This window comes from Erigeron canadensis, chromosome 4 (assembly GCF_010389155.1).
Source record: "Erigeron canadensis isolate Cc75 chromosome 4, C_canadensis_v1, whole genome shotgun sequence".
In the NCBI taxonomy this organism is placed as follows: domain Eukaryota; kingdom Viridiplantae; phylum Streptophyta; class Magnoliopsida; order Asterales; family Asteraceae; genus Erigeron; species Erigeron canadensis.
In genome coordinates this window covers 2,809,094-2,870,041 of record NC_057764.1, presented here as the reverse complement: position 1 = coordinate 2,870,041, position 60,948 = coordinate 2,809,094, and the positions used below count along the sequence as shown (strand labels likewise).

The 60,948-nt window shown below is 34.1% G+C and overlaps 6 protein-coding genes across 8 annotated transcripts in view; 1 reads left to right on the top strand and 5 right to left on the bottom strand.

Moving 5' to 3' along the window:
* Nucleotides 1–200: 200 nt before the first annotated feature.
* Nucleotides 201–6,616, bottom strand: LOC122598255 (probable magnesium transporter NIPA3). The gene is made up of 9 exons (XM_043770857.1): nucleotides 6,310–6,616; nucleotides 5,776–5,832; nucleotides 3,983–4,073; nucleotides 3,744–3,904; nucleotides 3,519–3,646; nucleotides 2,876–3,013; nucleotides 1,581–1,673; nucleotides 881–986; nucleotides 201–454 (listed from the first exon to the last, which is right to left on the bottom strand). Exons 1-9 carry the CDS (start codon nucleotides 6,455–6,457, stop codon nucleotides 354–356), a joined length of 1,023 nt encoding a protein of 340 aa, XP_043626792.1. The 5' UTR covers nucleotides 6,458–6,616; the 3' UTR covers nucleotides 201–353.
* Nucleotides 6,617–7,797: 1,181 nt separating this feature from the next.
* Nucleotides 7,798–12,053, bottom strand: LOC122595851 (nifU-like protein 2, chloroplastic). Its single transcript, XM_043768309.1, has 4 exons — nucleotides 11,774–12,053; nucleotides 11,599–11,683; nucleotides 9,531–9,841; nucleotides 7,798–8,145 (listed from the first exon to the last, which is right to left on the bottom strand). The coding sequence occupies exons 1-4, from the start codon at nucleotides 11,873–11,875 to the stop codon at nucleotides 7,954–7,956; spliced, it is 690 nt and encodes a 229-aa protein (XP_043624244.1). The 5' UTR covers nucleotides 11,876–12,053; the 3' UTR covers nucleotides 7,798–7,953.
* An 11,093-nt stretch (nucleotides 12,054–23,146) lies between these two features.
* On the bottom strand, nucleotides 23,147–30,272 carry LOC122595406. The gene is made up of 5 exons (XM_043767759.1): nucleotides 29,290–30,272; nucleotides 27,804–28,812; nucleotides 26,484–26,767; nucleotides 25,006–25,878; nucleotides 23,147–24,193 (listed from the first exon to the last, which is right to left on the bottom strand). Exons 1-5 carry the CDS (start codon nucleotides 30,199–30,201, stop codon nucleotides 23,147–23,149), a joined length of 4,125 nt encoding a protein of 1,374 aa, XP_043623694.1. The 5' UTR covers nucleotides 30,202–30,272.
* A 971-nt stretch (nucleotides 30,273–31,243) lies between these two features.
* On the bottom strand, nucleotides 31,244–37,609 carry LOC122598356. 2 transcript variants are annotated; one of them, XM_043770945.1, is made up of 6 exons: nucleotides 37,455–37,598; nucleotides 37,139–37,345; nucleotides 34,745–34,909; nucleotides 32,894–33,094; nucleotides 32,650–32,747; nucleotides 31,244–31,996 (listed from the first exon to the last, which is right to left on the bottom strand). In XM_043770945.1, exons 1-6 carry the CDS (start codon nucleotides 37,516–37,518, stop codon nucleotides 31,451–31,453), a joined length of 1,281 nt encoding a protein of 426 aa, XP_043626880.1. In that variant the 5' UTR covers nucleotides 37,519–37,598; the 3' UTR covers nucleotides 31,244–31,450. The 2 variants fall into 2 exon arrangements, with proteins under 2 accessions (XP_043626880.1, XP_043626881.1); XM_043770946.1 differs by having other exon boundaries at nucleotides 31,676–32,000; nucleotides 37,455–37,609.
* Nucleotides 37,610–56,187: 18,578 nt separating this feature from the next.
* LOC122595403 lies at nucleotides 56,188–57,157 on the bottom strand. Its single transcript, XM_043767755.1, has 3 exons — nucleotides 56,743–57,157; nucleotides 56,460–56,579; nucleotides 56,188–56,369 (listed from the first exon to the last, which is right to left on the bottom strand). Exons 1-3 carry the CDS (start codon nucleotides 57,155–57,157, stop codon nucleotides 56,188–56,190), a joined length of 717 nt encoding a protein of 238 aa, XP_043623690.1.
* Nucleotides 57,158–58,050: 893 nt separating this feature from the next.
* LOC122595869 (AP-1 complex subunit gamma-2-like) overlaps nucleotides 58,051–60,948 on the top strand; it is a 16,142-nt gene continuing 13,244 nt past the window's right edge. For both annotated transcript variants that reach the window (XM_043768333.1, XM_043768332.1), the window contains exons 1-2: nucleotides 58,051–58,155; nucleotides 60,489–60,791. In XM_043768333.1, the coding sequence (XP_043624268.1) occupies nucleotides 58,124–58,155; nucleotides 60,489–60,791 (335 nt within the window). In that variant the 5' untranslated portion in view covers nucleotides 58,051–58,123. The remainder of the gene's footprint in view (nucleotides 58,156–60,488; nucleotides 60,792–60,948) is intronic.

Genomic DNA, 60,948 nt, shown 5'->3' with positions numbered 1-60,948 from the left:
GACACCCAGCATCATGGGCTAGCTTAGGTGGGCATACACAATATTATGAAAATGCATTTTTTTTTGTTGTCATTGTATAATTGCATACCACATACAGAAGGTGAAATAGAGGATCAAACCATAAGAACATGACAGCAATTGATAAAACCTTTCAAACAAATGGCAGTCAATGGCGCCATTGGTACTTTGACAAGAATACATTCAAGAAAAAAGGATGTGCATTTTGTATAACTGATGTGATTAACTTACAAGAAAAAAGTTTGCAAATTCGATTGCCCTACCTAGTAAAAACAGGGGTAAAGATACAATGTTACATTAGTGTGGTCTACTAAAAAAATGAAAACAAGTATACATTATGGCAACCTCATATTGGCAGAATCATGCCGTCTCAGAGGGATGCCTTCATGACATACACCATCTTCCTCATCCATATATTTGGGAAGTCGCACCGAGCCTATTGTTGATACACATGATTAGAGGTGGCAATGTCGATCCATTTACTTATAAACAGGTCATTTTTGGTTTCTTATTCTGATATTGGTTAACAAAAAAAGCTAAAGGAAACATCAGTGGGAAAACATGTTGAATGTTGTCCAAGTATAGAGTTGATGTATACAACTGACTAAAACGCTTTATTCACATAATTATTAATTGCTATAATATTCGACACAATATACTTGGACAATATATATTTTGCAAAATGGACAAATAAGTATTTTTGGTCACCCCACCCCAACCAATTTTGACCATAACAAAAGTATCCGCTTTAGACCTGTTAAACCCACTTGGCAAACCCCTTATGTCATCTCTACACTGTATTCATTAAGATCCATCAAACTTTATCTCAATAAAATGGAAAGGTGAAGGTAAAGACGCATACCATCAACCATGTCTTTGGTTTTATGAAGTAGAAACGTTCCCGAAAGGATCGTCACAAACCCACAGAGTTCTGTTATAATCTGTGTAGGATCTTGCCCATCCCAATCCTATTTCAGAAAAATGAAAAACGATTTACTTGCGATTAAAACATTCCTAAGAATCAAAAACAGTGCAAAGATAAAATGGAAGTTGCATATTCGAACTGTAGGTATTTGCATGGAATGGAAAGAGAAGTCTTTTCTATTCTTGAAAACCGAATCTTTTTCATCTAATTGGCCAGTAATACCCAAATGTGTGTAGCAAACATTATAATTATTACATGGCAGTTTAGCGAATTGTGGTTCACACTGTAAAAAGACTTATGTCTTTTCTTCATTTACTTCATTCCTATTCAGAAACTCACTTCTGCATGACAAAATTGTATTTAAATTGCTTATCGCTGCTGGCAGACAAATCAAACATACTAATGAAATGGAAATATAATTCCCTTGCTCATTCCACCGGGCATGAGTTCTAGGTGTGTGATTTGGGTACCAAGATGGTACATGGGACCAAAGGATTCCCATCCATTTACCCTTTTTTCCAATATTCCCATTCCGACACACCAAACAGACGCATGGAAAAGGTAACAAAGCTACCTGCCATCCACCATCACTAAATCATTTTTGACCAAGCAAAAAGAGATATTTTTACCATATTACCTTAAACATGATCACACTTGCCAAGATAGTGAGGGATGTGAACATAACATAGTATATGGGAGAGACAACAGCTGTGTTGAAGGTGTCAAGAGCCTGCACTCATAAATCCATCCCAAAAAGGAATAAAAAATTATTAATAGAATGCTTTTATAATAAAAACCTGATTGGACTTGCAGACAAACAATGCATATAGATTGAGAAGAATGATATTAAAAGGACACATACACGCAAACTTATACCTTAAAAGGTAATACATGAAAATTATGAGTATGCCTTTCAAAGAAAAAGAAAACTAGAGTATATTTGGTGTCACATTTCCAATTGATAAAAATAAGGGATAAGTGCGTGGAAATGTAGATAACTAAGATCGAAAAGTTATAGTGTGTACGAACTTTTCAGAACCACTATTGTATGCACGAACTTTGTAAAAATGTTCAAGGTATGTAAATAACTATGATTGACCAATCAAAAATTTAAACGTGGCAGCTCATGTGAGGTGCATATGAGGTGCCACGTATACCATGTTACAAAATTTGAACATATTTACAAAGTTCGTGCATACAATAGAAGTTCTGAATAGTTTGTGCACACTATAACTTTTTGGTCTTAGTTACATACATTTTGGTGCACTTATCCTAAAAATAACACAATTTCATTTTCAACCAACTAATTGTTGAATTATGTGCCTCAATCAACTAAGAAAAATTACCAACTTTAATAAACTTGTATTGATCAAGCTCTCTATTCTTTTCAAAGTTTTTGTACTTGTATCAAAGGAAATGTAAAGCAGTCATTTGGAAAGGTAAACTGTACTGAAAGTCTGAAATAGCTTTTAGTAGATTAACAAATCCTGAATCTCATGTGACATAGATAACGAAAGTATTTCTAATACGAACCAATGGCTTGTATCAAATGATAAGAATAATATGAAGGATAGGCTGGTATTCGAGAATCAGTAAACTCCCAAATTAAACTAGACAAGAACAATAAACTGATGATAATATTCCACATCCTAAAGTAACAGCCCTAATCCTCCATTTATACTAATTCTATAGCTTGATTAACAAGCTATTATTAATTAAAGACTCTAAATAATAATAATAAAGATATTCTCAAACATATCTAAATCTAAAATATAATATATATCTCAATAATAGACTATTTATTTTTGCTGGAGAATATGAGTCGTATCAATTTCCATCAAACATTTAACCCCTATATGTGTCCACAAATATATATAAACGACTCAAAATCAGTACAAGTAGTGGTATTCATAGAGTAAGGAGAAGGCTTACCTTGTTCAGATAATTCATTTGTGTCATTATACAAAGCATAACAAAGAAGGTAAAAGCCCATGTTTGAGGATACACAAGCTGATTCATTCCTGAAAAAGTAAGCTTCAAAGCAATACCAAGACCTTTCACGCTCATGACCTGTAAAAGAGAAAAACCTTGAATCTAACAGATTTCTACAGGAGCTTGTGTAATTGTGGAATAGAAATCGTGGATTTGGTGAGCTAAAGGTTGGACAAGAGGTTGCCAGGATATAATACTTTGATGCATCATGGATGAAGAGTGGAAGTGAAAAAATCAACCCAGTTACTAATGATGGGACCAATTGGGTTATGATTATTTTTAATGGGCAAACGAGTAAAAAAATATATTAAAAAGAATAGCTAAGGAGGAAACAAGTCAAATGGGACGAATATATAACCTTAATAGTGAAACTACACGATTGTATGGTCATGTACAATATGATAACTATTACTACTAAAAATTGATATATTTGGACTGTCAGTGTTTCTGTCACATCCCTAATTGTTCAACAGGCACAAAAAAACTAATTGTTACTATCCTTTAGCCAGCCACCCATTCTGCCACCTCTACAAAGAAGAATAAACTGAGAAGAGGAAAAATGCTAAAGTTACATGTTACATACCGACAAAGACCCAACTAGCGAACAAACTCCAATATAACACATTACATGTGTCTGACCATATAATGGGATATAATGTATGACAAGTATAAAAACAGCTACTAACACCAGTACGCTGTACAGAACGAAGGCTGCATAATCAAATGATAGTCAAATTAAAGTATGTCAGCAATTTGCAACAAAGAAATCCAATACACATTTCAAAATAAATACAAAGAAGGTTGTTACCTGGCGCTGTAGCAAGATCCCATACTTCTGCCACCGATTCAATTGCGCGTTCTTGGGGAGCATGTAAAACGATTGTTGTGGAACCGACAACGCATAGAGCACAACCAAGGACTCCAAAAATATGTAATTTTTCACGTAAAATGATATGAGCTAGTACCGCGCTGCAATACAACATAATAATGTTTGACCATTATATAAAGTGGGTAATATTTAATCATAAATTCTGAACTCGTACATGCCTGATTATAATGCTGAGTGCCCCAAGTGGAGTGACGAGGATAGCTGGTGCAAATGCATAGGCTGCAAAATTTGCAACCTCTCCAATAACCACTGTAGAAACAGAGAATGGCATATAGAACGTCATGCTTACACTCAGCATATAATTTTAAGAACTTTAAGGGAGTATTTAGATTGATGGTCTAGAAATAGATTGATATAAACTTTATATTATAATGGTATCAGGTTTAAGGGCATCGGTTTACAATTAAAAACGGTGCCCACCAAAACCAGTCTTCCAACCCACCATAGGGGTGTCTCTTTAGAGATTCTTTCAAGGACTCTGTTCTAGCCTTCTTCCTCCCCTCAAAAATATTTCATATAATTGTTTCTCGTCACGTATTCCCATGTCTTTGATACTCAACGCAATGATTTGAGGTTTGTTCTTCCACGCACACTTCACATGTGCGTTATTTACTTCTTTGCAACTTACACTCTTGATTTCTGGCATATCATAGATATTGTAACCTATCAACACTATTGCACATTATTTGGTGACTTTTTAAGGTAATTGTTATGATGCACAATTCCTTCATAATGATCGATCTATGCGTTAGTCCAACTTTTTTGGTCTAAGTAAGCCACTACCACCTTGATAATATGTCTGCTAGTTTGTTGTTGAATCACATGGAACAATTTTCTAGTGAAATCCTAGTTTATTTGATCCCATATAGTTCCTTTGTATTTGCAATCCCAATAGATGACAAGGCCTTAATCACGATTCGACATGCATTGTTTATTGGTTAACAAATCAAAACCATGACATGCGTAAGATCATATGCCAATTAGGGGAAAGGTACGCTGACCTAACAAGGCTTAGAAAAAGTGATTTAAAACACAGGATTTTAGTTTACATGATATACTACGAAGACCCTGTAATCGATTTGTGTAAGAAAAATGGACCATTGATAGCATCGCCTTCCAAGGCACCATCAAAATAACCTTTAAACATATCAAGTAACTAAAACTCCATAAATTTGTTATCTATCTTTCTTCTTAATTGCGTTAAATCTTACAAACTCACTGGCTTTATTGATTACCATTGAAGCATGTATATTTAACCAAGATGAGGCTTTTGTCGTCTATGAGTAACACGAAAATAGAAAGTATACAAAAAAAAAGAGTTGAAGTGGTACCAAGAGCTCAGTATATATAAAAAAAATCCTTATGATTCAACAAAAAATAAGATGGAGACAAACTAGAAAGGAGAGAAATGCTTACCCACACCAAATAAGATGAAGTAACAAAGTTCAAACTATGTCAAGAAATTTTTGTGCGTATATGGGAAAAATTTTCAGCATATATATTATACCAATGAACTGTATAATAGCAAAGAAGAAAATGAGTCACCTTTATGAAACTTTGTTGAATACAAGATCGACTTTTGAAGTATATAGAAAGACAATTGCATATGGAGCATTTCGTAGAAGGGAAAACTGGAAATATAGAGGAGGGGTTACTTTAAAACCTACTCCTTATTGACGAACTGTGAAAGGGTGTATGGGCGAGCAGATTCAACCTATGTAAGATGGACAATGCCTCAACTGGAGTCAGTCCTATGAATGTTTTGTGCACCATTCTATTTTCCAAAAATTCCTCAACTCCAATTCCCACATATCATATGATACAACTTACAAAGTCTATTAATTTGCCAAAGATGTATTCATGGTAAACGGATAACATTTTTATTAATCAGTAATCACATTACCTTTTAATACATATCATTATAAAACAAGAAAGAAATAAACAAACTCACTTGTTATCATGCCTACCCACCATAGAGGCTCGTACAAGTATGAATATCCTCCACTTCCTAACAAAGAAACAAAAAAAAGATCAAATTTTGTCAGCATGGAAAAGCACTAAAGAAACAGGAGGGATAAATTGGTAGCAGAAAATGTAGTTTTTGTTTTTCGATAAAGAGGAAAATTTATATCATACGATAAGCATTACAATTACAAGATTGTGGAAAAATTCACATAAACACTTAAGAGGGTGTTTGGGAATGCGTTTTGAAGTGATTATCTAATTATTACGTTCGTAAAACGCAAATAATCTAAAAAAGTGTTTGTGTGAAAAAGTGATTATCTGCTATGAAAACGCAGTTTGAAGAAGCATGTACCTATCTGCTTTTTCAAAACGCAGTTTTGAAAACGCATAATCTATTTTGAAAACGCAAAATCTTTTTTGTAATCACAATAACAAACACCCCCTTAGCTAACGAAAACTAATACTAATTGAGAATTGACATAAAAAAAAAATAATAAAAAAAGAAAGAAAGTGGGGTTACCAGCCCTAAGACCAGAAACAGCAGCTTTCTTGAGACCTTTTTTCTTGACAATGAAACTGGAACCAATGAATAAACTTGAAGATAATGCTAATACTAAACCCTTAATATTATCACTGGACATCCCACTGTATGCATCCCTCCACGTCATCACTTTTTCTTTTCTTTTTTTTTTTGTCACTACTCGATCGTCATTTTTTCTTCAATTTCAAAATTGGAATTGTTAGTTGGTTGGTTATGAATTCAGGGTTTTGTGGAAGGTGTGTTTTTCTTGTGATCCACACAGAGAAAGATAGAAAGGGGGGGTTTTGTTTTCATGACTTATTAAGTTTACTTAAGTTACAAGACAAAATATATCTATCATTTTTCCAAGATATTTCGAGTTACATTAATACAAAAAAATCGTAGTTCGTAAATCATAGCTTGCCAATGAAGGTTAGTCCAAAAAGGCACTCTTGGTTTTATTTAAAGTCTTGAGTTTGCTTAGTTTCATCTCGTTGTCTAGGGTACATGTAAAGTTTCACCATTGTACGGTGAAGTTTCTCTGATGTCGTATACCGACTGAATGTATTTCGTTGCCTAGGGTAAATGCAAAGTTTCACCATTATACGGTAAAGTTTTCTTAATGTTGCATACCGACTGAATGTTCAGAAAAAAAAATCATAGCTTGTGATTTTACTAGTAAATTATAAAATATGTCTTGCAATTCTATTAAATTGAGACTGAGATGTTATAAAGTTACTTTTAATTTTATTTGTAAACTTGAATAATTTTAAAGGTTGAATTGAAATCAAAAGTTAAAATGGAAAAATATTTTTTTAAATTTTAATCATTGATTTTAATTCAATAGTCAAAGGGTTAATATAGTTGGAAATAATATCTCTATCCATTAAATTGTACTAATATTATATGTCTTGGGATTTTGCTATACCATTTCCTATCGTGTTCGCAACTTTTTTGGTTAGACACATCGACGATTCGGTATTTTGGCGTTGGAGGGCCTGACATGGCTGATGTTTAGGGAAACGTTTTGAGAAGCAGAATGTCTTTTGAGAAGTGTTGCAGTTTTGATGTTTTTTATTATCTCTATTATGTTACCCGTTGATATTTAAAATGAAAAATAAAGTTCGATCGTTAATTTTTAACGGAGGAATACTGGATGAAACTTAAGAGATTCTCATTTTTGATTGATCTTTGATGATGTAATTGTTTAAATAAACGAAATCTAAAACGTTCCATACTCGAGAAATTTAAGTAAACATGTTACATGTTTTATATAGTTTGCTCTATATAATATAAGTGACATAATGAATCTCAAGATGATTTTATGGAACATATTCATAAAGTTTGTCCCAGTTTTGAACATTCGCAGCAACAACCAAATAACTACACTATTAGAATCTCTAATCGCATAATTGTACTTCTTGCCTTAATCCCCATAGAATCCTTCGATACAAACTACCAAATGACACAAAAGCAAGATACAGAAAATGCATTTAAATGACCGCCATTATAATACTGCTTTCGACAAACATCTTAATTACAGCAACAGACCCGAAGCAAAATTACTGTACAGTGTTACCCTCGTATCACTTTCACTCAAGGCTATATGTTACACTGTTTAAAGATTTGAATGCCGATGGGCATCTACTGTAAAAGTTGAACTGCTGCAATAGCAGGGATTTTTTCACGTAATTTCTGGGTGACAGCGACTCTAACAGTCATCACGCTTGCTGCAGGACCAGTCAAGCGTACTTTTACAATCGGCTCTTCTATTGTCACGAATTCAAGTGTTCCGCCTGCTGCCCCAACAAGATATGGTCGTATTTCCTCAAGAACCTAGCATATTACAGAAACCGGGATCAGTAAAGATGATATATACAACAATATACCAAATCCCGTCAAAGACGGGGTATGGGGTGAAGAGGCTAGGCTATATGTATGAACATTGAACAAGCTAATAGAAGCACATAGATGTGGCAGATTCATCCCATTTACTTATAAATGGACCCAATTGGTTGTGTTTATCTTAAACCAGATATAACAGGTCAAATGAAAAAAGGAAGGAAAAAACTGAGCTTTATGAGTCAAACAAATTGACAGTTGCCAAAAGTTTAACTGCATTCAACCTCCTATACCGTTTTATGCAAAGAATTAGATTATTATTGTACAATAATGTTCATGTAATCATGGTCAACAACATGAGTTATTTGTATAAATGATAAAAAAGAAACGTGTCTGTCAGTAAACACAACCAGACCATTTTGACCCATATTCCCATAACCTAACAAACTGACCTCGCTTTGGGCCATCACCTGTCCCCTGCTCCCCAACACACTTGAAGAGCAGACTACATGGAGAGAGAGGGGGGGAATCAGAAATGGATTAAGCAAAATTAGTTCCTCTCTACCTTCTAAGCTTAAACGACAGCAAACGCAAAAAATTTTATATGTAATTACTGATTCTTGTTACACATATATGAATGCTAGCTTATCTCAATGGAAAAAAAACTTCGTTAATGCTTTACAAGGCTGAAAATGTGGTGGTCTCTAGTATTTATGTTCTTGAGGGAGAGGACAGACTTAAATTAACAATTCAGGAGTGTTACATCACAATATATATTTTCCTGGAGTAGCTTTTGGTTTGGATGTGAGCAACTGCAACGAAAATGTTGCGACTTTCCAATTGCATGCATGGTGGTGACAATACTTAAGCTGGGCTCTGAGCCTCTGAGCCATTGTTACGTGGTGTTTCAAATGATTATTACGAAAAGTGACTATATGATGTGGAATAAATAGTCAACTTCAATAAAATGGGTTGTGGAAGATATTTTGGACATTACATTACTAACATAATCCAATAACTAAAAGTTTTGTAATTCTGATTGTTTACAGAGTTATAGATAAAATAAGACCAAAAACCTTTTTTGTAGACAAGGGACGTGCCATGAGAAAAGAAACTAAGAAAGTTTTAGCATTTAGACTTTGTAAATAAGGTTAAAAGAGCGGGTGTAACTTCATTTTAACCTTTAACAATCAGTTTTGTTGCAGTCGGTATGAAACCAATACTAGAGCTCAAAGTCTCAAACTAAGTATATCCAAACATTAAAACCTCAACCATTGCACCTTTAAGTTGCAATTATCAGTTACAAAGTCCAAACTACACAATCAAACACTTCCCACATTGTGGGTTAAATATTGAATGTCAAGAGAATAAATATGTACCTTCTCTATGTTCTCTTCATTCAGCTCAAGGCCAGTTTCTTCATCTGGTATTGGTTCAACAGCAACGATTTCTGGAATCTTTTCCATCAGACGCCGTTCAATGCCCAGTTTCATGGTTGTTACAGAGCTGGGACATGAACCACAAGCTCCTTGTAGCTTTAACCGCACAACATTTCCATCAATTTCATGTAATGCCACATTGCCACCATCCGCGATTAGATAAGGTCTAATTTCGTCCAGTACAGTCTCAATGTTTTCTGCAGTTAGAGGCAACTCGACAACTGATTCTGGAGTGGCAACAGCCTTTACAACTGCAACACAAGATCATTGAACAATTGAAGAAGAAGGTTTAGCCAATTGCATAATGTTATGTCTCCTGGTGCGATAACTGTATATCAACATGGAAAATACTTGTATACATATGCAAACATATAATGACATATGCAAACCTACTTAAGTATGTGTGTTTTGTACATATAATTATATACATACAAAATTACAAATTATTGAGATGGGGATAAGAACATGAGATGCAGTAGAAGTAGAGAATTTCTGATGTATCCATCGATATAAATGAAAGAAAACATGTGAAGGCTTTACACCAGTCCTCCATCCAAACAAACAAATAGTGTCTAACAACTCATACAGTCCCCATCTCAATAATTTAAAAGGTATACAGTCCTCCATCCAAACAACTCATACACCAGGAAGGCTTTACCTAGTAAAGTTTAACTCTAAACTTCTATATAAAGACAGCTGACATTGCCGTTTGAGCTATTTCATACAATCAAAACACTGTTGGCTATGTTGTTTATCTTTACAAAGAGACAATATGAAAAATCAGTGAATAAATAAAAATAGTGTCTAAGGAGTTGAAATATAACCTCATTAAAGTCAATTATCAATGCATGTTTATTTATCTATTTTTCTATAAACCCATTTGCCGTTTCTAAACAATGAAAATTATCAAAAGCATGACTGCAGAATTTTGTACACTGCCTTTGGTTTTCATCAAGCATAAATGGTTGTCAAACATCATTTTTGTGTTTCCATTTCTTTTATAAACAGAAGGGGGTAAAAAAGCAAAATAAGAAAACCAAAGTAGTTTTTAACAAGCCCTTACTCCCTGAGATTGTTGATATGTATTAAAATTAAGTTTGAACAAATTTTGACATTGCTATGTAACAAAAACGTTGGCATCTCCAATTTTCAGTTTGAATATCACAATTGTCAGATTCTAGACACCAACACATAGGCTTATTTGCACTAGACCTAAGGAAAGGCACTACTTATTTGTCCACCCTGATGTCACAGCAACAAATTGTTCTCCATGGTAGTATGGTACTTGAAAAAATCATTAAAATGTATCATATTCTTTCTCAACACTCGAGTAACTTGTATACCATGTTTCATAATTTCATTTATTCAATACAATTAAGTACACTCTGCCCTTTTACTAGTTATTAAACATAATAACATTCATATTCTTGGTCATAGATCAAATGTCCACCGCCACTTTTGATCCCATGGCCCACATGTGAAGGGGGTTGTATACCTAGTTCGATCCCTGGGTCGAGCATAAACATGTGTGATTATGTGGGTAAGTGATTAACAGGCATGACTTCTCCTTGGGGGTGGGGATCATGGGTACCGATGCTGTACTGGGGATTAAAAAGTTCCCTCCAAACTACCCGTTTGGCAAAAATTCATTTTCTTAACAAGATATGCCATTAACTACGTTATAAAATAACGGACTTAATAAGATGTAATTAACTTGTCACATTTTACTATTGCGGCGTATCCACCTTGCAAACCATCTACTGTAAATCAATTCGCTTCTAATGCATTTACCGCGTTAATCGGTATTTATACCTGGCAACCGACCACATTGGTTGTCGAGTCAAATACAAATCAAAACAGGTGCCCACATTACCAGTTTACAGGTTATGAGAGGTAAACACACACACACACACACACACACACACAAAAACTGATGGATTGAAAATTGGATAATATATATATACATAAAAGTGACAAGTTGGATCAAGATAAAGCTAAAATCAGTTACCTTTCCGCTGCGAAAATCGGGCTTTGGATGAAAAAGAAGCTCCCTTAGAAACCGAAATTCGATTACCCAACAACCCATAACCAATCTGCAGATGATTATGTCATGATAACGATTAATAATACTTTATTAGAAAAAAAAAAAAAAACAAAATTGATTGATTGGATAAGAAAAGAACCTTTGGAGGATGGCATGGACTGATGGAAGGAAAAGAATCAAGATTATTCATGTATGAATATGGAGAAGAAATCATAGCAGCTGCTGATGCTGCACTTTGCATCTTCTCTCTCTGAATATATGTATATATAGTTTTCGTATATATATGTATATATTCTGTAAGCACAGACAGAAAGACAAATTATTAAGAATTGAATGAATTTAAGGATAATTTCGTTTTGTTTTTACTTTTTAGGGCAGTTTTTTTGTTTTTCTGGAATTCCAAGAAAAGGGAAACACCTAGACAGTCAGCCTACTGCTGCTGATTTATGCCACACGCATCACAATTTTATTATTTTATTATTATTATTATTACAATAAACAATATACTCTTTAGAGTTAATTACACTTTTGGTCCTTAGTTAAAAATTACTGTTTTCATCCCTACCTTTCATATATTTCCGTTTTGGTACAAAAAAACTTTGCTCCGTTAACGCTTTTAGTCCAATTCTCGAAACAGACGTTAAACGTCCATCACATGATCTGCACGTGATAGGTATTTTAGTCTTTTCTTAACACAGGGACCAAAAGCGTAATTACACTTTTGGTCTTGTATCAATCGTCATCGTCTCCTTCAATCCTCATCAACAACAAATATATATCTGCATAATTTAAACAAATTAACTAATCAATACATACATTCATTTATATATATATATATATATCTTTATCCACATCAAAAATCAAAATATACATACACCGATTGAAATTAATTATATTAGTGTCTCTTTATCTTATTAATTCCTAATTCCAAATTCGAAAAGAGAAATGTTGTATTTAATGTGTATAAAAAAAAACTTGTATCTTCCATATTAAAAGTTCGTCCCTAATTTTCATTATAAATATACAAATAATTTATGTACCTTACACTTTAACAAACCACATTCCAAAGTAGGGTTAAACCCCCAAATCCAAATTGTATCCATACAATAATTACTCCCAATAAGATCTGATCACTTTTCATAATATACATACAAACATACACAAAAACACATACGTAAAATGGAGATATGAAGTTTGAAAATGGTTTTGGAAGGGATACTCTAAAGATCTTGTGATCCAAAGAAGGCAACGGTCACGGGTCTCATATGGTGGCGGTGGTTGTCCGAAAAGGAGATAGTCACGGACTCATGGTTGTCGGATCTGGCAACCACCACCTTAAAACTGTGGTCGCTGCCACCGTCACACTACCACCGATGCACTCCACCGCCACCGATGTACTCCACCACAGTTCGATTTCCATAACCGATGCACTCCACCACGACTGATATCAATCTATGCCATTTAACTAATGATGTTTCATGTATCGACATGGGTTTGTATATGGTTGGTATGAGTTTATTCGTATATCATCTTTTTTTTTTCTGGCTAGACCGCCGCCGCCGACCCAACTACCACCACCATCATCATCATTATCCCCTTCCCTCCAATTCATCTTTCTTCTTCCTCTCCCTTACCCATTTCTTCTTGTTTAATCTTAATATTGGGGAGTAAAAAAAAAGGTTTTATTTTTCCATGAAAACTAATCAAAAACATCAACTCATCTATATAACTTTTTTTGGAGGATTTGGTTTTGGTGTGAATCTAATTTCATGTATGAATGAAAGATTGAATAGGATGGATATGTATTTTGTATGTGTGTATATGTTTGGAGGGATCTGGTTTATATAGATTTTCTTATGTATGTATACATACATGATAGATCGATGTGCAGATCTAATCTATGTGTGCGTATTTGGTTGTTGATGATAAGTCAATTACGCTTTTGGTCCCTGTGTTAAGAAAAGACCAAAATACCCATCACGTGATGGACAATTAACGTCCGTTTTGAGAATTTGACCAAAAGCGTTGACGGAACAAAGTTTTTTGGGCCAAAATGGTAATATATGAAAGGTAGGGATGAAAACGGTAATTTTAACCCTTGACAGGGACCAAAAGTGTAATTAAATCTACTCTTTACTAAATTATTGATTGAATTAAAGAAAAAAAAAGGTATTATTGAACGCATATACAGTATTGTGAGATTATAGATACAGATGGGCTTATACGAAAGCCTGAAAAGCCAACCATTAATCAAACTCTGGTTGGGCTAAGAATTAAGAAAAGCTCAAATTTCGACCCATAATAAGTTACTGTCACTTGTTTATGAAATTAAATTGTGGAAACTAACATGATATAATAGGGGCAAAAGTTACGAAATTTGATAAAGAACTATGGATATAGATTTACAATACATTGTACAAGTGATTTGTACAAGTGACTAAGTGAATAAAACATGTTAAAGTGTATTAATATCTACATCTCTACGACATGCCTCCAAAAGTTACTATGGAGGAAAATAGAGAAGGCCAAAGTAGAAGCATATAACAACATTATAACAACAACAATAGTATTCAATTCCTACTAATGAAAGAGGTGAAATGTAGACAGACTTGCCTCTAACCAAAGATAAAAAAAAAATCATAAGGACCTCATGCCAAGACGGGAAAAGAACAAGTGAGTATAAGAGGAAAGAAACCAGACATGTGGGCCAAGTATCACACGACTATAATAAAAACATAGTAGAATAATATAACATACAACAATTAATTAACATAGAGAAACCCATTTGAACATATTAAACAATATAAAAGCATAATATACCTGATCGCATGATAAAATCAAGCATATTAGTTGAACGATAACTCAATATGAACAGTAAAAAAGGAAAGGAAAAAAAAAAACAATATGAAGATTTAATATGAGGTATATGGTATGTGACTATGTGGTAGTGTCTTTGATTATTGTTAAAGTGTTTGTATGTTTGTTGTAAATTAGTAATCGAAACCTTTGTTAGTCAAGAACATGTACAATATGAGTTTTATAATACATATCTTTTGAAATTTGAATGTGTTGTGATTAAATAAATAATGCATTGAGTTCAAACTATTAGCATTTAACACTTGTCATTTAAAAAAGAGTAAATTACACTTTTCGTCCCTGAAGTTGGCACGTTTTTCACTTTTCATCCCTAAAGTTTAAAAATTACAATTTTGACCCTAAAGTTGGCCAATTTTTTCAATAACCGTCCCTCACCAAACGTCGTTAAGTTTCAGTCGTTAAGTAGGTCACGTGCAAAACACGTAAGGGACTGAAAGTGCAAAAAATTACAAGTTTAGGGACGAAAAATGAAAATTACTTTTATGTTGTCGGAAAACTTCATCTTCTCCGGCTGATTGGTAGGAAAATTCGCCGGAAAAATTGGAATGTCGATATCTCACTCGTTTTCTTCGAATTAGACCACGAAACCACCACCAAACTTCTCAAAATTCATTTCCGCACGAATCCTAACAATTAAAAGATAAATGACCATGATACTTACCACATGTATATATGTATATATATATATAGTTACGATATATATATGACTTCCATGTTGATAAATTAGCATCAATCATACAGTACTATCTATGACTTCCATGTTGATATCTCTACTGATGTACATAACATTCCACAAGGTCCCAAGCATTCGTATATCATGTTACTCATTTTTTTGTACACATATGTGGCACAGGGGCCTGACTTTTTTAAAAGATATTAGTTACTTTGTAACCATGTAGGATTAGAATAATAGAGTTTGAATAACAATAGAATAGCTATATCTTAAAGACGGTTATACTTGGAATACCAGTCAAGGAAACGGGTTATACTTTGAATAACAATAGAGTGTGTCTCCTGGTTTTCATCTCTTCTGGCCGAAGACAACAAACAGAAAGCTAGATTGGGCTGTGGTCGAATGAAATCAAGGTAGGAAAGGGTTGTTCATGTGGTAAGTATATATATATGTATGTATTTGTATATTCATGTGGTAAGTATGTATATATATAATATGTATTTGTATATATCGTAACTATATATATATACATGTGGTAAGTATCACGGTCATTTATCTTTTAATTGTTAGGATTCGTGCGGAAATGAATTTTGAGAAGTTTGGTGGTGGTTTCGTGGTCTAATTCGAAGAAACGAGTGAGATATCGACATTCCAAGTTTTTCGGCGAATTTTCGGCCAATCAGCCGGGAGAAGATGAAGTTTTCCGACAACAGAAAAGTAATTTTCATTTTTCGTCCCTGAACTTGTAATTTTTTGCACTTTTAGTCCCTCACGTGTTTTGCACGTCACCTACTTAACGGCTGAAACTTAACGACGTTTGGTGAGGGACGGTTATTGAAAAAATTGGCCAACTTTAGGGTCAAAATTGTAATTTTTAAACTTTAGGGATGAAAAGTGAAAAACGTGTCAACTTCAGGGACGAAAACTGTAATTTACTCTTTAAAAAAATATAGATAATGCATAGCATTCTCTTTTCACACTAGCAACCTATGAATTTAGCGAGCAAAAATTACCATTTTCTTCTCACAAGACCATTAATATTTTTTTCCCCAGCAAAAGTTACCAATCAAATGACTAATTGCCTTTGGTACCGGTAGTTAGTTTTTTGGGTATATATACCATAAAATATTGTAAAGGTGTCCAGTCTTAAAACATTAAAAATGATACTACAAAGTAGGCATCTATATGAAGTTTGTGACCAGAAAGAAGTAGGCTTGGAAACCATATTTCTTTCTTGGAGTGAAGTGATATATAGATAAGATGGAATAAAAGTTTAGTTATAATCAAATAAATCTTAAGTATTATGGTTGAATGTATATAAACTCATTACCTATTGATCATAGATCAACTGGTATCGCTACCATGTGAGCACATGGGTCGCTACCATGTGAGCACATGGGTACTGCTACCATGTGAGCACATGGGCACACAAATGGAAGGCGGCAAATTACATGTTCAAATCTTGCCAAAGGCAAAATGATTATCCTTTTATATACATTCATTGATGCAATGCATACTGTGGAGTGTTATTAGTAGAATAGCTAATAAGAATGTTACGAAGATCAACTTAATTAGATCTCAATGCTAATTATGATACAATATCATTTGATGATACAAATGATGATGAATTGAAAGTGTAAAAAGATTACCGGTGTGAATGAAAGATGAGTTCATGTTTAGTGAATGAGGGTGTACTCAAAAGATTGTTGGTATGAAAATTATGGTTATTGTATAGATAAATACGAGTAATAAACACAGTCAGATCTGTTAGACAAATGGGGATCTGTTAGACAAATGGGATCAAAATGGAATATCGTCACTTCCCTAAAATAGATCAAGACTTGAAAAATATACAAATTAGGGTCGGTCATGCTTTAGGGTTAGGGTCGATTACTTAGCCTAGACTTATTACCTTATTTAGATAATTGTTTTCTATATAAATAGATGATTAACCTATCAATTGTAATAGATCGATTAATAAATAAAAACCCTTTCAATTATCTTTGTTACTCGTTAATACGGTATTAGAGCTACGAAGATCATCATCTACTCAATAAACCTCATAATCTTTCATTCAATTCACAAACCATCGGGCTACCACCATGGGTGAACAACCCGGCAGTGGCTCGGATTCCGAATTAGCCATTCAAATTGCCAATTTGCTACAAAACAATAATCAATATCAACAACCAAAGCTTTCCGATAGCCTTTAGATTAACCTTAAATTAAACAGTCAGAATTATGCCATGTGGACTCGAATGATTCGAGTTGCCATAGGCGGAAAATCAAAAACCTTGCTAAATCATCTAACCGAAAAACCACCTGAAAAATCAACATCGGAAAAATTCGAGATATGGGAACAAGAAGACCTGGGCTAATTCAGAATATTGAACCTGTTTTGGCCGGAAACTTGACCGGGTTTTCCACAGCAAAAGAGCTTTGGGATGCTCTTGTAACGACTTATAGCAGCGGCAAAGACAAGTTGCAAGTGTTCAACCTCCATGTGAAAGCAAACGAGCTCAAGCAATCTGATGAGTCGCTTGAAGATTTCTGGGTCTCACTTCAAGGAGTATGGGGAGAATTAGATCGAATCGATCCAAATTCGATGAAGTGTGATGATGATATAATAGCATATGCCAAAATCCGATCTGAACAAAAACTTTTCCAGTTTCTAAATGGTTTAGATCGAAAGTTTGATTCCATCAAAAGAGAAATCCTCTGCACCGATCCCCTTCCCACTACCGAAGCAGCATATTCAACCGTAAGGAAAGAGGCCGCTCACCAAGATATTTTGGGAGCAACCTCTACTAATCAGGGAATAGCCACCGGATTTATTGTCGGAGAAACAAGTGGAAGCAGTTTAGCCACCAAGAGTTTCAACTGAAGTGATAATCGGAAGAAATCAACCATTCATGATGATAAATCACACCTTTTTTGTGATGAATGTGGGATGAATAAGCACACGAAGGAACAGTGTTTTCGATTGTTTGGATACCCGTCGTGGTGGACTGAAAACAAAAAGGGGCGGCGGTTTACTCCCGTTGAAAAGGAAAAATCTCCTACCACCAAAACAAACCCCACTAAAGATAATAATGGAAGATCAGAGAGTGGTTTTGGTGGGGTTGCGGAGGCCGAAGATCGTGATGAAGGAGGAGGATTTTCGGTGGTTGAATGTAAAGGGGAAAAAGGGTGGAATAATCAAAACCCTAATTTCTCCATACGGTTTCCATATAATACTACATATATATAGTAGTAATAATAAAAAGGGGAAAAAGGGGAATGGGCTGGTTAAAAAAAATGGGCCACAAAAAATTGATATAAGCCCATCACAATTAAAAGGAGAAGTTTATATGGCCCAGTCTTGTAATAAACTAAATTGTTCATGTATTTTTGACTGTGGTGCTACCGATACAATGACATATGAGTTGTCAGATTTTTCAGTTTTTTTTAAATCGAGGAGAACTCATATAGAGGCTGCCAATAAGGGAAAGATGGATGTTATGAATGGGGGAACCGTTAAAATTTCTCCAAACATGAATTTAACTAATTGTCTCTATGTTCCCTTTTTATCACATAAACTTTTGTCAATAAGTCATGTGACAAAAGAACTTAATTGCTCAGTTCTCATGCACCCAACTTTTTGTCTTTTACAGGATATCAAGACAGGACGGATTATTGGGCGTGGCACTGAGAGAAATGGACTGTATTATGTTGATGAAGTTACTGAAAGCAGAACTGTTATGCTTGCTTATGGGATAAGTGAAAGCGAAGGATGGTTATGCCATAGAAGATTGGGGCACCCTTCAGTTACTTATTTACATGTTTTGTTTCCAAAACTTTTTCCTTTGAATAAAAAGATTGTTTGTGAGACTTGCATTCTAGCTAAAAGTCATAGGCAAACTTTTAAACCAAGTAATACTAGAGTTCATTTTCCTTTTTCCTTAGTTAATTCGGATGTGTGGGATCCCGCACCAGTTGTTGCAGACCATAATTTTAAGTATATCGTGATTTTTGTTGACGATTGGACTAGAATGACTTGGATTTATTTTTTAAAAAATAAAGATGAAGTTTATGATAGATTTATTGTATTCTATACTATGGTTCAAACTCAATTTCAGAAATATATCAAAATTATAAGAACCGATAATGGAGGGGAATATGTGAATTCACAGATGAATTTTTTTTCAGTCCAAGGGAATAATTCATCAAACCACTTGTCCTCACACTCCAGAACAAAATGGTGTTGCAGAAAGGAAAAACAGGCTTCTCTTAGAAATGACAAGGGCTCTTCTTGTTGAGTCTATAGTTCCAAAAAGTTTTTGGCCGGAAGCATTGGCTACTTCTACTTATTTGATTAATCGTCTTCTTACAAAGATTTTAGATATGAAATCCCCTTTAAAGGTTCTCTCTGAGTATCATATACTTCCTTCTGTTCTTACTTTACAACCTAGGGTGTTTGGGATAACAGTTTTTGTACATATTCCAAAGTCATATTGTAATAAGTTCGAACCGTGTGCTAAAAAGTGTATATTCGTTGTATATGGAGTAACTCAAAAGGGATATAGGTGTTATAATCCTAAAACTCGTCGTATGTTTACTACGATGAATTGTGATTTTTTGGAAACCAAGTATTTTTACTCTCAGAAACTCAGTGATCAAGGGGGAGAATCAAAGTGACACACTGAGCTGGCTTCAATATTTATCCGAAATCCAGACTACTTCAAGTACTCCTTCCGAAGATTTACAGTCTTTCTCTCAAAGTGACAACCCAAGTCCAGACTTTCTGAGCCAATCCATCATAATTTGAATAATACGGATGTTCCAGATAATGAAGTGCAGGAAAATATAGCACTTGTTGATGAAGAAGAGCCAGAGCCCGTCGAAGATTTACCTCAAGAAAGTGCTCCTGGAAAAGTATGTTCTCCCTCCAAGGTCTACAAGAGGAATACCTGCAAAGCGATATTCTCCAGAAAGAAATTACCGGTCTACCAAGTATCCAGTAGTTAATCTTGCAGAAGGATACTTATCTCCAGAAGAAAAAGCATTTGCATCTAAGTTATATTCGGAAGAACTTCCGTCAGGAGTAGATCATGCTTTGAAAGTAAAAAGGTGGGAGGATGCTATGGTTGATGAAATGGAGGCCCTTATTAAAAATGACACATGAGAGAAGTGTATTCTACCAACAGGAAAGAAGCCAATAGGTTGCATATGGATATATATACCATCAAATATAAGCCAGATGGGGATGTAGAAAGATACAAAGCAAGGCTTGTGGCAAAAGGATACACTCAGACATATGACATCGACTATTCAGAACTTTTTCTCCAGTTGCAAAGTTAGATACAATAAGGGTTCTTTTCTCAATAGCAGCAAATCAGGGTTGTTCTCTTTATCAATTTGATGTGAAGAATGCTTTTTTGCATGGAGAATTAAAAGAAGAAGTGTATATGGATGCTCCTCATGGGTTTTCTCATGATTTCAAACACGAGGAAGTCTGTAAATTGTAAAAGACCTTGTATGGATTAAAGTAGTCACCTAGAGCTTGGTTTGGAAGATTCACTCTTGCTATGAAGAAGTATGGATATCATCAAAGTAATTGAGACCACACATTATTCCTTCGTAATAGAGGGAATCTAGTGACATGTCTTATAATTTATGTTGATGACACGATTATTACAGGAAATGATGTAAAGGAAATTAAGCAGCTAAAATTAGCTTTGTTTGCAGAATTTGAGATGAAAGATTTGGGAGAACGGAAGTATTTTCTTGGAATAGAAGTTTCAAGATCAAATCGTGGGATTTTTATTTGTCAGAAAAAGTATGTACGGGATCTTCTAGCTGAAACATGAATGATTGATTGCAAACGAGCAGATACACCTATTGTCATCAATCAAAAGTTGTTTGTAAAGACAACAACTAAAGCTACTGACAAAGATAGATATCAATGATTAGTAGGTAAACTTATTTATTTGGCTCATACCCGTCCAGATATAGCATATGATGTTGGTGTTGTGAGTCAATTTATGCACCAACCTCAAGAAGATCATATGAATGCAATTCTGCGAATTATCAGGTATCTTAAAGGAACTTCAGGACATGGGGTATTGTTTAAAGCTAGTAGTCATCTCAAAATTCAGATATATACAGATGCTGACTACGCAGGAGACAAGGGTAATCGAAGGTCAACTTCCGGATATTTTTCTATGGTTCATAATAATTTGGTTACGTGGAAAAGTAAAAAAACAAAAGGTTGTTTCCTTATCAAGTGCTAAAGTTGAGTTCATAGGAATAACTAGAGGATTAGCAGAAACATTATGGTTGAGAAAGCTAATGACTGAAATAGGTTTTGCTCCAAAATAAAGTATTAAAATTATAAGTGATAATGAAACTGTTATTCAGATTTCAGAGAATCCAGTTCAACATGATAGAACCAAACATGTGGAAGTTGATCGTCATTTTATAAAAGAAAAGCTCGAGAGTGGAATAATCAAACTGCCATTGTTAAGTCTGAAGACCAACTTGCTGGTATTCTAACTAAAGTAGTGGGAACATCTATGTTTCATAAATGTCTAAGCAAGTTGAATTTCGGTAATCCTGGTGTTTAACTTAAGGGAGAGTGTTAGACAAATGGGATCAGAATGGAATCTCGTCACTTCCCTAAAATAGATCCAGACTTGAAAAATATACAAATTTGGGTCGGTCATGCTTTAGGGTTAGGGTCGATTACTTAGCCTAGACGTATTACCTTATTTAGGTAAATGTTTTCTATATAGATAGATAGAGGATTAACCTCTCAATTGTAATAGATCGATCAATCAATAAAAACCCTTTCAATTATCTTTGTTACTAGTTAATAAGATCATGTAGATAGTTTTGAAATACATGTATAAAAGAAATCTTTGGTAATTTTCTGCGCTGAATGTGCCACATTAATCTCAATGACTGAAACTAAAACCAAATCCCTTCAATATGGGACTTTGGAAGATGCCTACTTGACAATGTAACTTTACATTCTACCGGCCTTTTTATTAACCCGTGATCTCACATACACATGTATCAGCTAGACGCCTAGACCCAACAAATTGGATGAGCTACCAAGATAGCTCATCAATTGGTGCTAGGCGTGACACATGAGCAAAACACTTGTATATGTTCATCCCTGTTGTGGTCACAGACCTATAAACCACGTTCGTTTGAGTGGCTTCCAATGAGCCGAAATCCAATCATTCAAAGCTTTGCACAATAACTAATAACATTATATATTTAGTCCTTAAAGGCGCATATGATAGCTAACACACAAAGCTTAATACAAACCAAAGTCATTAATTAAATCCTGATCAAGATATCACTCTGCCAACAGAGGGACTCTGCCAACAGAGGGGATAGGAAGCCATAGAAATAGCTAACGTGCAAAGTTTATCGAAGAATAAGCCACTGTGACGAATTCTTGAACACACTGTCGAATTGACATAATAACATCACTGGAGGTATAAAGATCGAAAGTTTAAATGGATCAAATCAACTTATAAAGGTAAGTTGAGACATGTTTTTTTTCTCAATTGCTGTAAAAAGATGTAAAATCTACTTTGTAAACGCAAGCCGAAACACCTTTTGTGTATGATGTACCTATATTTTTGATGTCCTATTTTGTTCCAGGCATTCTTTAACTAGTTTATTCTACTGATAGAGCTGCGAGTAAAATTATTTACAATAACGCACCTTAGGTTTCACTAGTAAAAACGGAACATTATTTTACAACTATCGAATAAAGCCTTCCGCATACACACCAATGTTATGTATTAATTGATTCACTATCTCCATTTTAAATTCCAATGTAGTTGTTAGCATAACTTTTTTACAAGACGTGGTTTGAACCAGAGTTTATTAGCTAGTTCGGTAAGAAAGCAGTAACAATTTAACTTAGATACTCAGGAGTGAAACCATGGAAAGTGAGAAACAAAGTTATATTTCTGTAGATGAATTAAAAATTCTACCAAATATTGTTCTACCTGCAGATTGCAAGGAATCATCATATTTCTCCTGTATGGTCAGTAGAGACTCAAGACTGAACAAAACCTCCGCCATGGTAGGGCGTTTCTTTGGATTTTCATACAAACATCTCTCAGCAATTCGTCCAAACTCCTTCAAACATTTCGGGGCTATTTGATGGCTTATATAAAAATCAGGTATATCCTTCCATTTTCCCTTTTTGATGCAATCCTGAAACCATGCTGCTAAATTCTGTAGCTCTAGTCTTCTATCAATTGCACGCATCCGACAGAGCACTTCTAACAACACTACCCCAAAAGCATACACGTCAGACTTCATTGTGAGCTTTCCAGATAAGAAATAATCAGGATCTAAATATCCGTAATTGCTTGTAACAAGTGTGTCGACATAAGTCAAGGGCTGATCATTAGTTGGGCCTATCATAGCCAACTTGAAGTCTGTAATTTTAGGAGCCCAGTTTTGATGTAACATAATATTTGAGCTTTTGATATCCTGATGTATGACCCCAACCTCAACCCCTGTACCACTGTGAAGATAGTGTAACCCACGAGCGGCACCAATGCAAATCTTGAGACGTTGAATCCAAGAAAGAGGGGTACCAAGTTTATGGAGATGTTCGTTTAGTGTTCCATTGTGCATATATTCGTATACAAGGATCATCTCATCCCCGTAATTGCAATAGCCAATCAAAGGCACAATATTACAGTGACGCAACATAGGAAGCAACTCATGTTCGGTACGAAACTCTTCTGCTCCTTGCATGGAACTTGAATCCCAACGTTTAATTGCAACACCCATAAGAGTCGATCCGATTATAACATCACCTTTGTAAACTTTTCCAAAACTGCTCTTCCCAATTACTAAAGATTCATCAAAGTTTTGTGTAGCGAATTGAATCTCTGGAAATTCAAACTGACGGTATAATGGAGACCCTTGGATGGACGATGACGGGAGTGAGGGGGAGGCCGGGGAGAAGGAAAAGGTAGAAGGTTTGGTCTCCTAGCCATCATAATTAGCAGTGAACAAACATTATTATTTTTGACCAAGTAGAAGTTGAAATTGAAATGCATAACTGAGACTAAGAGCATTCATTCATTATTAACTTATGACTAATCTGAGTGCCACATCAGAAAAATTTCTCCATAAATCACTAATCTCTTGCAACATCTCCAATAACTACTATATACTAAATGGGGGAAGGAAAGAAACAAAGCCAACATAGATACTCGTTATGCCTATAACTAGTTTTTTCATGACAAGCCAATAACGAGTTAGCCCTAATGGTGGGCAGGTTATGGATAACAGGGCATTAGGACCCTTTAAGTGAACAATTTGAGATAAGAGCCCTCACAATGACTGGTTAAGGACTACTTATGGACTCGTTAACCATCCGATACATAGCACACACCTTTGTATGTGTCTCGATATCTACTGGTTATGGAATCGTTACGAGGGGTACGTGGTTTTGATCTCGAGTGTTTGGGGTGTTTTTATTTCCTTCCCTCACGTAGAGCTATATATAATATTTAAAATCTAATAATTTAGAGTGTAGGTATAAATAATTGGTGAGTCCCAGACTAGGGACAAATTAGGATTAGTGGTTCCCGATGTGGTGCTCATGAGTACCAGTTATGTTAGTTACTGCCTTGCTGGTCTGATAGTTGCGAGCACTCTAATAACATTTAAAAAAAAAAAAGTAACAGGAACAAATAGGTTGCATTAACAACTAGCTAGTAATTTTTAGAATGTTTGCTTCTATTTTGATTGATATCTTTAAAAACCAATCAGTTGTGGGCAAAGCTTGAGCTTACTTGGCATTTAAGTGCAGTTTCAAGTGCTGTCACGACAAGAGATATTTTTGGTCGTTCTTCGCGCTCTCTCCTCAAACATTGGTAAGTAATTGTAGTAAACACCTGCAAAGAATAACGATTTATTTTGTCCTTTATATTGTTGCAGATTATTTCTTTGATTGTGTTTTGTTCATAGGATTGCCGAGCCAGCTTTATTAAAGGTTGATTTTTATTGTCTGTGTAGCCAAAACACAACCTCCCACACAATACTTCAAATAACACAACACCAAAAGAGTAAACATCCGACTCTTTGGTTAGAAAGCCTGTCTCAGCATAAAGGGGATCAACATACCCTTGTGTGCCTACAGCTTCAGAGAAAAGAAATGTGAATCTCTGATTGGCAGGACCAAACTTGGAGAGCCCAAAGTCTGTGATCTTTGCATTCCAATTGTCATCTAATATGATATTAGAACTTTTAATATCTCGATGCAGTATTCTTTGTTGGGTGGTTCCGGCTGCATTATGAAGATATGCCAATCCCTGAGCCGCCCCAATGCATATCTTAAGACGTCGAACCCAAGTTAGCTCACTACTGTTTAGATATTGATCAAGGCTTGTCCTAGGGGCATATTCATAAACTAGGATCTTTTCACCACAATCATCACAATATCCTAAGAGAGAGACAATATTTGTATGCTTGTATTGAGAAAGCATCATTATCTCTTTCCAAAACTGAGGATCTCCTTGACCAAATCTGCGATCCAAACGCTTTAAAGCGGCCACAGTTTTCCCTTCAAAATAAACTATTTCTCCCTTGTACACTTTTCCAAATCCTCCTTCCCCAATCAAACATTCATCTGAGAAGTTGTCGGTTGCTGCTTTTATAGCTTCTAACTGTATTTTAAGGTGTTCAAAATGTTTTGTGTGAGACATATTTTTGATACAATTATTGGAAAAAAAAAACTGTAAGCTAGAAAGAGTTTGAAGAATTTTTGAAAGGGAAGTAGATTTTAATCATACATTCATACTATAAAAGAACTTTTGACGGTTTATTCAAAAATATCTCTAGTATAATCGTATTTTTGAATCGTAAAAGACTAAAAGTCAACTGGCCATTTCATTTGCATAGATATTGTATGTCGTTGGCGAAATATCTTTCACATAAAGTCAGTCAACTCTGTACCACATCTTTTTGGCTTCTAGAAATGATTTCTCAATTTTATATATGACAACTATACTGGGTAAAAATGATTACTTGACCTTATATGTCAAGTCTGTCAAATCACACCTTCATCGCTCAAAACCTATTAAAATTGGGGGAATTGTCACACGTTCTATGGCTCCACCTTGTTCGGCCCATGACACGTCTAGCGGAAAGAGCAGTGCAGCTCACTCAGGCCTCACAAATGTGCCACTTCAATGATAATATACTTTTCTCAATAGAAAGACAATACTGTCCACATTCTATTTCATTGATCACAACAAAGATATCTACGTACCATTACTATTGCAAGTATATTTTTCACTGAGAATTGACAGAAAAGTTCTTTTTCACTGAGAAAGTTAGCACCTGTTTCAAGAAAAACTTCAATTTTCTCGTCAAGTCTGTATGCATTTTCTTGCTTTAAAGTTACTTTATTGCTGATGGTACCATCATAAGTAATCAAATCTTTCAATTCATCAACTAAATCATTGGTTTTGGTTGTCTCGATACGACCAAAGTCATTGTAATCTAAGAAAGACAATGGTTTCACAGGTGTAGATGGTTGTAAGTCGTCACAATCTAATAAACATACAGGTTTTATAGGTGTAGCCGTGTAGGTGGGTCTACTAAGCATGTTAACACCAAAATCTAAAGAGAGTTGAGAAAAGGATCATCTTCATAGTTTGGTTAAATACAAAGATTATAAGGATGTTAAGTCTCAAAGAAGTCAGCTTTAAAGCTCAAAGATATAATGTATATCTTAGATGTGGCAAAATGGGAGGGCTGAGTAAGGTGGTACTTGTTACCTGTTGAAACGGGTCTGGCCAACTGACCAGACAAATTTTGGCAACACTGCAGGCTACTTCAATGATAATATACTTTTCTCAATACAATAGCTTAGGAAGTTTTATGGATATGTGGGTGACTTTCGACCCCTTAGAGAAAAAACATAACCCGAGTGAAACCATAGATGAATAAGTGCATAGAAATTGATGTCTTTTGATTGTCATTTATAGGGTTCGAATTCCTTAATTATTGACAGAAAACTGTAATGTGGCCTGTTGTGCTTGGATATGCTACCAGCAATTTGTATAAGGCTGCAGTATGGGATCAACCAACCCAAGCCGCTTTGATGTTCATTTATTAGTTACCCATTTGACCCGGTATTCGGCACTCAACCCAAAAGTTTCCAACCAGACCTGTCTCAATGTGGACTTGTTAATTACCCGGTTGACCCTATTACCCGACCAAAGAGTTTTACCACCTCTAATACAAACTTGTACTGACTTCAGGATAGCCAAAAACTATTGCAGCACTGAAACTTATAGAGAATCTTACATGAGGGTCGTGAGGTTTGGGACATACACAGTTTCATATGCAACTGTTGTCCCTAGTTTCTGGAGATCCTTCTTCTCCCTCCATGCTAACAGCAATGGGTCATTTGCTCGGGCCCAAAATAAATGCTAAGACATAATACTAAAAAATATACCAGACCCAACTTGATTTAATGGATTGATTAATAAACAGGCTACACAAAAGGGTGAAACCAAAGAAAGTTGAAAACAAAGTTATAGTTCTGCAGATCTATTAAATATTCTACCAAATATTGTTCTACCTGCAGGTTGCAAGGAATCATCGTATTTCTCTTGTATGATCAGTAGAGACTCAAGACTGAACAAAACCTCCGCCATGGTAGGACGTTTCCTTGGATTCACATCCAAACATCTTTCAGCAATTCGTCCAAACTCCTTCAAACATTTTGGGGCTATTTGATGGCTTATATCAATATCAGGTATATCCTTCCATTTGCCTTCTCTGACACAATCCTGAAAACATATTATTAAACCTTTCCCTAGATTTCTAACCGTTGCACTCATCCGACAGAGCACTTCTATCAATACCACCCCAAAAGCATACACGTCAGTCTTCATTGTGAGCTTTCCAGTCATGTAGTAATCAGGATCTAAATATCCAAAAGTGCCTCTAACAAGATCCTCGGCATAATTCAAGGGCTGATCATCCGTTGGGCCTCTCAAAGCCAACCCGAAGTCTGTAATTTTGGCTGCCCAGCTTTCATTTAACATAATATTACTGCTCTTGACATCCCGATGTATGACCCCAGCCTCAATCCCTACACCACTGTGAAGATAGTGTAACCCACGAGCAATACCAATGCAGATCTTGAGTCGTTGAATCCAGGAAAGAGGGGTACCAAGTTCAAGGAGATGTTGGTACAGTGTCCCATTTGTAATATAGTCATATACAAGGATCATCTCTTCCCCATCATTGCAATAGCCAATCAAAGGCACAATATTACAGTGCCGCAACGTAGGAAGCAACTCAAGTTCGGCACCGAACTCTTCTGCTCCTTGGAAGGCCATTGAATGCCGTCGTTTAATTGCAACAACCATAAGAGTTGACTCGCTGTTAATAAAACCTTTGTAAACCGTTCCAAAACCTCCCTTTCCGATTACTAATGATTCGTCAAAGTTATCTGTTGCTAACTGAATCTCAGAAAATTCAAATTGACGGCATAATGTTGACACTTGGATGGACGATGAGGGGTGCGAGGGGGAGGCTGAGGTGGACGAGAAGGAGAAGGTAGAAGGTGTAGCTCTCATCTCCTAGTCAACATAATCAGCAAAGAACAAACAACATTACTTATTATTACTCTTCATAACATTATTGACAAAGTATAAGTAACAGCAAAAAATATGTTGCATTATCAACCATGGTAATCGTTTTTGGGTAAAGGGAATTTTACCCGGCTAAGGATTCTCTCAAGTTCTTCCAACATGACTAGTCAAGTCGGGAGATCTTTGACTATTGGATTGTCAAGTTTGAATCTTGACCATTGATTTTTAAGCTGGTGGTTGAAAATCTCTCAACTTGACTAGTCATGTTTGAAGAACTTAAGAGGATCGCCATCCATATTTCCCTGATTCACTTTATATATACCAACAATCTAAGTTCTGGCGGAATGACCGAATGCCAAAAAATGCCTACAACGATAGTGATATTTGACATTTAAAATTTTGTTTATGCATATGATGGAATTTTCTATTATAATCCAATCAGTTATCAGAAATGGTTGAGCTTACTTGACATATAAGTGCAGTTTCAAGTCTTGTCACGATGAGAGACATTTTTGGACGTTCTTTGCGCTCTCTCTTCAGACATTGATAAGCAATTTTCGTAAACACATCTAACGAATAACCATCTATTTCATCCCTTATACTATTGCATATTATTTCTCTGATGGTGTTTTGTTCGTAGGCTTGCCGCACCAATCCTATCAAAGGTTGATTTCGATCGCCTTGGTAGCCAAAACACAGCCTCCCACACAATACTTCAAATAACACAACACCAAAAGAGAAAACATCCGACTCTTTAGTTAGTAAACCCGTCTCAACATAAAGGGGATCAACATACCCGTGTGTGCCTACGGCTTGAGAGATCATAAATGTGAATTCCTGATTGGCGGGCCCAAATTTAGAGAGCCCAAAGTCTGCAATCTTTGCATTCCAATTATCATCTAATATGATATTAGAACTTTTAATATCGCGGTGTAGTACTCTTTGTTGGGTGGTTCCGTCTGCTTCATGAAGATATGCCAATCCATGAGCCACCCCACTGCATATCTTGAGACGTTGAACCCAATTTAGCTCACTACTGTTTAGATATCGATCAAGGCTTTTCTTAGGGGCATATTCGTACACTAAGATCTTTTCATCACAATCGTCGCAATATCCTAAAAGAGAGACAATATTTGTATGCTTGTATTGAGAAAGCAACATTATCTCCTTCCAAAACTGAGGATCACCTTGACCATATCTACCATCCAAACGCTTTATGGCAGCGACCGTCTCCCCTTCAGAACGGACTACATCTCCCTTATACACCTTTCCAAATCCTCCTCTACCAATCAAAGATTCATCTGAGAAGTTGTTGGTTGCTGTTATTATAGCTTCTAACGGTATTTTAAGGTGTTCAAACTGTCTCAAGTCAGACATTTTTTGATTGGTTTATTTAACAAATAACAGTTATTGGAAAGAATTGAAAGAATTTTTTAAAGAGAAAAAGTAGAAACGGTGGAAGATACGGATTGGCATGGTATGTTTTGAGTGGTTATAGTCAACGGACAACATTATCTTTATCTTGATTCATGTCTTTATCTTTCTTTGACTTTTGTTTCTTGGGTGTTACCAGGTAGTTTAAGAATACTATCAAGTCATCAATTTATCCTTTAAAGATATGGCTACAGTATGAGACTATGACTTCATTTACAATGTACGGTCGATATATCAGTATATCACATAGACATACATAACTACATATGTCGTAATAGAGTTCAAGAAAACATGTACCAAGTATGCAACTATACTTATACACAAGTTAATAATAATATTCTCGAACTACCCAGTGTGGTAACCTAGTCTATCTATTTTTTAATGTTTTTGAACAGAAGCTAGTCTTCCACATAAAGTACAAGATTATATGCCAGACGGTTAATAATTACTTTGAGCACTTGCTATCAACAAACTTTAATAATTATTTAGGCAGTGCTATCAACATACGCAATTATTACTTAGGCGACTTGGGATCAACAAGCTCTGGCCTATTAAAATGGGGGCAATAGTCACCAAGTTCCAGCGGTGTAATCATCTCCGTCCAGCCCATGAAGCGTCCAGCTGAAAGAGCAGGGAGGCTCACTCAGGCCTCGCAGAGTCGCAGGTGTGCTACTAGGGCTTTACACAATAATATTGCATTAGACTAACAATAGTCGTATCAAAGTTACACGATCAAATATTTGACAAAGATGAAATACATAATTTGAGTACACAAGACATTTGCATGGATGTGATGAAGATTAAAGACTTCTGTCAATTCCTAGTTTGACACACTGCCAAGACCGACCCCAGCATCATGTGGGTGGGATAGGATCCACAATCCTCGTACCAAAATGATGTTTTCAAGCCAAAACAAGCAAAGCATTTCAAAAATCATAATTTACATATTAACTTTAGGTAATACGAATAACAAAAACATCGCAAATGAACCAAAACATAGTTCATATAATAGACGGATTATATTTGATAGCAAGCAATGATTCGTGCATGCGTTAATAGGACAATTATTCACATACAATTTCATTCACCAAAACAAACACATCTACATACTATTACTGTTTATATTTCACTCTCAGAATAGATAAAGAAGCCAACTTGCAGCAACCACCTAATCCTTCAGATCTCACACAAACTAAGAGCCAATTACCCATGACTCAACAGATGAAGTTCTTTTACTACCTTCCACAAAACCTGCAAAGTTAGCATATATGTGCCTGTCTAACTTCCCAGCCATTTCAGGAAGAACTTCATTTTTATCTTCAACTCTAAATGCATTTTCTTGATCTAAACTTAATTCAGTGCTACTGGTACCATCATAAGTAATCAAATCCTTCAATTCATCAACTAATTCATGGTGGGTTTTGATTGTCTCGGTGTGACCCAAGTCATTGTAATCTAAGAAAGACAATGGTTTCACAGGTGTAGATGGTTGTATGTCATCACAATCTAATAAAGACACAGGTTTTACAGGTGTAGGTGGGGGTCTACTAAGCATGTTAATGCCAAAAACTAAAGAGAGTTGAGAAAAGGATAATCTTAATAGTTTTTCGAAAAAGTGGTAGATATTATGGCTAGCAATTGCGCTTCTGATGACGAAGTAGAAGGTCACCGCTTGTTTCCCCAGACTGATTAGGCAATGCTTCCATGTCATGTTGACTCGATGATGGCCTGGAGCTTCCTGTCTACAGAGTTTGGTTAGATACAAAGATTATATGGAGGCTAAGTCCCAATAAAGCCAGCTTTCAAGTTCATTAGCAAAATGGGAGGATTGAGCAATGTGGTACTTCATACCTATTGAAACGGGTCAGGTCAACTGACAAGATACACTTTTAGCCTGATATTTTTCATTCGTGTTATAAAAACAAAATTTGTCAATTATAATTTCGATAAATTAGGCTACTTTAATGATAATGTACTTTCTCAATAAGATAACTTGGGAGGTTTTATGGATATGTTGCTGACTTTTGACCCCCTAGATATAGAACATAACCCGAGTCAAACCATATAAATAAGTGTATCGAAACTGTTGTCTTTTACTAGTCATTTATCGGTTGTAGTTTATAAAGAATTGTGATTTGTGTTGAAAGAATAGCCTATGTATTGAACTTTTATCTTTGGGAAACATGGACTATATAATTGAAGGCAGGAAACTTTAATGCGGCCTATCGTGATTGGAGATGCTGCTAGCATATTGTATAAATTACCAGCCAGATCTGCCTACGTATTTGACCTGTTACCCAACCAAAGAATTTTACCACCTCTAATACAACCTGCACCAACTTCAGCATAACCAAAATCTATTGCAGCGCTGAAACTTAAAGAGAAGCTTACATGAGGGAGAACGTAAGGACGGATGACAAAACCCACAATCAAGCCAATAATACAAGCAACTCCCACGCCGATACCCCAAACTATGGTTGATCCGAGTACTGAAAATGTAAATTTCAAACAGTATGATATACTAATAAGTTCACACCTTATTACATTAGTTGACAATTAAGCAGCACAAAGAGCCTAATAGCCTAGAAGGCTTGGTTTTAAAGCTTGTGTGTGACTTGAAATTTATGAAGCCTACCAGATCCAGAAGAACTGTAAGCACAATCCTCGGCCTTCAGATCAAGTTGACGGACCAATCTATTACCATGATCAGAGATCAATAAAGCACATCTTTGAGGGTCAAAAGCCAGCTCAAAATCATCAGAAAATGAAGCATTCTGTGCAGGACCATCTGCTTTGCCAGTCTTTTGAACATTTCCTCCAGCAATTGTGGTTACTCCTATTGTGTCATTAATCCAAGATAAACCAATGGTCATCAAAAAAGTTGAAACTTTATAACCTCATGCATCAACACAAGTAAACCAAGTGTCAACAAGTTGGGCTGATTGTGGGAAGTTGATCAAATGGAACGTTCAACAAACACCTATAATTTGTCATACTCGTCTTTGAGTCTAAAGATGTACAATTGGATCACACAGTACAATTAGATCTCTCAACCCTTAAAATAACTACACTACCCACTTTTACATCAATCACTTTTACATTAATAACCGCACCGTCGCTGCCACCACCGACACCACTACTAGCCGTTGGTACCACCATCGCCGCCACATGATGTGAACATGTGTCTAGTTCTTTTATAAAAACCATCAAACATTCGAAACAACAATTAAAAAGTCAAAGAAGAGTAAAAAGCAATCTTTAAAACAATTGAAAAATAAAAATAATTCAGAAAATGTTTTTACCTAACCCATTTATTGACTTTCATTTAACAAAAACAGAGGACGAAGGCACAAAAGAATATAATGGCTTATGACTTTCATTCAGAAAACGTTGGTTCTTCCACCCCGGTGGGACGCCAATGTTGTAATGGCTTATGGCACCACCTCAGGTCGTCCGGGTTGTTTCTTCCACCTTGACGACACCATAGCCCATTACGAATACTCCCTCCCCCTTAACGCCACGTCTATAGCTTGGAAAGATATAGCCGAGGGTTGCTCAGTTTTAGGTTTGGTTTATGGGTTTAAAGAGGATCTTGTGATTTTGGAAGTGGGTTGTGGAATAAGTATCACAAAAAAGTAGAAGATACATGCACGGTAACATTTTGTCATAGCAATTCACCCCAGTGTAACCCCGACATACTCTATGTTATCAATAGCGGAGCTATAGTGGTTAGCGGTCCTCATGCAAAATTCTTAGGGCATACTATGGGAGAAAAGTTGAGAACTCGTGATCAAATGAAGGCATGACAACTACCTCCAAGTTGCCAAATCACTCTTTCTTTGCATTGTGAAACTGATCAAGAAATCCATGACCATTTGTTCTTTGAATGCAACTTACAGCAAAAGTATGGGAAACAATTCGAGGAGATGCAACCATGGGGAAACATTGATCTATTTGAAACAACATAGTTGAATATTGAATGTTTTGTTGAAAGACAAATGCAGCTTGGAGCATTTTTGGTAGGTTAGATTGGGACCATCCATTTACTATATATGGCAGAAAAGAAATAACCGGATATTTGATAAATGTAGAGTACATATGATCAACGTGTTGGCATCATCAAGAAATTGGTACAACTCGAATTGTGCACATTGAAATTCAAGATGACGGCCTATATTCATTTCATAAAATTTAAGGTCCTTTTAGTGTTGCTCAGACAATTAGTTTGTTTTACTTGTTTTCTTGGGTGTTAAAAGAGTCATTGAGGAATGCCTCAACCATCTCTTACTATTATACATTATTTAGGTGGCAGGGTATTTTCACCTATTAAAGATATGAATGTAAAATTATTTATGGTGATACAAGGTACTTTTGCATGATTATATACATCTATAATAAGCATCAACTACATACAAGAACATGACATGTTAAGAATAGTGAGTAGTGAAACTGATTCATTTTGTGCATGAATAGATGTCCAACATACCTGATTTGCTTATTTTCCTTATGACATGGTTGGTTTTGTCAGCTATGTAGATGTTGTTTTTCCTATCAATAGCAAAACTTTTGGGCTTATTAAACATGGCTGATGCCAACTCGCCATCCTTGTATCCAGCATCACCATTACCAGAAAGCTTTTTAACATCACTCACTACAATTACAAACAACGATAACCATATATATTAAGCATCTAGTAGAGGCATGTAGCAATCCACAAAAGGAACCATTCTGTTAAACTATATGACTAATTAACTCCACGTGTAAAAGTACACTCTGTAAATATATTATGACTTAATAACTCAATGAAAACTCCACATAGGTCAACTTTAAAGATAAATGGACTGTCTTTCAACAGTTCAAACAAAAATAAACTTAACAAAATTAATTAATTATAATGTATTTCAAAAAGTTCAACATTCAAAGCATTCATTTCGCCAGCCACTCAACCACCCACCACACATGTTAAAAGTATTCTTCTTCTATTTGCTATTCTTCTGTTTGTTATATAAATCCTATTAAATCTTAAATAAGTTTTCAGGTTTTTTATTTTCATAAAATCCTAACTTACCTATCTAAACTATTATATAAACACCCCTCCCCCCTTCTCTTTTTTTGTGGGTCTGTAACGTTAAGTAGCAAACACATTCATCGTCACCACCTCACCCAGCAGCTCTAGAACTTTTTATATATTTAATACAGCGTAATTCATTTCAACTTTTTTGTTTAAAAATAATCAGGTGGACTCGATTATTATACTATTATTACTCCGTATAGTATATAAAGCAAAGCAATGATCTTAAAATCAAGAAAACAAAATGTGAGAACACATAGATCAACCTTTTGATCTTAAAATCTCGAACTTCCATTTCATATACTCGTAACCAAACACCTACCTCTTTCTTCCCCGTCCTATCTAAACCAATACCACACACACGCACACACACTGCACTCTTTACAAACCATAATTTCTGCTACCGTATTCACTTAGCTACAAATCCATTACTTAGACAATCGTTACCTTGTATATTATCTTCACGCATCACGCATAAAACAAACGACGATATACATACACAATACCATAAAGAATACAAATAACACGAAAAACTATCATTATTATCATTATAAACAAAACAATAGAAACCTAAACTGAACACAGATTCTCTATCAAGTAATTAAATCATATTACCTTCAGAACCGGAGAACGACACCGTATAAAACGTACTTTTAACGTAATCAAGGATAACGATATCGGAAGATGATGATGATCCATAGAGTGGAAAAACGGAATAAGGGTTAATGTTGAGTTTATCACCGTCTATAATTGTAGTCACTGTATAACCTTCTTCAGAAACTATATGTCTATATTACTATTATTTATAAGTAGCAAACATATTCCTTGCCACCACCTCACCCAGCAGCTCTAGAACTTTTTATATATTTAATATAGCGTAACAAATTTAAACTTTTTTGTTTAGAAATAATCAGGTGGACTCAATTATAATACTATTATTACTCTGTATCTATATTATCTTATAAAGGAGAACCCCCCCCCCTTTTTTTTTTAGAAAAAATGATTTAAACTACCTAAATTACCCTTCTTCTCTATTCACTAATTTAAACATCTCTACCTAATATACCCTTAAATCTAAACCACTCATTTTCCTCTCTTTCCTCAAATCTCAACCACTCATTTTTTCTCTCCTCCATAAATCCTTTTATTCCTCTAATTCATTCAAAATCTTTTATCTCAAAAACCGTATAGCGATAAATTATAAAAATTATATGGGTGTTCTTAAAATTTCATGCTCTTTCATTCGAGAGGTCATTCGAATGCATTTAGTTATCACACTCTATGACTTACGCATGGAGCCCGTACGGCTAATGCATTTAGTTATCACACTCTATGACTTATCATCTCCTATGACCTATCACCTCACCATCTCACCGCCGCAACGCACGGGTGCTTTCTCTCAAATAATATAAAACAAAGCAATGATCTTAAAATCAAGAAAACGAAATGTTAGAAGAGATAGATCAACCTTTTGATCTTATAATCTCAAACTTCCGTTTCATATACTAGTAACCAAACACCTTCTTCTTTCATCCCCGTCCTATCTAAACCAACATAACACATACACACTCTTCAACAAACCATAATATCCGCTACTAGCTTTCACTAATCTACAAGTCCATTACTTACACAATCGTTACCTTACACAATTATTTTCACGCATAATACAAACCATGAAATACATACACAATTACCATAAAGAATACAAATAACACGAAAAACTATCATTATTATCATTATAAACAAAACAAAACAACACAAAAACTAAATTGAAAACAGATTCTCCGTTAAGTAACTGAATCATATTACCTTGAGAACCGGAAAACGACACCGTATAAATCGTACTTTTAACGTAATCAAGGATAACGATATCGGAAGATGATGATGATCCATAGAGTGGAAAAACGGAATAAGGGTTAATGTTGAGTTTATCACCGTCTATGATTGTAGTCACTGTATAACCTTCTTCAGAAATTATATTATTATTATTATTGTTAATTTTCTTAACGTCGATTCCTGTTTAATAAATTAATTAATAAACAAAATGGATGATAGTTAGAGATCAATATTTTACCGCGAGTAAAAAATATGAAATTATATTAAAAAGGTAGAAGAAATGATTTACCGTGGGTTAGGGTTACCAGAAGGAGGATGATGCAAAGAAATGAAGAAGTAAAAGAAGCAGCCATCGGAGTGTGAGAATTTGGTGAGTGGGACTGAGTGTGACTGAGACCAAAGTGTAGTGTGTATTGTGTAACACAAAACCAAAAAATGTGAACTATTATTAGTTTGAAACCTTACACATTAAGGAAAAAAAAAGTTAAAGAATTTAATAAACAAATGATCCAATCATCATTTTATATGCTAAGAGCCGATGGAGATTTTTTTTTCAGAATCTTTTTACTTTTATATATATATATATATTAGGATTTTTGCCCTATAAGATGCACGGTTTTTGAATTATATTTTCAAAACTTTTTGTATTTAATCAATAAAATTTCTAATAAGCAACATTTAAATAAAAATTATATAAAATTAATTGAAAGTATTTAAAAATTTAATATTCAAAATTTTCTTAATATCAGGTCCACTACATTAATTAGTGGAAAAACAAAATATTAGAATACATACATACATTTAGCAATAACAATTTTGTGAAATAAACTTGATATACTGATTTAGACATTTCATACAAAACACATATTGATATAGACGTATTTATAGGTTAGTAATTAGCAAATTTATATATTGAAAAAATGTGTTAGCAATTATTTATTTGGAAACAAATAGAAAGTTGACTACTTTATTTAATATATGGTTATTTTATTTTATTGATATTGTAACGAAAAAGGAATATAGTATATATTAAATGGAAAAATTCATGGAGATGACACATAGAAAAAATCTTATGTGGCAAAGTATAAAGATAGTTTAAGTTGAGTTGGATGGCTTTAGAATGCTAGGATAACTGCTGTTTTATTAGATATATAGATATAGATATATATACTAGGATTTTTTTACCCGCACGATGTGCGGCTGCTTTAAAAAGGTGCTCAATAAAGTGAAATTTGAGTTAAACTTGCTTAAAAAAATATTTAATGAAACGCTTAATATATGAACAAATGAGTTAATGGAATGGATTAATAATGATCGTAAAAAAAACATATGAACGAACAATCTATTTAGTTTCACTTAAATAAGAACGAAAGAATTAACATAACTCTTTCAGAAAGTTATGATATTATACAAAGCTCTAAACTCATAGAAGATGAATATAATTTAGTGGTGATAAAAAAACTTATAAACTTTAAATATTGCTACTAATGATTAATGCGATGAGAGTTTCAACTAACTAATGGCCTGAGCAAACTTTCATATAATCACCATAAAAAAATGAAAGAAACCTTATATAAATGTTGATCAAAAAAGATAATGAAATATCATTAGGTATAGACGTGATTTTTTAAACTAAAGAGAAGATATCATTTTATGTAATGAGAAGATCTTAGATTCTTACCATATATATATATTTATTTATTTATTTTAACATATATACGTTCATTTGTTTTCTAAATATATAGTAAATTTAAAGAAAAATATGGAGTTGACACGTAGGATAAAATCTTATGTGACAATTTTTCAAATTAGTTTTAGATTGCAAGAGGGCTTTAAAATGCTTGGTTAACTATTGTTTTATAAGAGTTATAGATATGTATATATATTATCACTGGTGAGTCTTAATTTTATTTAATCTCAATCATTCAATTGGATTATCATTTGATCCAAACCGTTTAAATTAGCCCACTAAAAACAGAGTGATGGTTAAATAGATAATACAAACGTGGGTTAACATTGAAATAGAGATAAGTAGATAATCAACTCTCCTTTTATCTAAGGCAAAGTTTTACTTTTAAATTAAATCGATCCATGACTTCCGGTCCATATTTCCTTTCCTTCTTTTTTTTCTTTCTCCCATTTCCTTGAGTTCCTTCAGTGAGATATATATCCTTTGAATATCCGAATAGGAACCATAGGACAAAACATACCTATTAAAGCCTCTGCCAACGGCTTCGTTTCCATCTCATATAGTCATATTCACCTCGTCACGAGAGAAAACCATTGGCACTGTTTCGTCTTCATGGCTCGTCATGCAAGTTCTTCTCAAGGAAGAAGAAGTTGAGACGAGGAAGTGGTCGGGGACTATATTTGTAGCCAGGTGTGTTTTACATACTCGTAATATCTTTTACATAGTTTTGGCTTTTTTCTTCATATACACTATATGTCTATAATATTGATATATATTGTATGTGTATATATCTCCAGTTATAAACAACGAAGAAGAAGAGGAGGCGATAAACGTGGCCCCAGACAAATGCTCTATTTTTCTTAAATCCTTGGCTGCATAAAACGAAGTTTTTAGAAAGCAATATTTTTTTGTTTATTCTCCATTTTTCTTTCTTTCACTACCAAAAAGTTACATCATGGATACATGGTCCTTGTATTAATAAAAATGTCTTACTCATTGAATGTCTGTTTTTATTTTGTGTTTAATTAACTGAATATAATAAATAATGAATAAAAATAAGGAAGAAATGAATCTGTACGTATTACCCTTGATCATGCACCAACTTGTTTTCTTTGGGTTCATCATTATCATACTATGCTTTATCGTCATTCATATATAAAACATTGATGTGATCCTATAGTGGCCGGGAAAGGAAGAAAAAGAATTTCACTAATGAATTGTTCTTTAGAGTTTAGACGTGGGGAAACTTTATAAAGATAAGATGATGCACATTGTATATGGAGCTCTTATAGTTATGAACAGAGCTCGTAGAGTCTTTGTGAATCTATGATCAATAATAAGCCCTGAACACGTGTATTTCAACATTTTTATGATATATCCATATGCCTAAATAACACATCTCATTTATCCATATGTTGATTAAAGCATGAGAGTTGTGACTTGTGTATGTTATAATTGTTTTTGATTAATTATAACAAGGACAACGTACGGGTATTGTGATAGTTGTTTCCGGTGCATGATAAATCTATTCAATCTTGATCATTCAATTGTATTGTCTCTTGATCTTAACCGTATAAAATCATCATTTAAAATGGAATGTTTGGTTTGATCACCTCAATGTAAATAACCAACTCTTCTCTTTTCCAGCTTTAGTTTTGAATGGATGGATAAGTATTATATACATTTTGTTTTGTTTTTTTAATAATAACCATCCGATCAAGAAGATTTTTAATCACAGCCTTTGAAAATTACCCTTTTAAAACGGATGGGTAGTTATTTACGGAGTACATAATATGCACGTGAATTAAAAAAAAAACAAGATAAATAACAAAAATTCCTATTTTTCAGCCATTAATATTTGGAGAAATGCTTCATCTACAAACAATTTACAAATAAATGCTTACAAACACATGTGACATGTGGTGTGAATCAATCAACAAAAAAAGAGAAAGAAGAAAGGGAAAAAATGACTTGATTTGATTGGTTGAAAATTTGTTTGTAAATTATTTGTCAACCTAACATTTCTCTAATATTTGTGAGTCAATCTTCATCTCTCTAGATCTGTGAGGATAAATAGTGGTTGTTTAATCCTTTCGGAGACTCATTCACTAAAACCAATAAATAAACAACGGTGGTGGTTGATGGTCACCGGCAGCGATGGTGGTTCTTGGACGCTGACGGCGCCGGTGGTTGAGAGAGAAAACCATGTATTTGAGATGATATGGTCGTGTTATCACCGAAGATTTCCTTTACAAGAGAAGGCCGGTTAGAAGAAACATATCTATCACTGAAAGCTTCTTCATAAGTCTTGAGCTTAAAACTCTTTTTTTCCCTGTCTTCAATGGAATCTATTATTTTAAAAAAAGGTGAACAACAACGAGATGATGATGATCGAGTTACAAAAGATGATGAGAGTAAAAGTCCATCAATGTGTTTAGTAAAAAGCAATACGTGTGTGTGCTTGTATTTGGTAAAAAACAAATGTGTTAGTTTTTTTCTTTTTGGAGAAGATTAGAAAAAAGGGAGAAAAGATCCATACGATTCCGTTTATTTTGACCCATATATCATGGTAATTGATCCATACATGGTGATCTATCTGTAAAGTGATACAACAATCACTTCAAAATCAAAAACATTGAAGATGTTACAAATAATTCCTATATTTACATTTTAAAAAATGTACACCGTATACTTATAACTTAATATAATACAATTAGTTTATTGATAATGAATGGAAAAAAACTTATTTCTATTTACATGCCATATATTTCGTATTTAATGAATAAATGGAATCATTACCACCTTATCAAGGTAAAAACTATACCATATAAAATATAATAATAATTCCATTGATTAATAAAAATTCATTACTAAATAATTTATCTTTATTAATTATTTTCCTTTACATACAAATCAAAACCATACAAAATTATAAGTATGTAATGTAACATTTTATACAAAACATTTTTGACATTTAGCCCATTTCAATAAGCCCAATATAGGTTAAAACTCAAAACTTTTGGTCTTAAAAATAAGTCGTTTTTAGTTGGCCGAATACATTCATGATTCCAATTTTAAAATAAATCATATTAATTGAAAAGATATACATATATATATAATAATTACTATTTTCCCTATATAAATATATATATATATATATACGACACATGTATAGACAGTTAGACACTAGTTACAATCACACGCCTGGTCACGTTACCTTTTTTTCCAAATGAGAAAAAATATCACTCAACTATCAAATTAGGGCTATTTTTTTAACGCATAAAACATCAATCCATTATACATTCTAATCGTTCGTACTAAAATTATGTCATATTCATCATCCCACATGAATCCAGCAAGCAAAAAAAATGGCGAGAATCCAAGTAAAAAAAGGTGGACTAAGCAAGCAGCCTTTGCAAGTATACAACGATTACAATCAAAATCAAAGAACACAACCGAGAAGAAAAAAGGTAATATCATACAAAAGCAGTCAAAAATATTAATAAAAGTCATCATTTTTTAAGTACATATATTTTCCATATGATCTAGCTATAATGTTGCATGCCAAATTGTTAAAAAAAAACACTTTTAGGGAGGTTTACAAAATTCTTTTGCTTTTAACCATTACAAATCAACAAATGTTATGCATGGGGGCGAAACAACCTCTCGATCTACTTACTGCACCCTACGAAGAAAAATGACGTCATATTAAATTCGTATTGATTACATATGTATAAATCCTTCATTAATTGTAATATTAGATGACCTTAATTAATGTTTTCAGATAGGTAATAACAGATAAGAATTGTTTCTGCAATCGATAAGAATTGTTTCTGCAATCTATTATAAACCAATGCAATTTTCATTTATATGTATAATTATTACGGAAGTCAATGCATTTTCAATTAAAGAATTCAACTAATTTAGGTTTGTCACACTTGTAATTGACATACCTATGCATATAAAAAGACTGTCTCTAAAAACGATACCGATAAACATCCTTTTCATGAAACAAAACAAAAAGAACATTACCCTATAAAAAAAACTAAAGAGCCAGAGTCAAGTGACCAAGGTACGATTATACATAATACATAATCTATATCTATGACTATATCTAGGGTCCTATAACTATGCATTTATGTCTACAACTATATTGAGAAAGATACTAAATTTGAATGAAACTTGATTATGTAGCGCTTCCTTTATTAAGATAATGTAAGTGTATATGTGTTCCTATGATATAATGCAACTTCAGTTTATGTATATTATTATGATAGTTAATACATTATAATGAAACAAATAATAGTTTTCATTACCATTCACCAATGGATTGGTCGTTTGGTATACCATCATTAGCAAGTTGTATAGTGAAAATTAACAGTGGTCTAATAAATATTGACGAATGGAATGATGTATGTTTGTGGTCATCCATATGCTCAACTCTTTTGTTAAGGCTAGACATATTAATATTACTCTATCAATCAATATATGAACCTGGTTTCATTGATGACCTCAGATGTGTCAGCGCCTAAAATAACAAAAAACAAACATTCTTACACACATTAATAGGCTATTAAACAAAATAACTAAAGCAAATTAACCTCGAACTTCAGATTTAATCCTAGAAGTTGAACTGTTATATTTAATGACCTTTTATACATATGTTTGTAGTTATCAAACTCATTAACCAACATGCAGGACATAGAACAGAAAATGGTATGGAACAAACAACATAGAATGAAATAGACGAAGTCATGGATATCAATATTGATGAGGTCCAACAACCAGAACATGAAATTAATCACGATGAGACGCAAATAACCAATTCTTCATATGATCGAACACTGGATAGTGACACTCAACAACATCCTTTAAAAAGAGAATACCTTTTGAGGCCCCGAAAATTCAAAGTTCTAAAATTGGAACCCGGTGAAGAAGGAGAATCTGAATTGAACCCGATTATTGTTATTTAATATGGACTAGACGAATGGAGGAAACAAATGAAACAATTGTCTATGATTAATATAACCATCATTCAATTTTGTTTACCTTTTATTATGGTTTTGAATGATGGTATTCTATCGTAAATCTACATGCCCATTATTAATGTTCTACATGTAATGCGAAATCAAACAATGTTATTTTTTAATTTCTAAACTCTTAATTGGCATGATTGGTAGAATCCAGGAATCCTTACTGCTAACTTATTCCTTCTTCGTAGAATGAGTCTTAAAACCAACACGTATGAATATATTATAAATCTATCAACATAGTGTTTTCTGGTCCTATAAAAAGCAATGCTTAAGAATTTTAAGATGGCTACCATTTACGTATTCCTAGTAGTTCAATTTGTATACAGAAATAAGGATAAACATTTGGCTAAACATTTGAAGTTAAGATGGTTCGTAAGCCTAGCTCGGTATAAACCCGATAAGCTACAACAAAAACACGAAACAAACAAAAAGGCCCGGTCGTGCATCGCACGAGTCTTCATTCTAGTTTGTTTATTAATTATATGAAAGTTATAGACAATAATATCATTAAATTACACATTTTGTTTTTCAGAAGTTATTTATACTTTTAGTTTTTCATAAAAAAAAAAATCTTACAAAATACTTAATTGAAATATGATGACTATTTTTTAACTTTTGATCTTTACTTTTTTTATTATATTATAAAGATGTTTTTACGTAAAAGTTAGAAACTTTTTTTTAAAAAATGACTTAGTTGTCCTTAACCAAGTCTCCATCTTTACCGCTTCTAATAAACAACCCAATTTAAATGTCAAAACACACAAACATCATATGGTTATACGTATGTTATTTAAAGCAGATTCGACCATGGAAGATTGAAAGCAGATTCGAGTCTCTAATTAAAGAAGATATTATTACCCAACTGAAGATTACTTCATGTAAAAATGACAAGAAGGTATCTCATTTGATAAGTAAGATTGAAAGGATGACAGGAAATATCTATTTTTGAACCATGATTACATAGGGATTTTACCCCCTTTTTATAGTGATTTGTTGCATTTGTTGAAGTGGTTCTATAGGAATGGGAATGAACTGCATTTATGGATTATGATTAGAGCATTAACTATCATGCATATCAATTTACAAGGGAAGCTTTTAGTTTTATAAATCATTTTTAGACATCATTATTTTATCATACAATTTATCCGTTACCTTGGGTTTAATGTAGAATGTTGATAGACTAACTCAAAGTCATCAATTTATATTTAGAGATTATAAGGTGTTGATTGCGTTTATACACGGATCATACTACCAATAAAAGAGTCTTTCGTTGGAAAGTAGTTGTTCATTTTCTTTTGATATTGTAGATGACATGGCAACTTGGTTTATTAATAAAGAGGTACCCGTGTAATGCGGTGGTGGTGGCGATGACTAGTGGGGATGGAGGTGGCGGGAATTGTTGCACTACAAAAAAATGTCATTTAATGGCATACAAAAAGTGCCACAAAATACCATATAAGTGCCACTAAGTCTTATTTGGGAATAGGTGGCATACAAAAAAAGTGTCACTAGAAGTGCTGCCACGAAAACCTTTTAGTGGCACTTATAACTTGTGTCACTGCAAACATTTTAGCAATTGTGGCACTTTTCTTATGCCACAAATGATAAAACTGGTTTTTGTGACACATAATTTGTAACACTAATTATTTTACTAAATCAATAGACCAATCGACTTTGGTAACACTTTGTGTTGTCATAAATATAAAATTGCAATGTATAATGTAGACAATAGATAGAGAATTATGATGAAATAACAATATCATTAAATTGTGTTTTGACAGTGTTGGAAAACTTAATAAGTAGATAACAACATATGATTATAAACTTCAACAAGTATGATATCAAACCAAATATATATCGCACCTAAAAACTAGCAAGCAAAATACTTAGGACAAAGCGAATCTCAAGAAAATATGAATGATCTTCATCCAAGACTTTATGGTGAGCTCGTCTATTTTGAGCACACGGTAGCAATTCCATACTTTTGAAATTTGAAACATGTTACATTACAACAAGGTATGTTACAAACAAGTCATGTCAAAAGAAACAAAGAAATCATGAAGAAAGGTTTAACCATATCACTTATGCACAACACAAATTCACTTGCTGCTTTGTCATATGAAACACCTTAATGAACATTCTAACAGGTCCCTTGAATCTTGTTGACATTACAAACCAAATCAAAACACACTATCATATACAACAATAAAAAAAAACCTTAAACCTCCACCACAAAAAATCACAAAATCCAGCATATTCAATGTAACAAAACTTTAAATCTACAATTAAGTGAACTAATAAAAAGACCTTTCTCAAGATTAATTAGATTCACGGACAAAAAGAGTAATATGAATCTTGTGAATCTGTCTTTGAGGCTCTTTAAGCCTCGGCTTTGTCGATTTCCTCGTGGCATAAGCTATCTTGCATCTACCTATTTAAAAAAGTCACTACTTTCATCGATTTTTTCACATTTATATAAGTATTACATATATGAAAAGTTAACAAGTAAAAAAAAACTTAATTTTTAAAATACTTAACATAATCAAAATAAGGAATTATGATACAAAAATAAAGATATAATTATTAGATGTAAATAAATATGTGTATACATAGACAAAGTAATGGTTGGTCACTAACCTTTGAACATAAAAGACGATGGTGAAAGATGAAATTGAAGTGCAGATGAGCAAATAAACTTTTTAGAGGATAAATGAATTATTAAGGGGAAGAGGAAAGTGATATAAGAGGGAAAGTAAAGTTGAAAAGTGATATAAGAGGTAAATAAAAGTTGAAAAAACCGCCCAAATTTTAAAGCAATTTTAAAACCTTTTAAGATACATTTAATGGCATATTAAAAGGTTATGTCACCAAAAACAAAACATATAGTGTCACATATCATATATGCCACTAAAGGTGTGTGCCACTAAATGGCAATTTTTTTGTAGTGTAATTGGTAGTGGTGGCAATGGTGAGTGGTGTAAGCAATTGATGTAAGACTATCTCCAATGAGGATGTTTTTGGGAGCCCTTGGGTGCCCTTGGATATCCTTTACGGTTGAAGCTTGTCCAAAACTAAAGATTTTTTGATGCATGCCCTTAGGTGTCCTTACTTATATTTTTTTTGTTTTTAGTGGAGTTAAAGGATATGTAAGGATGTTTGTATGGTTGGAGATAAATTTATAGGATTTTAAGGATTTATAAGGATGTGTAAGGATTTGTAAGGATATGATGTGGCAACTCAAGGACGCCTAAGGACGTCCTTAGCATTGGAGATAACCTAAGACTATCTCCAATGAGGTGCCCTTGGATATCCTTTGCCGTTGAAGCTTGTCCAAAACTAAGAATTTTTTTAAAGACGCTCTTACCTAAGGGCATGCCCTTACTTGTCCTTACCTAATATATTTTTATTTTAGTGGAGGTAAAAGGATATGTAAGGATGTTTGTATGGTTGTAGATAAAATTATAAGATTTGAAGGATTTGTAAAGATGTATAAAGATTTGTAAGGATGCATAAGGATTTGTAAGGATATGATGTGGCAGCTCAATGACGCCCTTAGCATTGGAGATAGCCTAATTGTAATTTCTCTAAAATAAGTAATGTATATACTTTAGGAGATAAATGATATATAGTGAAAATATGTAAAATGGGTAATATGAGTAATTTCAATATTGAAAATGTGGAATTTTCTACGATTGAGTGTAATCTTTATGAAGTTGTTTAGTTTTTTATTCTAAGATCCATTTTTATTTGATTTTTGTTTTGTATATTCATTTAATGTATGAGTGAATATGACACGTGTATTATATATAACTCAAAAAATCATTTTTTCTAAATGATAAACCCTTGTCTCAAGTCTTGAGCGGATTTTACGCACACTAAGATTTGAAACCCAATGTAGAAGCAACAAGGACTAAGAGGAGAAACGAAATGAGTTGAACTATCTTAGTATAACTAGAAAATAAACCCGCACGTTGCTGCGGAGTTTTTTTAAATCTAAAAAATAACAACGTATAAATATATCTATTGTTAAAATCATTTAAAGGAAACAATTAATTAGAACAAAAAAGTAACTAATATGCTACGTAAAAACTAAAAAAGTTTTTGCACGAACGTCATTGGTTAGTGAGCAACTAGATGTTGAAATCGTTTAAAAGAAACATAATTAGAAAAAAGAAGTAGATAATGTGTTGGTTACATGGCTCTTGATTTTTTTGTAATAAAAAAAGCTTTTGAAAGAAGAAAAAAAGTTAGTGTTAAGAAAAAAATTAACATCTGCCGTTGGCTGGGGATAACCAATTGTTAAAAAAAATACACTGAAACCAAAAAAATAAAAATGAGAACCAAAAAAAGGAAATACAAGAAACCAAATGAATAAGTTATAAAAAAACTAAATATTACATGTGAAAAGATATAAAAACTGAATGTTTAAAAAATAAATTGCAATAAAAAAAGGAAAAAAATAGGTTAAAAAACAAAATATATAGCATTTGAATAAAATATATAACGTTATAAAAAGTTATAAAAGAACAAAATATAAAGTGTAGAAAAATGTATAAAAAACAAATGTTAAAAAAGTTTTTTTGAAAAAAAATCCACAAACTATATAACGTTAGGGGGTAGAAATTATAAAAAGAAAATTGAAGGGGCAAAAAAGGAAAAGGAAAACATAAGGGGGCAAAGAAAAAAGAAGAAACACGGAGGAGGCAGAAAAGAAAAAGAAAAAAAAGAAGGGGGCAAAGTGTAAAATATAAAAAAAGTGAAAGTCAAAGACACAAACCACCACACTAAGCCTTACTTATATAATTTTATATGACAAATATTGTATATAAATTAAAACTATAGATGAGGACAAAAATGCTACTGTAGCTAAGCATGTTCTTTTATATATATATATATATATATAATTTCATTAACTTAGTTGATCAATGTAGATTGTAGAATCATAATAAAAAATCATATAAGTCCAAGATATGTGAAATACATGCTTATTTGAGTTTATTATCCAGAGTTAGCACTCCTAGTAAGATTTGATGACATAAATATATAATCAATATAGTCTATACATTAGAAGGTTACTTAGATATTTAAAGATAATGCAAATTTCTAAACAATCTTCATATAACATTTCTTTTTAATAAATAGCATAACGAAAACGCATCTAGTAACAAATTAGAACACGACGGTCTTTTTAACCAACTAGTTTTAAATCAAACTCCACCCTAATAGAAACTTGCATAGTTATATGCAATACTTTGTTGTTTGTAGGGGTGAGGTTGGGTAGGTTTTGGCTTAAAACCGAATATTTCGGTTCTTGAAAAGTAGAAACCGTTGTATTAACAGTTTGTCGATTTTTCGGTTCAGTTTGAGTAGGTTTTCAGTTTAGCTTTGGGTTTTTTTTAGAGCCAAATGACAAAATATTGCTATAAGGTGTGAAAAGAACGAGAGAGGAAAACTTAATAAGGGGGTGTATGGTTAGAGGTATTGAGGGGTAGGAAAATGAATAAACATGTCAGGATGTAAAAATCAAAGATAATCAATGCTTAAAATTGGGTAATGGAGCATTACCCAATAAATTGGGGGTTAAGGGAATCATTACTCACTAATCTCTTTTTCCTTAACTTATTCTCCTTGAAACCCATTACTGCCGCCCGACATAACTCTCACTGTGCAATATTAACATATATGGTTTATTAAGATTCAATTACGAACTTCTTAAATTATTTTTATACCCTAATGTGTTACGAACACATGCATAATTTTACTTAATTTCTATGGTTCTTTGTAACATCTGATCGTATCTATATTATAGAATTGTTATGAAGTTTCAATCTGCGTACATATCCCATGCTGTCGATCCTTTATATAAATTAGAATCTTAATACTTGTATAAGAAGAAAGATTGCATATATTGCTCATTCTATTCTTTTTTTTTTATTTCCTTTGAAGTTCTTTATTGAATTCATATTACAAATTAAGATAATGTTGTTGTCGATGAAAAGTTTATTCTTCAAGTTGTTGACATTTAACTTCGATCTAGGTTGACTTTTGGATGATGAAGTGGGAGAAAAAAGCAAGTGGCACAAAAGAAAAAAGCACAAAATGACAATTAATTGAGCATTATTTAATATGAAAACCAAATAATAATTTTAATAAAAGATCACTTTGATTCCATTAGGTTATGTTTGTCATGCAGAAATAGGGCCCAGAATGGAAAGCCCAATTACATTCCTTTACAAAAGTGCGGTTGTTGAGAGCCTTGGAAAAGAATAGACCATTGCTCCTGTAAATTGATTCCCTCATCTTCTAGCTTTCCCATTAATCCCACTACCCCCATTATTTCCCCATTCCGTGAGTGAGTAATGGTATAAAGACCAATATACCCCCAATAATTCTGAGTTCAAACTAACCAACTATAGCATGATACCTCATAAATTGCTCATTCTCACACGAACTGGACATTACTTTTCAGCAACTCAAAAGTTTCAAAAAACTGTTCTATGGTATATTTTGCTTGCATCTTTCTTCCTGCTTTCATTATCGTCATGTAAATTAGGTATATAAATGCTTATTATAAATTGATAGGTACCAATCACTATGGCTTTACAGTACAAAAATTTGTTTGTTAGGTGTTTGATAAAATGGCACAATGAAAACTTTTTTATTTATCAAAGATGCAATAAATTTTCTTTATAACTTTTATCTTATTTTTATTTTAATTTCGATAATTTGGTACCTATGTAAAACAATTAAATGAAATTATATGTCTGCTGTGTTATACCCTTTTATGTACATGCTACAGTTTGTTCAAGTAAATAGCTTTATAATGATTTTATCTTGTGTAGTTAGCTCGCAGTTATGGCTCGACTTAGCCTAAACATAAAGAACAAACTAAGGAAATTAGTTGTATGTTGTTCATTATCGATTCAGACTATTAGTTTGGTTAATTGGTATATGCAATTGGTCAGGACTTTTATTGCTATACGTATAAATTTGTGTCCACCTAGACTTCCTTACTTCATGTTATACTATGACAGAAAGTTATTTATGCAAAGATTGGTGTACAGAAGCAACAAGATATGTTATGAACAACTTAGAATGAATACATCAAAATTTGTTAAGCTTTGTCATATGCTTGCTAAAAAGCGCAAATTGAAGGCTTCCAAGTATCTTGAAATAGATGAACAAGTTGCCATGTTTTTGTATGTATTGGGTCATCACGTGAACAAACAAAGAGTTAGTGTTTCATTTTCGTTGATCGGGAGAAATGATCATTTAACATTTCAATAATGTACTCAACGCTATTGTATGATTAGAAGGATACTTGCTTAAGAAACCCGAGCCGATACCTGAAATTCAACCGATGATCCATGGAAATGGTTCAAGGTATGTTGTTGGATAGTCTCCTGTTATTTATAAAATCATTATAGACAAGTTTGTAGATCTTATTTCATCTTTAATCCAGTTACAAGGGTGTGTAGGAGCAATGGATGGAACACACATTGATGTGCATGTACCAGAGGAGGACAAACCAAGATATCAAAATCGGAAGGGTGACATAACAACAAATGTTCTTACTGCTTGCTCTCCTGATATGCGATTCATTTATGTATTAATGGGTTGGTGCTGAAAACGTGCAGTTTTCTTGTTGTTATTGGTGCTGAAACAGTGCAGTTTCGTGCTGAAAACGTGCAGTTTCATTTGCACTATAGGGCTCTAGTAGCTAGTTTTGAGATACCCCAAGGTGGGTTTTTAAACGCATACGGCTACAACATTTTGTTTGCTTTTCATTTACACTATATGTCTCTAGTAGCTAGCTTTGATATTTGTGTTCATGCATTAGATTACTTTGCTCTACAGGTTTCTAGTATGTCAGTTTTTTAAAAACTTATATCATGTTGCTAAAATCATCTACTTTTTATCATTTGGTTTTTTAGGTGCACAAGAATGCTGCCAAATGGAGAGGTAAAAAGTTCCCTCACTATATGGACCTGTCTTGTGTTTGGGAAGGATCGTGCAAATGGAAAAGATGCTTAGACAGTTGCAGATATGGTGTCTGAGATGGATAAAGAACAAGAAAATGACAACGATACACAAAACCTTGATGATGGGTTTGAAGAATTACCTTTTGATCAATCAAACACTGTTCCATTTGCTCCTCCCCATTTGAAAGAAGACTCAGGCAAACGCCAAAAGAGAAAAAGATGCAATAGTTTGGATCCTCTTATTAACAGCTTGAAAGACTCGGCGGATATAATTGGTACCAAGATTGATCAAGCAACAAAAAGCTTCACCGAAGTTTTGGGAATTGAGAGGGATCGCGAGGAGCTTCGTAGGAAGCTTTATGCAGAGATGAAAAAAGTTGATGCTTTGACTTCTCGTGAGTGCAACAAAGCTGTACGTATGCTTTCGTGATGAGGATTGGATGGTGATCTTTTATACGATTGCCGATGAAAATAAATTACTATGGGTTTATGATGTTCTTGATATTGATGGTGATGAGTGAGAAAAGCTCACTAATATGCATTTTGAAGTAGTATTTTATGTTTCATGGTAACGTTCGTAATGACTAGAATATATATAACTCTGGTTGTTTGTTTTTAAGTTAATGACTTCCTTTTTCAAATTTGCCATATAGTTGTTTTATCCTTTTTAATTTGGTTATCCTATTTTTATTCATGTATGTTTATTTTTCAAGTAATTTTTGTTTTCAATATCTATCCAAAAAGGTTTATACGTTCATTGAAACTACATAAAAACTTATACAAGCAGGTCAATGAAATGGGAAAAAGTTGTAAATGAGAAAAAGTCGTTGCCACTAATATTTTGAAAGCTGGATTTTAGATGAAAGGGTTTAAAACCTTGGTATATAATAATTATTTTCAGTAAGAATCATGTAGTGATCTTAGGTCGCGTTTGTTTCACAGAATTTGATGGAATTGGAATTGAATTCCATTCTTTAGTGCGTTTGGTTGTTCAAAGAAAGAGGAATCTCATTCCGTAGGAATGTAAACATTCCATCATTTGATGGAATCTCCGTTCCATGGGGATGGAGGAAGGAATTTCATTCCATCCGTTACTTGAATTCTTAAAAAATCAAAAACATTCCGTCAAATTCCATTCCTTCATATTCCAATTCCTTCGAAATATTCCATTCCTTCCAAAAACATTGTATGAACCAAACGCGCCCTTAGTTATATACATCTTATTTAAGAGGGGTATTTTTGTCAATTCCTATTATATGTGTCAATGATTCATTCCATTCCAATTAGACTACCAACATGAAAATGGAATGGTAATGATCCATTTCATTACCCCTCTCATTCTATTCTATCATCCATTCCATTCCGTCGTTATTCCATTGAGTCTAACCAAACTTACCCTTACTTTATCATTCTCATTATCTTTCCCATCCCATTACCCTATCCGAACCAAGCATCCCCTAAGTTAGAATAACAATGTACTATAAATGCAACACATTATGCATATCAAAACATTGTCCATGCCAACGGTGATCAGTATGAATTTTAAATTACACTTTCCATGCCCATGCAATCATTATGATCAATAGATAATTATGTGTTGATGTATCAATATATATTTAAATTACACTATAACTCTATTTAAGTGAGATCAACACAAAACTAATGGTGTCCTAAATTATTAGAAAGTCGACCATCATTCCTTAATGATACAAACAAAACACATATAATAAGAATGTGATTTGATACAAATATATAAGATAGTGTAAATACAAAATAAGTTAGAGAATATATGAGTTTCGGTTTTTCATATGAAATCGAAATCGGAACCAATCCGTTCGATTTCTAGAAAACCAAAACTAAACCAATAATTTTGATTCGGTTTTTGATTTTTGTGTTTTGATTTTTTCAGGTTTTTTCAATTTTTGGGTTATTTTTTCTCACTCTAATTGTTTGTACTTTTTGTACCAAAAATATCTCTATCTCTATTTTCTAGTAAAGCAAATCCCCTTATTAAATATTTCTGTCTTTGATGTGTGAAAATCTAGTTAAATTAAAATTCTTAAAAATACTCCAAATCGAATACTACACACAATCGGGCAGTGGACCCGTTCATATGCAATATAGATGAAAGTAAGTAAAGGTTCGTTCCACAGAGACTACAAAGAGCTAGCGAGTTTTAAGTAGTTAAAAAGAGTTTGGTTTTTAAAGACACCACGTCATCTTGATTTTAAATTAAAAGTTAGTTGATTGAAAGAGTTAGAAATTCCTTAGAATTTATCGAAAGAAAATTGTTTTAAATCAAATAGGATGAGAAGATCATCCACTTCGACTCCATGATACACATTATTTAGGTTGCATATAATTTAAGAACCAATTCAAATATGTTGATTTTATAACCGAGAACTAAACAAAGACTCACCCTGTACCCGTCAAGTTCGTTACTTTATTCAATTCCCTTAATTAACTAGTTCCATTACTAAGACTGGTACCCCAAGACGCCTTTTCATAACTTCCCTAGCCAACTAATTGTTTTGGTTATTTAGATAACAATTGTGTCTATTGATTGTACCCAACCATTAACCCGTTAACCCTTATTAACTATCAATTACTTTCTACCGTACCCGTCATAGAAACAATTGCTTCTAACTAAGCAATCAAAATAACTTCTACACAACCTAAGTTACCACTGAGATCATGCAAAAATTATCCGCAATTAAGAGTTAAATAACAAAGAATTAATAAGCTAAGATTACGACACAACGTTAAATCAAATCAACTTGAATTCAAAAGATGTATGCAACCATTATTCAATGTATCACTTCATCTCGGTGGATGACGAATTATTTAGCTACTTATAACCAAAAACAAAGCACAAAGAGTAAAAATATAGAAGAACATATTGTACCAATGTGTAGAAAACAAGTAAACGCTAAGAAAATCGACAACAGAATGCCTTGAAGCTCACGAACAACCCTTAGGCCTTGATGGACGAAAAAGCTACTGAGAATAGCCCCAAAGAACCCTAAAATCGACTAGAGGTGATTGTGTATCGAATGAGAGGGTTATGGTCTTGTATTTATAGAGTTTGCAAAAAGTCTTCACAAACCGACCTATAGGTGTGACGCACCAAGCTTCAGGTGCGGCACACCTGGCCTTGTTTCCAAAAATAATTCTGCCCGATATGCGACGCACCACAGGGTTGGTGCGTCGCACCTCCCTGCTTTTCAACATCTTCCAACTTTCTGAGAAGAAAATGCTCCCACCACTCTACCAGGTGCGACGCACCTGCTCTGTTTTCAGCTAAAACTTGTAATTTTCATTCCGTCTTCACTCGTATGCGTCCATGAACCATCCTATTGCATCTTCTAGTCCTCCGAAAGCTGTTTCTAACCATTTTACCTGTTCTAAGCCTGAAATCACTAACAACACCATCAAAGCATCGAATATACATATAATTTGCACATAATTAAGCTTAAAACGACTTAGAAACGATATGAGAATATGTATATAAATGGACATATCAGTCTTTGAAATACCTTGTTTGCCCTTTAACTTTTTTGTTTTGTTTTTTTTTCTTTAGATAACTATACAAAATCCCTAATAAAACAGACCGCATTCTCCACTACTGAAGCAGCATGGCTGGATCAGTGGTAAACACCCTTGTCTTTGAAGATAGAGGTCATGGGTTCGATCCTCAACCCATGCAAAGGTTGGAGGGCCTTTTCTACCATTTAGGTAGAAACTGGAAGCATCTCTCTACTTAGGGTGGGGGGAGAGCTTGGCCACTCCTCCTCTCCCCTCCCCGATTTTTCTTCTCCTCCCCTCCCCTCCCCTCCCCGATTGCTAGGAGCACCTCGCCTCGCCACCCCTCCCCACCCTTTTCTATTTAATTTCATTTCTATTTATTTTTAAGACTAAAACATTTTATTTAATAAATTCAAACTAATACAAATAATAAAAATAAAACAAACAATAAAATAAAACATCAAACTACAATATTAAACGAAACGACAACACAATACATAAATAAACTAGCGATCGATGCCCGGGATGAATGTGCGATGAATATGGTCAATGAGATCCATCTTAAGATCCTCATGAACGTTTGGGTTCTGTATCTCAAACAGTCGTTCATCCGATGGCTGTGGCGCAACCGGGGGATCTGGAATGTAATCGGGACTTATAGCGTGGTCCTCATCTTTTAAAATCATGTTGTGAAGAATACAACACGCATACGTAAACTTACGGATGGGGGTTTCTTCCATTTGTCGTGCCGGTTCTCTAAGTATTTTCCATTTTTTTTATAATACCAAAAGTTCACTCCACATCCTTCCTTGCAGCCTCTTGTGTCTTAGCATATCGAATCCTTTTCTCACCGGTTGGATGGGAAATCGTTTTCACAAACATCGCATATCTTGGGTAGATCTCATCCACGAGATAATACGGGTATTGATATTCGATTCCATTTACAGTGCAATGAACCAACGGTGCTGTGCCGTCTTCAAAAGGATTGAACAAAGGAGATTGGTTCAACACATTAATGTCGTTGTTTGAACCGGCAACACCAAAGTATGCGTTCCAAATCCAACAATCCTGTGATGCAACTGCTTCAAGCGATATCGTCGGCTTGTGATGATCACCTCGCGTATACTGGCCACGCCAAGCTACTGGACAATTATCCCAAGCCCAGTGTGTACAATCAAGACTCCCTATAAACACATTTATTAAACCGAAAATATTAACAAAACTACGTAATATATATATATATATATATACATACATATATACATTATTAACTAAACTACGTAATATATATATATACATATATACACTAAGTATATATATATATATATATATTAAGTAAAGATATACCTAACATGCCGGGGAAACCATGATAAGACGCACGATGATCAAGAATGCGTTGCGTATCGGTACGCGTTGGCCTACGCAAATATTCATGCCGATATAACTTAACGACTCCAACACAAAAAGCATTAAGGGTGTCACGTGACGATCTTTCCGACATATTTAGGTAATCATCTAAACTGTCGGGATTACTACCGTATCCTAACTTGCGAACTGCAGATGTGCATCTCTGTAAAGCCGAAAACCCCCATCTACTCATACGAAACCATTGTCTAAAAAAAGTCTCATTAAATTTCGATTCCTCGGCAAAGTAATCTCGAAAAAGACGGTTGTGAGACTCACCACGATCGTCGTGTCTTGTATACGTTCTTGAAGAGGAGGCAGTATCACGGACATCTTGTTGAATCGCATAATGCGCCATTGTGAATAGATTAATATACCGTTCCGTCTCGTCGGATGAACTCGAGTCCGATTGGAAATTTGGGGGTGTTGGGCCGTGATTGTCAAGAAATAAAGGATTGTTAAAGAAAGGGTTCATGATTTCGAAAATATAGATATATGTGTGTGTGATTTGTGTGTTGAAAGAAAAAAAAACCGAAGTGCAGCAAGAAAGAAAGAAGAAAGAAAGAAGAAGGAAAAGAGAGAGAGAGACGTTTGATGTGGGCCCCATGGTTTTTTTTTTTTGTAACGGTCGAATCATAGGCACGAGATTCGGCACCACGCTCCCCTCCCCACCGGTACCGGAGGGTCGGAGCGGTGTTCCATCCGGTACCGGTCCCCTCCCCATACGACTCCGTCCACCCTTAGGTAGAGGTAAGGTATGCTTACATCTTAACTTCCCTCATACACCGTCGAGGTATTGGGGCTCAAAACCCGTGGAAGGCGGCACTGTGCAGTTACTTACTTACTTTTTTTTTTCCATTTTCCACTACTACCGTCGCATTGCATGGATACTATAGTTCAAAACTTACCAAACATGTCCTTGGAACAGAAAACCACAAACATAACAGAAAGTTACGATCCCAATACTTCAATTTATAAAACATTCCAAAGAACATACAATATACTCCCCTCCTGTCCAAAAATGGCACAACAAATTTGATACCCAGCTTTACATCATCAGGTTATCACACCCTCAGATCAAATCAATTATCAGATCTTAATCAACTAGTATTTAACTTCCGTTGAACAGATAAATTTGAGACTTGATCATCTCCCTCAGATCTCAATTCTCTTCTTATGAACTTCTATATCCATATATAGTTACACACATATACATACATATATACGTACAGTAATCATTATATATATATATAGATTGATATAGTAAGAGGTGATTCTGGATCTGATTGAGTTATCGCGTGGTTTCCAAACGGACTACCCAATCATGAATCCTTTTTCGTCTGGCACGCATTTAAGGTTAGCTGCTGTTTAACTTGTATTTGTATATATTGACCTAATTTCTGTATATATATGTATTTTGAAATTTAATGTTAGTGAGTGATTTTTTTTTACTGATTGTAGTTTAAGATGCTAAATTATGATACATCATTTGTTTCATAAACTTTAGGAATGTTTTAAGATGCTAATATATATATATATATATGTTAATAGATAACGGCGTACTGATGACCAAAGTAGGAAGTTTGTTCGTAACTCATGGTATCGGTGAATTAAGATATGAGATTATTTTTAACGGAAGGGAGTTGACTGAATTAAATACTAATGATATATGATATAGTGTTCAACGGAAGGCTTTAGAAGAACTAAGTAGGAAGGGTTTTGATAATCAATGGCCCAGGGATTACGTTGGGGTCATAATGGTGGTAATGGAACTAATCTGGGAAAGAACTTAATCGAGACGTTGACTGTAGGTAAATATAGAGGAAGAACTTGAATCCCTATGAGGTGCTAACCCTTTCTAGGAGCCACCCTGGCTATATAGGAGGAGATTTGCCTGGTTTATGTGGAGAAAGCGCTTTGCATTAAACCTGTTGATTAGTGCCTTACCAAATGTGGAGTTGGTACCACGGTTAAAAAAAAGAAACTTGCATACCTGCTTTGTGCCTCTGTCTCTTAAGAGGCTAGTCGTGAGTTTGGGTAACAAATTGTCATAAAAATATTTTGTTTTTAGTTCTTCATAAGTCATACTTAGATTAGGATTAAAAACATTAATATTGATATGAAACTGGTTGTGACCTGCGCCATCAATAGTTTGATGCCCTTCTTTTCTAAAAGCGATATGATTCACCTATTATCCCAAATCTAGACTACTATATTAGACTACAAATTATTTTTGTCAAGGACTTAAAGGGAGGACATAACAAAGATACTGATAGTCTGGAGATGTATTGCAAGTCTAAAACCTTAACACCATTAACTTATTTAGTATTAGTAAACAGGGCAGGTGTCCATATAGGATTGGATTATTGATGAGATATGAACCAGTAGACTATATTTTTTTGAACAACGAGTTAGTAGTTAGTAGTTAGTATTCGAAACACCACAGTGACATCCAATTGGGCAGTATGCGGTGCTCGAACCACGCATGCCTGGGATGAAACCCAAGACTCTCGAAAACCCCCATAATAATCCACTCCTACAAATGTAGGAAGTGAGATTCGAACCCTGGTGGATTTTCCCAAGGTCAAAGACATATTTTTAAGGAAACCGTTAAGGTAGATGCTATGGGATATTTGGAGAGGATATTCAGATGATGCTGTCTCAAACTTATATAGATGTACTCGTGTATTATAGTAGGTCATATACACAGTCCCGTTGAAAATGCTATAAGGACTTCTTACTGGAGGGCATTTAAATTAAAGAGGTCAGATTTTGTAAGTTTTTGCATTGTAGCACACACAAAGTTGGTAGGCAGGAGATGGTGTTTCAAAAAACGAGGAACAATGTTGTGATCATTCTTATCTGCATCATACCCCAGAAACAACTATCGTATGCTACAGATATAGGTAAAGCTGTAAATGTTTCCACGGGTCATGAATGTCTAATTCGTATCCTTTAATTTTTGGATAGATGGCTATTGGCTACTCCCTTGAGCTTTGGTTTATAGTAAACATTGGTGATATTTGGATGCCAAAGAATGTGGCCTGTTGGTCTCATAACAGGAATTCTGTTACACCTATTGTTTAGGTCGTTCAAGCACAAACTTTTGGCTGGGTTCTGCCGAAAAGTGAGTCAAGATATCTGTTAAAAGTGGATCTGGGACTGGATTTCTTGTAGACTTATGGTGTTGATTTCCTTGGTTTATTCTAGTTGCACGTGAAATCTTGCTTACACATTTTCTCTTGAAGATTTTTCTTAACATAAATGATTCATTGGTGGAAGTTTGTTAACATGATGCTACTGTAGGACCACCTACAGAGGGAAATGAAAGTGAATAAATATTATGCGTTGTACTAATTTTGTTCATTAATCACCTTTGATTCTTTTTCATAAAGAGATAGCTGACTATTTTAAATATTATTTCCCCTGTTTGTCTTGCATTTAGGTGTTTGTACATGGAAGTCCTTCATTTTCTTTTATCCTGTTCTGTTTGCATTTGCTTTCGAGCTATTTATATCAATTGGTGTAAAAACGTGTTTCTTCTTACAAGATTATAGCATCAGGATGAAACTTATTCCAGTTCCAGCCAAATATGAAAGTTGCTTTACTTGTGTCCAGTAATTTTGCAAGCTGTCTTATTTTAAGAGACAATGGTTATCTTGTGACATAAGGCTTATTGTCCTCTGCAGGGACATGATTCGGGCAATACGTGCCTGTAAAACTGCAGCAGAGGAGCGTGCTGTTGTTAGAAAGGAATCTGCTGCTATTCGTGCAGCAGTTGGCGACAATGACAATGATTATAGACACCGTAATTTGGCAAAGCTCATGTTCATCCACATGTTAGGGTATCCCACCCATTTTGGTCAAATGGAATGCCTCAAGTCAATTGCAGCTCCTGGCTTTCCAGAGAAGAGAATAGGATATCTTGGGCTTATGTTGCTTCTCGATGAAAGACAAGAAGTTCTGATGCTAGTTACCAATTCGTTAAAGCAGTACGTACATACCGTTCCAATTTCTTCTTCAATTTGACTATATTATTTTTGAATGGGTCGATTTGGATTTTTGACGAGTCGAATGAAATATCCTAGCTAAAAAGGAAGCTAGTCAAATGGGTCAAACAAATTAGAAGTGGCCTCAATTGTATAATTA

Excerpts from the sequence above, each read along its gene's own strand:
- LOC122598255 (XM_043770857.1), bottom strand. The coding sequence starts at position 6,457 with ATGACGTGGAGGGATGCATACAGTGGGATGTCCAGTGATAATATTAAG. Across the intron at positions 3,014-3,518 it reads CGCTAGTTGGGTCTTTGTCG|GTCATGAGCGTGAAAGGTCT; the intron begins GTATGTAACATG and ends TCTCTTTTACAG. Across the intron at positions 987-1,580 it reads CAAGTGTGATCATGTTTAAG|GATTGGGATGGGCAAGATCC; the intron begins GTAATATGGTAA and ends TTTCTGAAATAG.
- LOC122595851 (XM_043768309.1), bottom strand. The coding sequence starts at position 11,875 with ATGCAAAGTGCAGCATCAGCAGCTGCTATGATTTCTTCTCCATATTCA. Across the intron at positions 9,842-11,598 it reads CCGATTTTCGCAGCGGAAAG|TTGTAAAGGCTGTTGCCACT; the intron begins GTAACTGATTTT and ends CTTGTGTTGCAG. Across the intron at positions 8,146-9,530 it reads ATGAAGAGAACATAGAGAAG|GTTCTTGAGGAAATACGACC; the intron begins GTACATATTTAT and ends GTAATATGCTAG.
- LOC122595406 (XM_043767759.1), bottom strand. The coding sequence starts at position 30,201 with ATGTCTGACTTGAGACAGTTTGAACACCTTAAAATACCGTTAGAAGCT. Across the intron at positions 28,813-29,289 it reads AAACTGCACTTATATGTCAA|GAGATGAGAGCTACACCTTC; the intron begins GTAAGCTCAACC and ends TATGTTGACTAG. Across the intron at positions 26,768-27,803 it reads TGATTCCTTGCAACCTGCAG|ATTGTGACGACTTACAACCA; the intron begins GTAGAACAATAT and ends TATGTTTATTAG.
- LOC122598356 (XM_043770945.1), bottom strand. The coding sequence starts at position 37,518 with ATGGCTGCTTCTTTTACTTCTTCATTTCTTTGCATCATCCTCCTTCTG. Across the intron at positions 37,346-37,454 it reads TCTGGTAACCCTAACCCACG|GAATCGACGTTAAGAAAATT; the intron begins GTAAATCATTTC and ends TTTATTAAACAG. Across the intron at positions 33,095-34,744 it reads AAGGAAAATAAGCAAATCAG|GAGTAACCACAATTGCTGGA; the intron begins GTATGTTGGACA and ends ATGACACAATAG.
- LOC122595403 (XM_043767755.1), bottom strand. The coding sequence starts at position 57,157 with ATGGCGCATTATGCGATTCAACAAGATGTCCGTGATACTGCCTCCTCT. Across the intron at positions 56,580-56,742 it reads TGGTTTCCCCGGCATGTTAG|GGAGTCTTGATTGTACACAC; the intron begins GTATATCTTTAC and ends ATGTGTTTATAG. Across the intron at positions 56,370-56,459 it reads AGCAGTTGCATCACAGGATT|ACGGCACAGCACCGTTGGTT; the intron begins GTTGGATTTGGA and ends ATCCTTTTGAAG.